The sequence below is a fragment of the Oratosquilla oratoria genome, chromosome 37, assembly GCF_046742065.1.
Source record: "Oratosquilla oratoria isolate Oo_2021 chromosome 37, ASM4674206v1, whole genome shotgun sequence".
NCBI lineage: Eukaryota > Metazoa > Arthropoda > Malacostraca > Stomatopoda > Squillidae > Oratosquilla > Oratosquilla oratoria.
In genome coordinates, this window is record NC_134813.1 from 32,804,954 (window position 1) to 32,873,090 (window position 68,137).

General features: G+C 40.0%; 2 protein-coding genes across 8 annotated transcripts; both read right to left on the reverse strand.

Moving 5' to 3' along the window:
• Window positions 1-2,511: 2,511 nt before the first annotated feature.
• On the reverse strand, window positions 2,512-22,280 carry LOC143019471 (uncharacterized). The gene is made up of 6 exons (XM_076175108.1): window positions 19,700-22,280; window positions 17,683-17,829; window positions 14,802-15,052; window positions 10,731-10,867; window positions 9,481-9,599; window positions 2,512-3,117 (listed from the first exon to the last, which is right to left on the reverse strand). The coding sequence occupies exons 1-6, from the start codon at window positions 19,715-19,717 to the stop codon at window positions 2,782-2,784; spliced, it is 1,008 nt and encodes a 335-aa protein (XP_076031223.1). The 5' UTR covers window positions 19,718-22,280; the 3' UTR covers window positions 2,512-2,781.
• Window positions 22,281-32,578: 10,298 nt separating this feature from the next.
• LOC143019630 (uncharacterized) lies at window positions 32,579-60,310 on the reverse strand. Of its 7 annotated transcripts, none has more exons than XM_076175443.1 (10): window positions 59,995-60,310; window positions 56,920-58,702; window positions 56,489-56,672; window positions 55,966-56,067; window positions 52,413-52,574; window positions 50,836-52,164; window positions 48,622-48,757; window positions 46,680-46,788; window positions 45,525-45,644; window positions 32,579-41,622 (listed from the first exon to the last, which is right to left on the reverse strand). In XM_076175443.1, the coding sequence occupies exons 3-10, from the start codon at window positions 56,519-56,521 to the stop codon at window positions 41,433-41,435; spliced, it is 2,181 nt and encodes a 726-aa protein (XP_076031558.1). In that variant the 5' UTR covers window positions 56,522-56,672; window positions 56,920-58,702; window positions 59,995-60,310; the 3' UTR covers window positions 32,579-41,432. The 7 variants fall into 7 exon arrangements, with proteins under 7 accessions (XP_076031558.1, XP_076031556.1, XP_076031554.1 ...); XM_076175441.1 differs by having other exon boundaries at window positions 59,871-60,310; XM_076175439.1 differs by having other exon boundaries at window positions 59,848-60,310.
• Window positions 60,311-68,137: the final 7,827 nt, after the last annotated feature.

Here is a 68,137-nt window from a genome sequence, read left to right on the forward strand (position 1 = left end):
CCGAAGTCGTTTCTGCACAAAGCGAGTAGCAAAAGCAAGTAGCATGCTAGCGAGAAACGCCTAGTGTGCCGCCACTTTCACAGGCAGGCTTACAGGCAAGCTTACAGGCAGGCCAACGGGCCATCTCCTTCACTCTGTTGATCCATCAAATTCGTTTCCACACAAGTTTTCTTGGGAGAGGAATAACTTGGCCCAAGCAACTTCGTCCTCCTCCTCCTCCTCCTCCTCCTCCTCCTCTTTCCCACCTTCTCCTCTTCTTTCTCCTCCTCCTTTTCTTCCTCCTCCTCCTTTTCTTCCTCCTCCTCTTCCTCTTCCCCACCTCCTCCTCTTCTTCCTCCTCCTTCCTTCTCTTCCTCATTCTCCTCTTCCTCTTTCTCTTCCCCTCCTCCTCCTCTTCCTCATTTTCTTCTTCCCCACCTCCCTCACTCCTCTACCCCTCACTTTCGCCTTCTCTCCTCTCCCTCAACCCCTTGCGTGCCTTCGTTTCACTACCGCTTCTATCCCATCGCCCCACGGAAATTAATAAAATCGCCTGGTGACAGGAGGAATAGGAGTGAAGGTGCCACCCGGCACGGAAGGGGTTGAACGAGGGCTGCAATCGTCTTGGACACTAACTCGAGTCCCGTACGCTGATTGGAGGACCCGTCATCCAATCACAGCTGGTCTTTGACAAAAGCGTTGAGAGCGTCGTCAGGATACGGGATTGTCGACGACACAACAAAACAACCCCCTTACGTTCCGGGTTAGGACTTGAACTTTCTCTTTCTCGGATCCTACCCGGCCTGTCCGGAAGCCTCAAGGCCAGATCGTACCGTGAATGGGGTTCCTAAAAATTCTCCGTGAGGCGGTGGATGCTCAGGACATCTAATGTGACGTGACGCACAGTCTCAAGCTACTGTGACTTGTATCACTGTGACCCAAATAGTTAGTTGATGTAATATCTCTCACCAGAATACCTTACTAAACGATCTAAGAGTGCATTAATGTGTCATTAATTAATTAATTAATTAATCAATTAAAAAAGAATAAAATCAAGTAGTCTTTAGTTACCATGGGCATCATCTAACAAGCAACCCACCCCCCGTTCCCCCCCACCCAGCAACTCTCCCCTCCTCCCAGCAACTCTCACCCTCCCCCAAGCAACTCTCACCCTCCCCCCAGCAACTCTACCCCCTCCCCCTCCCCCCAGCAACTCTCCCCTCTCCCCCAGTAACTCTCCCCCTCCCCCTCTCCCAGAAACTCTCCCCTCTCCCCCAGCAACTCTCCTCCTCCCCCTACCCCAGCAACTCTCCCCCCTCCCCCCAGCAACTCTCTCCCCTCCCCCCAGCAACTCTCCCCTTCCCCTCCCCCAGCAACTCTCCCCCTCCCCTCCCCCAGCAATTCTCCCCCTTCCCCCTCCCCCAGCAACTCTCTCCCTCCCCTCCCCCAGCAATTCTCCCCCCTTCCCCCTCCCCCCAGCAACTCTCTCCCTCCCCTCCCCCCAGCAACTCTCCCTCCCCTCCCCCAGCAATTCTCCCCCCTTCCCCCTCCCCCCAGCAACTCTCTCCCTCCCCTCCCCCCAGCAACTCTCCCCCTCCCCCCAGCAACTCTCCCCCTTCCCCCTCCCCCAGTTTCATCAAGACGTTTCCCCCCCAGACTATGTAGCCTCTCTGCCTTGCACACTCAAGAACAATAGCTCCGCTTGTTATCAACTCCAACGGTCTCAGGAGATTAAATCAATTTAATTTCGAATCTTAATTGTTATTCTCTCTCATCTATCTCTCTGTCTGTCTTTCTCTCTCTCTATCTCTCACACACACACTTTCTCTCTCTTTCTCTTTGCTTCTCTTTTCGAGATTTCGCTCCGTCTGGTATCTGTTCTCTTCTGACTGTTCATGATCCTGGTTCTTTATTGTGTTCTCTGTTGTGTTCTTCGTGGTGTTCTGTCTACCTACAGAATATCCATACCTTGGTCATTAGACCCCACTTTCTTTATTTACTTATTTATTTATTTATTTATTTTTATTTATTTTATTATTATTATTATTATTATTATTATTTTTACCTCTTCGTCTTTATCGGCCTCAAAGTCGTCTTCCCCTTCTCTCTCTCTCTCTCTCTCTCTCTGTCTCTGTCTCTCTCTCTCTCTCTCTCTCTCTCTCTCTCTCTCTCTCTCTCTCTCTCTCTCTCTCTCTCTCTTTTTTTTTTTTTTTTTTTGTCTTCGTCTTTTCGAAAAAAAAAATCCTGATTTCGCCACAGGCTCTTTATCGGCTTCAAACTCGAGTCTCCCCCTTTCCCAGAACGTTTCCTCCTCAATGGATCCATTTGTCACAAACTTTATTAACCCTCAGGTATTACCTTTCATTCAATTTATTTCCTTTTTTTTTACTCAAATACCAATAAGAAATCGGGTTCTTCCATCCTCGTGTTTATTCTTTAATGTATACAAAGAGTGACGTAATTATTAACTGTCCATTTTCTGTACTGCATCATTTATTTACAGTAGTATCACAGGAACAACGAGACGTTACACAAACTTAGGTTTAAGAAGGAAATAGGCGAGAGCTGGTACACCAGCAAAGTAGCTAATGAATGGAATAAACTTAGTAACCCATTAGTGAGCGCTGAAACAACGGGTTGTTTCAGGAAAGGATTAGACAACTTTATGGATAGGTATGAAAGGTGGTCAGGGACATGGAGCTGCCTAGTGTAGGCCTTAGGGTCTCTTCCAGTCTCATCCATTCTTCTATTCTTACAAGAGACCCTTTGGTCCATACCGAGACCGGACATCAACAATCTTCTTCAGGAACAGAAAGGCGGTGAGACTGAAGGTGTTGGTGGGGAACCTGGAACACCTGAGGGAGATCCGGGGACCCTTGGAGGAGGTGAGACCGAGGGACTGAGGAACCCTGTGACGGCGGCGTCTTCCTCCTCTTCCTCCTCCTCCTCCTCCTCCTCTTCCTCCTCGTCGTCGTCATCGTCGCCGCCGTCGTCGTCGTCGTCCTGAACGGGTCCTGACGCCTCCTGAGGTCGGATTTCCCGAAGGAGGCGAGCGTAGTGCCTCTCTAGTCTCGCCCTTGGCGTCTCGGCGGCCATGACGGCCTCTCTGCGCGCCTGCACGCGACGCAGGAGGCGTTTCTGCCGCAGGAGGTGAAAAGGAGGTTGGGGTTACCTCTTACATGAAGGAGTCAAACTCTCTCTCTCTCTCTCTCTCTCTCTATATATATATATATATATATATATATATATATATATATGTATATATATAAATATATATATATATATATCCCTCTCTCCTTCTCTATCTTTCCCTCTTTATCCTTCCCTCTGCCCTCTCTCTCTCTCTGTCTGTCTCTCTCTCCCTCTATATCCTTCCCTCTCTCTCTCTCTCTCTCTCTCTCTCTCTCTCTCTCTCTCTCTCCTTCTCTATCTTTCCCTCTTTATCCTTCCCTCTGCCCTCTCTCTCTCTCTGTCTGTCTCTCTCTCCCTCTATATCCTTCCCTCTCTCTCTCTCTCTCTCTCTCTCTCTCTCTCTCTCTCTCTCTCTCTCTCTCTCTCTCTCTCTCTCTCTCTCTCTCTCTCTCTCCTTCTCTATCTTTCCCTCTTTATCCTTCCCTCTCTCTCTCTCTCCTTTTCTCCCCCTCTCTCTCCCATCCTCTCTCTCTCTCTCTCTCTCTCTCTCTCTCTCTCTCTCTCTCTCTCTCTCTCTCTCTCTCTCTCTCTCTCTCTCTCTCTCTCTCTCTCTCTTTCTCCTAGCCCCTTAATTCTTAACCACTATTTTGTTTTTAACAGCGATGGAAATAAGAACGGATATGCTGAAGGCCTACTTTTCCGTTATGTTTTTGTTTTTTGTCTTCTTTCTCTCTTTCTTTCTTTCTTTACACCAATGGAGGAATTTATTGTTGTTTCTGAGCATAACTCAGACGTGTACCTCCAGATCTCAACATCCATCTCTATCACTGGCTATACACTTGAAATAGTTGGATGCATTTAACTCAAGGGTAATTTTCAACTGGTACACATAGCATACCATTACAATCTTAAACAACTGCATAGGCTTGTGTGTGTGTGTGTGTGTGTGTGTGTGTGTGTGTGTGTGTGTGTGTGTGTGTGTGTGTGTGTGTGTGTGTGTGTGTGTGTGTGTGTGTGTGTGTGTGTGTGTGTGTGTGTGTGTGTGTGTGTCTGTGTCTGTGCGTGTGTGCGTGTGTGATTCACCACGGCCTTAGATCACGTGTTGAACTCGTGATCAACAGCTATTTTCCTCCGGGAAGAGAGCTCAGAGCTCATATATGACCGATCTATGGGTAATACTGTGACCTTACATGCACACACACACCCAACACCCCGCCCACGAGAGTTGGAGTAACGACCCATAGCACAGCGATACTGAAATTATTTCAGCCCTGGGCTGGATTCGAACCCGGACCGCCGTAGTGGCAGCCGGGAACTCTAACCACTGCGCCACGAGTTGTGTGTGTGTGTGTGTGTGTGTGTGTGTGTGTGTGTGTGTGTGTGTGTGTGTGTGTGTGTGTGTGTGTGTGTGTGTGTGTGTGTGTGTGTGTGTGTGTATGTGTGTGTGTGTGTGTGTGTGTGTGTGTGTATTTACCTAGTTGTATTTACCTAGTTGTATTTTACGGGAAGGGGAGCTATGCTCGTGGGGTCCCGTCTTCATATCTCATTTTATCTAAACTATTTTTAAATTCATGTATTGTTTTTGCACACACCACTTTCTCATCTAACTTGTTCCAACTGTCTATTGCTCTGTGAGGAAAGCTGTTCTTTTTAAAATCTCTTCTATAGCTGTCTTTTTTTATTTTCTTTCCGTGTCCTCTTGTATTTCTGTCATCCCATTTTATCAGATTCTCTCTATCAGTAATTTCTATGCCTTTCATGATTCTGTAAATAGCTATCAAATCTCCTCTCTCTCTTCTTTGCTCTAGTGTCTGTAGTTTTAGTTTTTGTAGTCTCTCTTCATATGATAGTTTTGAGAGTGTTGGTGCCAGTTTTGTAATTGCTCTTTGTATTCTTTCAAGTTTTTTTTATACATTTTTTTGTACTTGGTGACCATATCGTTGCTGCATATTCCAATCTTGGTCTTATCAGGGTGATTAGGATTTTCCTCACCATTTCTTCATCCAGGTATGTAAATGCCACTTTGATTGTTCTTATTAAATTATAAGTTTCTCCAAAAATCTTATTTATATGTTTCTCAGGTGACATATTATTCATAACAATGACTCCCAGGTCCTTCTCATTTTCTACTTTTTTTATTCCTTCTTCTCCCAAATTATATGATCCTGTTATTCTGTTTTTGCTTTTTCCAAATTCCATTATACTACACTTTTTTGTATTGAACTCCATCTCCCACTTCCTACTCCATTCTTGTACTTTATTTAGATCTCTCTGTAGTGATTCACAATCTTCTTCAGTTTTTACTCTTTTCAGTAATTTTGCATCATCTGCAAAGAAGCTCATATAGCTTTCAATTCCTTCATCCATATCATTAATATATATAGCAAACATTATTGGGGCCAGAACTGTTCCCTGCGGGACACCGCTTATTACTTCATTCCATTTTGAGTGCTGATCTCTTATCACTACTCTCATTTTTCTTTCTTGCAAAAAGTCTTCCATCCAATTTAGCAATTTACCTTGTATTCCTCCTTCATATTCTAATTTCTTAAGCAACTTCTTATGTGGTACTTTGTCAAAAGCTTTTTTTAGGTCTAGAAATGCACAATCAGCCCATCCATCTCTTTCTTGTATTATATCTATTAGCCTTGAATAGAAACATATTAAATTGGTGACGCATGATCGTCCTTGTCTGAATCCAAATTGCCTTGGATTTAGTACGTTGTTTTTTTCCAAGTATTTTACCCATCTACTTTTGATAATTCTTTCACATATTTTTGCTATTGTACTTGTTAGAGAGACTGGTCTATAGTTGGTAGGTTCTTCTTTATTTCCTCCTTTATATATAGGTACTATATTTGCTTTTTTCCAATCTTCTGGAACTTTTCCTTCTTTTAAAGAACTGCTTATTATGCTATGTATTTTGTCTGCCAGTTCATTCCTGCATTCTTTCAGAATCCAGTTTGCTATTTCATCTGGCCCATGCGATTTTCTGACATCAAAATTACCCAAGTGTGTCAATATTTCATTCTTTGTTACTTCTATTTCTTCCATAGGGGGGACTTTTTCCTTCCACTCAATCTCTTCAGGTTGTATATTTTCCCTTGTAAACACTGATTTAAAATGTTTGTTCGTAATTTCTGCCATTTCCATTTCCTCAGTGTATTCAACTCCTCCTTGTCTTAATTTCTCTAAGTCTTGTTTGTTTTTCAGTTTATTGTTTACAAATCTGTAGAATAGTTTTGGTTGATCTTTACACTTTTCTATAACATCTTTTTCATATTTTCTTTTTTCCTCTCTGCACTTTTGTACATATTCATTTCTATAACCAGTATATATTTTCCATTTTTCAGGTCTTCTGTCTTTTTTCCATCTGGTCCAGGCTTTGTCTCTTTTGTCCTTTAACTCCCTACAACTTTTGTTGTACCAGCATTTTACATATTCTTTTTCTTGTTTTTGTCTTGGGACATACTTTTCCACTCCTTTTTTGTAAATTTTTGTCAAAATATTCCATTTCTCTTCCACTGTTGTTTCTTCTTTGTATATTTCTTCCCAGTTTTCTTGTTGGAAGAATTCTCTTATTTTATCAAAGTTTGTTTTTTCATACATCATTCTTCCTTTTCTATATTGTTCATTTCTTTTCATATATTTTTCTTCATTAAGTTCCAGTTCAATCAATATGTGGTCACTTTTACCTATTGGTGTTTTATATTCAATCTTGTCCACTATTCTAGGTTCAGATGTAATTATTAAGTCTAGCCTCGATGGTTCTTCTTCATTTCTATACCTAGTGTTCTCTTGTATCCATTGTGTCATTGAATGGTCAGTAATCATCTCAAGTAGAGCATTTCCCCATGAGTCATCACCACTCTTTACTGTCATTTCTTCCCAGCAGATTTCTTTGCAATTAAAGTCGCCCATCATAACTATTCTTCCTCCGTCTTCCATTATTTTAGTTAATGCTATCTTTGTGTCCTCTAACATACTTTTATGTTCACTCTCCTCCCATGAGGCTGTTTTCGGAGGCACATAATTGATCACAAATTTTCTGCTCTTCTTATCTCGGTCTTCCACTTCTATCATAATCATCTCTACTGTATTCTTTCCATATATGACACCTTTCACGTTTATATCCTTCTTAGTCAGGAACATAACTCCACCCCCTTGTTTTTTCTCTCTGTTTCTAATCCAATAATTGTATGTATCATGTCCTACACTGTTGGGTGGTAGTGGGCCTTTTAATTTTGTTTCTACAATTCCCATTATGTCCGGTTCTTTTTCTTTCAAATAATCATTCAGTTCATTCAATCCTGTTATCAATCCATCTATATTTGTGTAAGACACTCTTAGTTTTCTGCCACTTCCATTGTATTCTCTGTTTCCCTTATGTTTTTCTTTAGTATGTCGAACTGCTTTATTTTCATGTTCACTACTCTCCAATAGAATCTCTCTTTCTCTGACTCCGTTCTTTCCTCGTTTTTTGCCTTAGCTTCAATTCTTTTCTGCTTTTCTGCCTCTCTTTCCTCCTTATTCATTTCTCTTTTTATCCATACCTTTTTATATTGATCATTTGTCGCTAGTTTCCCTGTCTTGGATAGAATTTTCTCTGCCGTTGTTTGTGACCTGAATTTAATCTTAATTGGTCTGGTCTTATCTGTACTATATTTTCCGAGTCTGAATTTTTCCTCAATTTCCTTTATAATTTCTGGTTCATCTTCCTGGACTAATTTTAATAAACTGCTTACTCTTTCATTTTCCTCCTTGATTCTTGCGGTTCTATCTGGGTTATGTTTCTCTTCCATTCCTAATATAATTATACATTTCTTTTTGTCAGCTAATTCTCTTACTATATTCTCCTTCTGTCTCATCACTTTAATAACTGAGTCTTCATTATGTTCTTTCAATTGCTGTTTGACTATGTCAGTGAATGACACCTTATTCCCTTCTTGAGTTATTCTCCAATTTTTAGCTTCTGTAGCTATTTTCTCGCTGTTTTCATTTATATACTTCTGAAATTTCTCATTCTCCTCCTTTACATTTCCTAACTGTCTTTTTAGGTCCTCTATTTCTTCAGTTAAGTTTCTGTTAGCCTTCTCTAGTTGTTCCAACCTTTCAATTCTCTGGAAAATGGAGTCTACGTTACCTAACTTACGCTCCAAGTCCTCGATCACCTTATCAACTCTCTCCTCTAGTCTTATCAGTCGGGGGGGGGGTCCCCCCCACCCTCTTTAAATCCCTGGAACATATTCTCGTCACTTTCTTCTGTATTGCTCCTCTCTATACTTCTAATCTTTACATTTTTATTAGACATGTCATCCTCACTCAGTCTTTTGTTTACCTTCCGCTTGTCTGGCTGGGCCAAGTCTACTCCCTCCTCATTTCCTTCCATTTCCCTCAGTAATCCCTCCCCTTTTCCTCTTTCCCTACTTTCCCACTACTCCACGAGCAATTTCCCCCCCACCCTGCAAAAACACTAGGCACTTCTCTTTGCGTTGGGATCCACAGACTTCAGTTTTCTTCAGAACGTCATCCAAGCCGTCCATTCGCTGAAGTGTGTGTGTGTGTGTGTGTGTGTATTCACTTGGTCTTTGGATCACGTGTTGGACTCGTGATCGACAGCTATTTCCCTCCTGGAAGAGAGCTCAGAGCTCGTAGGTCCGATCTATGGGTAATGCTATGACCTTGCACACACACACACCCCCAACTCCCCGCCCACGAGAGTTGGAGTAACACCCCTCAGCGCTGCGATACTGATATTATTTCAGCCCCGGGCGAGGATCGAACCCGGACCTCCGTAGTGGCAGGCCAGAGCTCTAACCACAGCGCCACTGTGTGTGTGTGTGTGTGTGTGTGTGTGTGTGTGTGTGTGTGTGTGTGTGTGTGTGTGTGTGTGTGTGTGTGTGTGTGTGTGTCTGTGTCTGTGCGTGTGTGCGTGTGTGATTCACCACGGCCTTAGATCACGTGTTGAACTCGTGATCAACAGCTATTTTCCTCCGGGAAGAGAGCTCAGAGCTCATATATGACCGATCTATGGGTAATACTGTGACCTTACATGCACACACACACCCAACACCCCGCCCACGAGAGTTGGAGTAACGACCCATAGCACAGCGATACTGAAATTATTTCAGCCCTGGGCTGGATTCGAACCCGGACCGCCGTAGTGGCAGCCGGGAACTCTAACCACTGCGCCACGAGTTGTGTGTGTGTGTGTGTGTGTGTGTGTGTGTGTGTGTGTGTGTGTGTGTGTGTGTGTGTGTGTGTGTGTGTGTGTGTGTGTGTGTGTGTGTGTGTGTGTGTGTGTGTGTGTGTGTGTGTGTGTGTGTGTGTAATAGGAACCCGGGTTTCCCATTGTGCAGCTGTCCCTACCTGCATGGTACGGAGGCTGAGCAGCCCCAGGGCACTCCTCTCGTCCTCCTTGTCCCTCTCCTCCTCCTCCTCCTTCTCCTTGGCATCCTCCTTCTCTTCCGCCTCCGACCCCGCCATGCCTGTAGTGAAAAGGCAATACAGAAATTACAGTTTTATTTTATTTTACTTTATTTTTATTTATTTATTTGTTTACTTATTCTCTTTTTATTCATTTATTTACTTGTTTATTTATTTATCAATATATTTATCTTTTTTTTTTTTTTTTTTTTTTATAAATCCTTCTCTGCGCAGGTGGCGCTCTGCAGGACCTTTATAGCGTGGAATTGAATCAACCATGCCCTTGGTCCAACTCGTTAGTGGCAGGTTTCGAGCAGCCGTACCTCGACCTCCGCCGCAAGTAGCTACGCTCTAACCCGCTCGGACAGCGAACACCGTTTGGTAAATTCAAGGAAGATCTCGACAACTTGCTACGCAGACTTGTTCAAACCAAATTCGATATTTCGAATATCTACATATATACATATGCCAAAGGCTTTTTCCCCCTTTACAAGGGAGGTAGCCAAAAAAACAAAGGCATAAAATCCACTCCCATCCATTCCATCCCCACATACTCCACTCCCACTCACCCCCTCCCTCCCTCTTATCTTGGCTCCTCCTGGGTGACGGGTCATCCCTGCATCTCGCCCACTGCCCTGGGTCAGAAGCAATGCAGCAAGACACAGCACATCCACAGCAAGGCCGCTTCATTTAGTCGGCGACCCCCTCCCTCAAACATTTAGAAAACTAAAATAATATGCAACTCTGAGCAGAAAATCCTCCGTACACATATATTTATTCTATTTTACTACTATCATTATTATTCTATTATCATTGTTATTATTGTTATTATTATTATTATTATTATTATTATTATTATTATTATTATTATTATTATTATTATTATTATTATTATTATTATTATTATTATTATTATTATTATCATTATTATTATTATTATTACATTATCATAATCATTATCATCATCATCATTATTATTATTATTATTATTATCATTATTATTATTATTATTATTATTATTATTATTATTATTATTATTATTATCATTATCATTATCATTGTTATTATTATATATTTGAATTATTTTGTATATACCTTTTTTACGGAAAATCGAATTTTCCCACCAGGAGTTCTAGCTCTCCTGGATTCTACTTCTGGTTGTTCCCTCCCTGGGCACTACGTATCCTACTCACCTGGGAATTGTCCCTGGGACTTGGCTGGGAAGAGGAAGGGCTGCAGGAGAGCCGAGGCCTTGTCCTTACGGCCCAGATCCCCCCAGTCATCACTGAAGACGTCCACAGTGGCCGCTTCCCTCACGCCACTCTCCATCCTGAAGAAGGGAGGAGACTGCAAGAGACCATAGCGCCTACACTAGGTAGTTCTCTATACATAAAGTTATCTCACGCCCTAGAATCGGGGTGATGTAGGAGGCGTACTGGTCTCGCGTTTTCCTAGACGTGGGTTCGAGTCCCGCACTCCTCTCCGATTCCCAACAGTCCCTGAAGCGCGTGTACACAGGACAAAGGTGACGGCTTCGGCCGCAGCTACTCAGCGCCTCCTGGCGTATTAGGCTCCTCACCACCAACTACGAGTCTCCAGTGGATAGAAGCGATGGTAAACACAACACTGCAGAAGTTTCTGTGGTCCTCGTATAACGTCAAATTGCCCTCTTTGTGTTAGAGGTACGTTCATTGATATCAATTTTCTTTTCTTTTTTTCTTTTCCTTTTTTCTTTCTTTCTCTCTTTTCAGAGTGTATCTCTGGGTTATGATTGAAAGTCTGCTACACCTGATAACCACATTTTCTTAAAATAAAATTTCATTTGTTCATAACTACCTAGTAAACCATTATGGTTTGTACTAATTAACCGACAAAAATGATCTTTTAGTGGAAATTGTATCCCTTAGAAAAAATAAATAACAATTTCAAAATATGATCGTTAGATTAGGTTAGATTAGGTTAAGTTAGGTTAGGATAGGTGATATTGGGGTGATATTGGACTAGGTTAGGTTAGGTCAGGCTAGATTAGGCCAGGTTAGGTAAGGTTACATTAGACTAGGCTAGGGTAGGCTAGGTTAGGTCAGGTCAGGTTAGGTAAGGTTAGGTTTGACTAGGCCAAGCTAGGCTACGTTAGGTCATGTTAGGTAAGATTAGATTAGACTACGCTAGGGTAGGCTAGGTTAAGTCAAGTCATGTTAGACTAGGTTAGGCTAGGTTAAGTCAAGTCAGGTTAGACTAGGTTAGGCTAGGTTAAGTCAACTCAGGTTAGACTAGGTTAGGCTAGGTTAGGTCAGTTTAGGTAAGGTTAGATTAGACTAGGCTAAGATAGGCTAGGTTAAGTCAGATAAGGTTAGACTAAGTTAGGCTAGGTTAGGTCAGGTTAGGTTAGACTAAATTAGGTTAGGTCAGGTCAGGTTAGATAAGGTTAGGCTAGATTAGGTTAGGTTAGGATAGGCTAAATTAGGTTAAATCAGGTTTGGTTAGACTGTATTAGGTTAGGTTAAACTGGGTTGGGTCAGGTCAGGTTAGATATGATTAGTTAGGTTAGGTTAGATCAAGTCAGGTTAGGTTAGATAAGGTTAGATCAGGTTAGGTTAGGCTAAATTAGGTTAGGTCAATTCAGGCTAGATGAGGTTAGCTTGGGATAAGCTAGGCTAGGTTAGGTCAGGTCAGGTTAAGTAAGGTCAGATCAGGTTAGATAAGGTTAGGCTAGGATAGGATAGGTCAGGTCAGGTTACATAAGGTTAGGCTAGGATAGGATAGGTCAGGTCTAGTTAGGTAAGATTAGGTCAGGTCAGGTTAGACTAGGTTAGGTCATGTAAGGTTAGGCTAGGCTAGGTTATTTCAGGTCAGTTTAGACTAGGTTAGACTAGGTTAGGTCAGGTCAGATTAGTACAGTTGTTCTGAAGTCGGGAAAGGGACCCTTTTGGAAAGAATTCTGTTCTCGTAGACCGACCTTTTGGTCACCTTCAACATCATCTCCCTTTCCGAAGGAACCTACAGCTTCCTGGGGGGCACACCTTTCCCCTGGAACCGCCTGAGGTCGAGGGGAGCCCTCCCATCCTGATCCCCTCTGGGTACCGCCACTCCTAACAGTGTCATCACGTGGATGACATCTCCTGATTTCATGTACGAAACCTCAAAACTAATAAAAAATAAAATTAAATGAAATTAGATAAATAAATAAATAAATAGATAAATGAATAAATAAACAAATAAATAAGTAAATAAATAAATAAATAAATAAATACAAATAAAAAATAAAAAAAATAAAAAAGAGCAACACACTCACAACAACGTTGAATTGGAAGTTCTTCCTGCTTATGGAATGCTATTGCAGAAGCCAATGCCAGACTTGCAGAAACTGAAGGAAAAAGAAGGACAAAGGTGGGAAGGGGAAGGAGGAAGGAGGAAGGGGAAGGGGGGAGGGGAAGGGGAGGGGGAAGGAAGGGGAAGGAGGAAGGGGAAGGGGGAAGGGGAGAGGGGAAGGGGAGGGGGGAGTGGGGAAGGGAAAGGGGAGGGAAGCGTCTGTACTGGGTTTGCTTCATCAAGACACCGGAAAGTTGGTTTTATTTCAATATCACGCAAACGCATGTTTCACTTCTTTCTTTTTTGCATTGAAATGTCTATTTTTTTCTATGGAATGATGAGGTTAGGTTAGGTTAGGTGAGATTAGGTTAGATTAGATTAGACTAGGTTAGGTTAGGTTAGGACCTATTGGACAACAGTTTCATTTCTGATATCCATGCTTGAATGAATATGGGTTTTTACAGTTAAATCAACACAGAAGCATGAAAAAATAGTAAGGAAGTACGGTCTAGATCAGTGGTTCTTAACTTAGAGTACCTGTACCGGGGGTACGACACATGACAGCCAGTGCAACGGTACTGTATATTTACAATGAGAAAGCAAAGCAAGGTTTGTGTCACTAATCCTGTTCACATGTTTGCATTGTATTTGTATTGGAAAGGAGTACGAAATTTATTTATTTATTTATCTTTATTTATTTGTTTATTTTATTTTATTTATTTATTTATTTATTTATTTATTTATTTATTTATTTATTTATTTATTTATTTATTTATTTATTTATTTATTATTATTTTTTTTTTTTTTTTTTTTTTTTTTTTTTTTTTTTTTTTTTTTTTTTTTTTTTTTTTTTTATTTTTTTCTTATTTTTTTTTTTTTTTTAGATGTCAAGGGTCATTGAAAAAGGTTAAGAACCATTGGTCTGGTGGAAAGCTTCGACTGTCCACCAACTTAGCCTCCAAATTGAATCTGAAGGGGAAACTTGATATATGGCAACTACTCCACCTTACTACCGACTCTGAACAATTATACATGTCTGTATAGTCATATTAATTAACCAAATTAAATAACCACAACTGATGATGATAATACGTTTTAACGTCGCGAACTCTCTCTATCAGGAGGCTAGGACGGTACCCCTTATAGGGGACTTTGTAGCGTAAAATTTAAGGAAACATGCCCTTGGTCCAACTCGTTTGCGGTAGGTTTCGAACTGCCGTCACTTCGACCTCCGCCGCGAGTAACGACGCTCTAACCCGCTCGACCAGTCATAGTAATGAAAAAACTTACATAACCACAATAGAATATATATTTTTGTAGTTTATATATATATATAAAGTTTGTGATTTCAGCAATAGAGGCAAAGAACTGTCCCCGTTCTAGCCGAGTTACCTAGGCCCTTCCAAGTCGGCCACTCTCCCTCCAGAAGTTCGAATTTATAAGTCATCCTAACCCCTAAGTCTAGACATAAATCTCCAAAATGGAGGAAATTTTACCTAAGTCCCTATGTCGGCGACCTAATTGCTTATGTCTAGACATTCTAGATATTCTAGACATTCTAGACATTTAGGTCACCGACTTAGGGATTTAGATAAAATGTCCGCCATTTTAAAGATTTATGTCTAGACTTAGGGGTTAGGATATTTTATCAATTCGGCCCCAGTGTCCCTCTTAAAGGAAGTTGTCCTGTTTCATCCTAGATTACGTTATCCACATCAGATACACCTCTGGACGTTAAAGGATGAAAAACAACCTTGACCGACCCATCAAAGCCCACTGTCCCCTTTGAAGATTTTGTTTTTTAATCGCGTCAGAATATATCATTAGGTTTGAAGAAGCCCGCTGAGGGTTCAAAAATAGCCTCAATTATCCTATCAAACCCAGGCGATGTTATTCAGCTTAGAAGGAGATGCCCCTGGGGTCTTTAAGGATGCACCCCATCCTCATCGTCTTACCTCTGGAGTACCTCTAGAGAGAGGTCTTGCCAAGCGTCTTCCTCAGCCTTCTCGGGAGGTTCTTCGTCAGTTTTCTCTCCTGCCGGGACACCTGGCTTCTTCGGTTGTTCCCCCGGCTGCGTGGTCTGTTTCCCTGAGGCAGCGTCCTCCTTCGTGGGCTGCGCGACGTCGGCGGGAGTGGTCTGGACCCATCGACTCCAAGGCACGTTGACCAGCGTCTGGCTGCTCCCGTCCACCACCATGACGACAGCCTAGACGAGGAGTGGGCAACCTTTTTAAGTGTGGGTGCCAAAATCAGACAAATATATGATAAAAAGAATATATCACGTGCTAACGAAGTAAAATTGTTATAGGCCTACATACGAGTATAGGTCCACTCCCTTCACCTCCTATATGGTCCCCAATCCACCGCCCAGAGCAGTGAGCAGTTACCAATGCTCATACAAAAGAAGTTGGAGATTTGTTAGTTAGTGTTTTTTTTAAGATGAGCTCTGGGTTTTGCGTGCCGGAGAAAATCCGTTAATGTGCCACGTTTTGGCACGCGTGCCAAAAGTTGCCCAGTCCTTACCTAGACATACGAAGCACACACGAACACGAGCTGGTGGCTAACTTTGGGGGAGAAAAGTCAATGAAGAAGATATTTGTCTTTGTCATGAAAACAAACAGGGATATAGAATCAATAGAACCAGTTCCAGGAACACTGAAATTATTTTGAGTGAAAGTTTGAGGTTAATTTTGAAGAAAAAAAAGTAGAAGTAAAAGTAGTAGCAGTAGTGGTGGTGGTAGTAGTAGTAGTAATGGTAGTTGAAGTGGTAGAAGCAACACTATCATAATAGTAGTTGTATTGGTAACTCTGGTGGTGCAACAAATGACAGTAGTAGGAGTAGTCATAAGTACAAGTAAAAAAAAAAAAAAAACTACAAGTAACATCAGTGACAGTGACAGAAGTAGAGGTAGTTACGGTGTCAACACTTGTATCCCAAGTACATTTGTAACCGTTGTAGGTACAGTGACAGTTTTCTCGTAATTATCCGTCGTGGTCGTTAATGACGCTGATAGTATTATTGTTGTCGTTCTTATTTGTTTGTCACGAGAGCTAGAATAATTAGATTGCATTCCGTCGCCAACAATTCACCAGCGTTTCTATCCTAGAGGTCATAACTGATAGTGGGAATCATATTAGGTTTTCGGTGTCAGACAGATGTAGAAAGGGCAAAGTTCACAGTGACGTCCCCTACCCTTCCCCTATCACCCACGTCCCATCATATTCTGTTGATTCTAACGCAAAATCCGTATATTGAAGTAAAATATTCAGGGCTCCTTTGACTTTTTTTTTATTATAATTATTTTGTCAACCTTGTGGGCGGCATGTCCAGACCAGAATTGCCGCCCCCTAAATGGGCCGCCCTAGGGGGGCATATGACCCCCCCCCCCCCGGCCCAATGTGAGGACCCTGGACGTAGATCAGTTAATGGAGTGTTGAACTTAAACTAAAGAAACTAAAGTAACTGATAATTCCGTTTAACGTCGCGAACTACCCCCTATCAGGAGGCTAGGACAATGCCCCTTACAGAGGACTTTGTAACCTGGGATTTTATAAATCATGCCCTTGGTCCAACTCGCTGGCGGCAGAGTTCGAACCCCCGTCACATCGACCTTCGCCGCAAGTCGCGACGCTCTAATCCGCTCGGCCAGCGAACATCTAAAGTAAACTAGGCAAAACATAAGTAAACTAAATTAACTGAGTAACCACGTCAGAGGCCTTTGGAATGAAGATGTTATAGTTTGGCAAGAAGGTTCATTTCTTGAACGCAAGTGTGGAGAGATAAATTGATGTTGATTCTTCCAAATGGAGACGCAATGTTTGTTTGAGGAAGAAAGATGAGGAAGGAGAAGATTATGGTGAAGGTTAAGCAGATAATCCATTCAAAAAAAGTGCACAATATGGTAAGATGGTAAGATTGCCACAGGACAGGTGGAGGGGTGGAGATGGGCTTGGAGGTTGTTTGAGGTTGTTATCAATTATAAGAAAATTTCAGGTGAGATGTCCTCTCGATTACTTTGGTGGGATGAGGGTCATGGGATAAGTTCGAGTCTCAGGTTATTTGTCAATCGTCCTCCCTCCCCCCCCCCAGCATTTTCGCCACGAGGCTTGGACATATATAATGATTTGGTGTAACGTTGCGAACTAACCCCCAATCAGGAGGCTAGAAGGACTTTACGGCGTGGATTTTGATGAACCATGCCCTTGGTCCATCTCGCTGGCGGCAAAGTTCGAACAGCCGTCACCTCGACCTCCGCCGCAAGTAGCGACGCTCTAACCCGCTCGGACAGCTAACATCTTTATACACTATACATACACATATATCTACACACATACACACACATACAGACATATATAAACGCATATGTAAATAGATGCATACGCACATACATGTATGCATATATACATATTATACATACATGCATACATACATGTATACATACAAATGTATATATATGTATGTAGATATACATAAATGCATACATATATCGTTCCAGTATTAGTGAATTTAAATGTCAGCAAAAAGCACGTGAATTCAGAAGCTGCTGCAAAGTTTAATAATACATACATATGCTGCTATGCATATGTACATACATACATACATAGACATACATTTATCATACATGCATACTTACAAACGTACATTATATATAAATATATATATATATATATATATATATATATATACATCAGCATACACACATGCATACTTACAAACGTACATACATGTTCACATACATACATGAATATACATACTTAAATACACATACATAATGCATACATGTACACATATATACATGCATACATACATGTTTGTTCGCCCATATATATTCATACCTGAACACCCTTGTCATGCAGCTGTCTCAAGTGCTGGAAATCTGGCGCCGGCGCACTGGCGAAGGCGACACAGGAGTCCGGTGGACACGCGGCGACAAAAGTCGGAGCTCGACGGCGAACGTAGGGCTGGCTAAGCCGAAGAGAAATCTGGTGGAATAGGTCAAAGGATCTGTGGTTTTAGAGATTACTCGCCTAAGCTAGTGGTTCTTCACCCTCCTAGGGATGTACAGAAGTCACGCGTGGAGTCACAAACCTAAATTAATTAAGTAAATTTATAAGTAAATTAAGTAAACGCCTAACAATTTTATTCGGTGGTGAAATGGTCACCAGGAACAGAAGTACATAAGTTTGGGGTGCGTGAGATAACGCGTGGAGTCACAAACCTAAAAACTTATAGGAGTTAGTAAGCCTGACAATTTTATTCAGGTGTCACTAGGGAGATTAAGAACAGAAGTACATAAGCTTGGGGTGTGTGAGATAACGCGTGGAGTCACAAACCTAAAAACTAATGGGAGTTAGTAAAACGCCTGATAATTTTATTCAGGTGTCACCAGGAGGATTAGCAACAGCAGCACATAAGTTTGGGGTGTGTGAAATAACGCGTGGAGTCACAAACCTACAAACTAATGGGAGTAAGTGCCTAACAATTTTATTCGGTGGTCACCAAGAAGATTAGGAACAGAAGTACATAAGCTTGGGGTGTGTGAGATAACGCTCGAGTCACAAACCTAAAAAACTAATGAGAGTTAGTAAACTCCTGACATTTAGGTGTCACCAGGAGGGTTAGGAACAGAAGTACATAAGCTTGGGGTGTGTGAGATAACGCGTTGAGTCACAAACCTAAAAACTAATGGGAGTGTTAGTAAACGCCTGACATCTTTATTCAGGTGTCACCAGGAGGATTAAGAACAGAAGTACACAAGATTCGGGTGTGTGAGATAATGCGTGGAGTCACAAACCTAAACTGGGAGTAAACGCCCGACAATTTTAGTCAAGTGTCACCAGGAAGATTAGCAACAGCAGCGCATAAGTTTTGGGTGTGTGAAACAACAGGTTGAGAATCCTGGGCCTAAGCTTACAGGTAATACAGACGTCCCAGAACACAGACATGCAGTCTCATGCACAGGTACAAGAGAGAGATCTGTGGGAGGTTTCAAATTATTTAATTCATTTCACACTATCAACATGTAACAAGTTCCTTCTGTTACAACATATGCCATGACACCTGTACAATGTTAAGACTTCAATTTGTCTGATCAATTCAACAAAAATAGTGTTGGCTGTTTCCGTGTGATTTATCCATGATTTCTGCTAAGAGACTTAAAAGCTCGATGCTGTATTCTTTCTACTATTTCCAATCTGTTACTTTCTCTAACAATATTTGGAGACTGCAGAAATAGCAGTCGAGTTAGAAAAATTAATTTATCCGTCCTAGAATTTCATAAATTCTCTCAGAAAAAGACGCAATTGATTAAAGAATATAATAAGAAATCAATTCAGTCTAAGTATAAATTATTTAATTAGAAATGTCTACACCAGTGTTGGTAAATCTGTCTACTAACACATTTTAAGAAAACCAATTCCTTCTCCCTTTAGAAAGAAAACTTACGATTATAACGACATAAAGTGAAACAATCGAATAATTAGATTTTTTATTTATTCATTGCCTCAGGACCATGACTCAGGCTGGAAGGTTGCAAGCCTTCCGATGACGTCATATCGCTTGGGTTCCTTCCCGCCCTGTTGTATTTAAGGTTTCATATACATGTTCCATTTATTACAAGCGAGAGAAGAATGAAAGACGGATAATCACTGACGATTTATGAATATTCTCACCATAGTCGAAATGAATTAGATAAGAAGGTGCATGCTTTGCCAGTAAGGTATATATTTGTATACAAACATGAACAAGTTCGAGAAAGTAAGAACCATACACTTAGGCAAATACTTCTATACAGTAGCATAGAGAAAATGGGGACACGTGTAAATATGTATTCTGTAATGAATACATGCATACCTGTTCCCGCGTATCCATGGGTCTGCTGAAACCATGCCACACTTCCCTTTGTAGTTTGTTTCGCTAGGATTGGCGTCCATAACAACGGCCGAGCATTAGCAACCATCATAGAGGATGTATTAAGGGGTGACTTTGCTTATTTTTATGAATAAAATCTCACTACGCCAAGGCAGACCAAAATTTTAATTAAATCCAGTGACGTACCTAAAGTTTATTTCATGTATGGGATATATCTGGGGGAATATATGCCACACTGAAAATAAAATGTTGATGTCAGTCATTGATTGATATTGTGCAACTAAAGAAAAAAAATAAAGCTAATCGAACGCATAAATTCATGAAAAGTAATTTTTGTTATACCTGATATATTCTTCACGTACCACTGAATCTAGCAGCCTAATTAACTAAGATAAACAAATAGAATTGTGTAAAAGTAGTTTCAGGTACGAATGTACCCAAAACTACAAGCAATCATTAGATTTTGCATCTAGAAACAGTCTATAGACAGTGAACTATTCTATTCATCGCACCCAGCCTTGGCTAAAATAATACGTTAAATTTGAATTATACAGCAATGTTTCGTTTTTTTCTGCTGAGGGCCACAAGGAGTTCCCAAACTTTCAATGGAGATATCACCCCTCCTCCTCCTTCAATGTTTACGCCCCTGATTCAATCGCCTGGTATTTACACGAAAGGAAGCTATCATCAATGCAAACAAAAACAAGACTGATGTCAGAGTTAATCCCTTTCTTAATCCATTAGTCACCCCTTTCCACTTTTGAATGTATCTCATCGCTATTCATTTGTTTTTCCACCTTCCATCTATTTCACAGTTTTGTTTGATGCCTCCCTTCAGTTCCAACGGCATCCTTAAATTCTCCCATGAGGATTCATTTAGCTGTATAAAACTGGGAAGTGATAGCCTGAAAATATGGTATACAAAAACAAGTCATTACCAAATAGCAAGCTTCAATGTTGACATCAGTTACCACGCTCTCTATCGGTAGTTGGGTGAACTACCAAGTTGCGGGCAATTTCAATGCATTGATGAGTAAATTAAATCGAGATGCCATCTTTTTCCAAAGGCTTTATTGTTATAGGATGTATTGACAGTTATCCCAGCATTCAACTAAAGCGTTGGTAGGAGTGTCGAGGACTAAAAAGTGGAAACAAAGCTCTGTCAGAGCCCTCCTGCTAGCCCCGTTCATTGAACGAGAAGCCACACCCAATGTTGTACAGTTGTCGAAGCAGCGTCGCTGCTTATGAAACATCAAGAGAAAGGGGCAAAGGTGTGAGCCTTGATGATATGAGAAAATTGTTACTCTGAACTATGACATTAAAAATGAGTTGTGCGTTTCTGATTTCCACGGGATTCAAAATACTCAGAATGTTAGGAGCTATCCAATAATATAGATAAGAAATATATCTATCATCTATGTGACTGACAAACAACATAACCGATTTTGCCATCATAAAAATAGGCAGTGCAAAAAATTGTAGGCACCTGAAGTCAGTTTTATGCTTTCCCTGCTCCCATTATTATCTACACGTCTAGTTTTAGGTAATTAGTTTAGCCCCCGCAATATAAACAAATAAATTAATAATAAAATAAAAATTACTACTGACGTTTCTATTAATTTGCGGTACTTCTTTATGGGGGTTCAAAATACTCATAATGATAGGAGCTATCCAATAATATAGATATGAAATGCATCTGTGAGGCTGGCATTCTTTCCTCATGCCCAGTCAGTGGACACTTGACTTTCAACACCACATGCAGATCTGCATGAGCCACAATTTGGACCTGGCTTACTGAGGCTCTAGTTGACAATGAATGAATAAACCATATTTGAATTGGACAACATTGCACTTGGTGGACTAACCTACTCTGGGGTTGAAAGGACAGAATTGGATGTGGGTATCAGTAGGTCCAGATTCACCTACAAATAGTTTGCTGTATATGTACGTCTTTTTCACATTATCAGTGGTAAAATTCTCCCTTCTATATGCTCTAACCCATCACAGACTTTTTTCAAGTAACACTCCTAAGGTGAGTCACTATGACATAATCCATATAGCAGCAGTGTTTAGTGAATGGCATTTTGAAAAGACAAATTGAGTCAGATCCTGTCAAAATACCCAATAAATGTGGATATTTTTCACAAGAAAATGAATGGCATACTAAGGAATTTGTCCACAAATATTTTTCCTGCAAAATAATATGTCATACCAATGTTTGTTTCTATTTTCAGGGACTATGCGGATCACTAATACCAACAATGGTGTCTTAAGTCAAAATAGGCCAATATACAGCCCACATACATTTTTTACCCTGAGGAATATAATTATGATTATCATAAAATCTGCAGGCTATGGGTTTCCTATCTCCTGACTAAACTGACTGGCATTACCCACAACAAAATAAAAATTATCTCAGCTTAGAAATTGTAATAGCAATCCACACATTCCTAAAACTAGAAGTATTACTATGATGTTACATATTATTGCATGGGGAAATCCCATGTGGACAAAGGAATCTGTATGCCTCACTATGCTATTCATTTTCTTGTAAAAAAAACAAAAAAAATCCACATTTATTGGTTATTTTGTACAGATCCAACTTCATTTAACTTTTCAAAATACATACATATACCAAGGCTTTTTTCCCCCCTTACAAGGGGGATAGCCAAAAAGGACAAGGCACAAAAACATTCCCACCCATTTCCTCCCCAAAAACACTCCACACCCCTCCACCCTCCCTCCCATCTTAGCACCTCCTAGATGACGGGTCATCCCTGCACCCTGTCCACTGCCCTGGGTCAGAAGCAGTGACGCAGGACACAGCACATCCACAGCAAGGCCGCTTCATTAAATCGGCGACCCCCCCTCTCCATCTCCCCATATAAAGGAGAGGACGGGGAGAAATCCTTTCAGGCTGCGTCAAAATTTTTGCTCACACACACTACCTCACCCCCATTCCCCCGTCCAATCCACCTCATGCATCACAACATTTTCCATATACAACCATTCTCCATTCACCCCTGTCTTCTGTCCTCTCCCGTCCTTCCTCAACCGACATTCCCCTCTTCCCCAAAGCCCCCTTCACCCCATCCATCCATCTCATCCTAGGACGTCCCCTCATGTTCATTCCCTCCACATCTGCCTTCCATACCTCCTTTACTAGTCTTTCTTCACTCATTCTTTCCATGTGTCCACACCATCCTAATACTCTTTCATCCACCCTATCTCCCAGCTCCCTTTCCACCCCTGTTCTCCTCCTCACTTCCTCATTTCTCACTCTATCTAGCCTAGTAACCCCCATCATACTTCTCAGACACTTCATCTCAAACACATTCAAGTTCCTTCTCTCTTCCTCTCTCATGTTCCATGTTTCTGCTCCATACAGTGCTGTTGGCACAATCACTCTTTCATACAGTCTCCTCTTAGCATCCATTCCCAGATTCCTATTCCTCATTACACTTTTTAAACCACCAAGGCATTTACTCGCTTCTCTCAATCTACATTCTACCTCCACCTTCACTCCACCCTTTCCTGCCACATTTGCACCCAAATATCTAAAACTATCCACTTCCTCCAGTTGCTCTCTCTTAATGCTCATTTCCAGATTACTGCCACTTTCACCCCTTGTACATCTCATCACCTTACTTTTACCCATATTTATCTTCAGCTTTCTTCTATCACACACTCTCCCAAACTCTGTCACCAGCTTCCTCAATCCCTCCTCCGATCCTGCCACAAGCGCAGTGTCGTCAACAAACAACAGCTGGCTCACCTCCCACTTTTCTCCATTTTCTTTAACCATCTCCAATCCCTGACCCACTACCCTTGCATTCACCTCTCGCACCACCCCATCCATGTATAAGTTGAACAGCCAGGGTGACATAACGCATCTCTGACGAAGTCCCACCTTTACCTCAAACCACTCACTCTCTCCATTTCTAATCCTGACACAAGCTCTACTACTCTCATAAAAACTCTTGACAGCTCCCAGAAGCTTTCCTCCTATCCAGTATATCCGCATAACCTCCCACAGTGCCTTTCTGTCTACCCTGTCGTAAGCCTTTTCCAGATCCATAAAGGCCCAGAAAACATCCTTTCCCTTACCTATAGCTTTCTCACATATCTGTCTTACCACAAAAATCTGATCTACACAACCTCTACCTGTCCTAAACCCACACTGTTCCTCACCAATTACTCCCTCTGTTCCTCTCCTAATCCTCTCAATCAAGATCCTCCCATAAGCCTTCCCAACTACACTTAACAAGCTAATCCCTCTGAAACTACTACATTCACACTTGTCCCCCTTTCCCTTGTAAAGTGGAACTATACACGCACTCCTCCAGTCCTCTGGCACTCTACCTTCTCTCCAGCAAACATTAAATAACCTCACCAACCAGTCCACCATCACTATACCTCCTTTTTTAAGACATTCTGCATGGCATCCATCCAGACCAGGTGCCTTACCTGCTTTCATCATCTTAACTGCTGCCTTCACTTCATCCTTCCTTATTTCTCCACTAAATACTCCTATCCAAGAGTTACCTTGACGTGGTGGATAGGCTTAAGAATCTTAATGACTACCAAAGCTATGTTGATGGAGAAGAAATCCCTGCATGGTCACCCATATCTAACAAGTTTTGTAAGAAAGATGAGACAAAGAGCAGCTTGCACACACAGTCACAGGACCCACTGCTAACTGGCATGTCCCTTGGTGAACAGGGAAATTCCTCATAAAAAGAGTTTGGTAAGTATAATAGAATCCTGAGGCTCTCTATTTTTGTGTTTGAAATATAAAGTTTACAATCAATGCATTCTGCCAGCAAAAATCTATGGGTGTGAGACTTGGAAACTTAAGGCAATGGAGACAAAACTAAGGAATGCACAGAGAAGAATGGAAAGATCAATGATGGGAATAACACTGAGAGACCGAAAGAGAGCAACTTGGGTGAGAAAGCACACTAGAGTGAAGATATTGTGGAGGCAATAAAAGAGAGGAAGTGGAATTGGGCAAGTAAGTTAATGCACACTACATATGAGTGATGGAGCAAGTGTGTTACTGAGTGGACACTAAAAGATGGAAAGTATAGAAGAGGGAGACCAGACAGAAGGCAGAAAGGCAAGATTATGAAGTTTGCAGGAGTGACATGGCAAAGGTTGATGTGGATGTGTGAATCATGGAATGCTATGAAAGAGGCCTTTGTTCAGTAGTGGACTCAGGATGGCTGATTTGATTGATTGAAACACTGCTGCTATAAATTATGTCATAGCGACTTGTGTTATGAGGATAGACCATATAAGAAAAGATCTGTCTACTTGAACCTGTTTTTTCAAAGCACATTTGGACTTTGAAAAATGTCAGAGATGAGTTCAAGCACATGGAAGGTAGGATTTTATCACCAATAATGTGAAAAAAATACATACACAGCAAACACTTCATATGTGAATCTGGGTCTACTGATGACCACCCACATTCAATTCCTGCCCTCTCAAGACCAGAACAGGTTGGTCCACCAAGCACTAAAACAGTACAATGTTGTCCATTCAAATTCAAATATGGTTTATTTATTCGCTGTCAACTGTCAGAGGCTTAGGCTTGCATGGTATTGGTAGGTTTAGGCCTAATGACAATATTCACTATGAGTATTAGGTTGACAGAGTCCTCCTCAGCAGACAGTTGTTGACCTTGTTTGCGAACCATTTTCCATTGTCAACTGTCACAGACAATGTTGTGTGAGCACCTGCTCCAACACAAGAGTTCACCCCGAAAAATTAAAAAGACAAATTCTAAAAAAATCATTCTTTTACTCACAAACTAGGTCTAATAAGTCACTACACACACACACACATAAGACACATACATGTAGGACTATACTTATTTTGAAGAAAAAAAAATATATATATCCCCTTGGCAACAGAATGACTTCCCTGGCCTAACATGCCTAATCAAATAAACAAAATTTGAATTTGCTGTAGACTATGTAATATGCATTGTATTGCATGCCATCAGCAGGCCCCCATAGACTGCAGCATGTAGCCATTTCCATTAAAATAAACATTGATAAAGTACAATATTTTGAGCCTTAAAACACTGCAATGACTGGGCATACATGGAGAAATCTTGAAACAAAGCCTTGACATGCTAGAGAAAAAAAACAAATGAGCCATATGATCCTGTGGAAAATAAACTACCTTTCCACAAGTTTCAGCTTTGCTTCCACCAGCTTTTAGTCCTCAACACTCTAACCAACACTTCAGTTGAATGTTGGAATAACTGTCAATATGTTGAATGTTGATCTTGGCCCCAGGGACATTGTCCTCTAACAATAAAACCTTTGGAAATGGGTCACATGTCACCAATGTTTAGTCTTTTCACACTGAGTTTGTCCACATCTTGGTAGTTTACCCAAGTGCCGATAGAGAGTACGGTAACTGTGACATCATCTTTGTGGTTTGCTATTGTTTTAACCATCACAGGCTGCTGTCTCCTCTAAGCTAAATAAAATTGCATGGAACAGGGTTGAGTTCAGCCTTAATAATCTATTGTAGGACAAGCACTTCCCTGGAGGACAATATAACCTTTGAATCTTGCTACAGTGGTAAAATCTGGTAAAATCACTAAGGTTGTCTGCTTGGGCTAAATGTGAGGTTTTAAATGCAAATCCATCCAGCACCCTCATTACTATGATCATGGGTAATGATCTGTACTTCCACTCTCTTTCTGAAAATGGGTTTTCAATTTCAAGTTCCCATTTATACAGAATTCCTCTCAACTGTTGGGAGTTTGTGATAATGCCACACATTTGGAGAGACTTCAGCAGTCTACCATTCAACCATCTACTACTAGCCCCATGCCTCCCCATCATGAGGTTCTTCTACTTCTTCCTTCTTGTTTCCTTGGCTTTGATCATATTTCATTTATCACTATCCTACATTCTGAGTCACAATCTTCCTATGAATTTTTTAATACTGTGCTTTTTTTTTTTTTTTTTTTTAAATAGCCTACCTTTCCTTCTTCCTTTTTTCTTATTTTGTGTGCTTTGTTGCACTGACCTAGACCCATGCAGTGTGAAGAGGAATAAGCCTACATCAATGAGTTACAGAGATGGGAGGCTTATTAAACGAGCTCTATGTATGGAGGGGGAGCGCTTAAGACTTAATTTATGAACATTTCATTTTATGCACTATCCCATTCTTCTTTCTAAATATTTGTATGTTTACTTCTTGCAGTTTCCATCCAATATCCATCGTCAATCTATATCTATATATCAGACTTTTTCCCCCCTTATACAAGGGGTTGCCAAGTCAAAACCACACACCCACTCCCTGGATTTCCACTCCCATCCACCACCCTTGCTTCCCTCTTATCTTAGCTCCTTGTGGATGAAAGGTCATTCCTGTCTCCCACCCAGGTTGGAAGCAATGCAGCAAGACATAGTACTTCCACAGCAGAGCCACTTCACTTAAACAGCAACCTCCTCCCCCCCCCATTCCCTCAAGCAGGAAATAGAGAAAATGGGAAAAACCCCTTTGAGCTTCATCAGAATATCATCCATACACAACCATTCATCATTCACCCCTATCCTTTGCCTTCTCCTTTCTTTGCTCAACAGACATTCCCCTCTTGTCCAATGCCCCTTTCATCCCATCCATCCATCTCATCCTCAGTCCCTAAGTTCATTCCATCTAACTCTGCTTTCCACAGCTCTTTTGCTAATATTTCTTCCATGTGTCCAAATACATTAGTCATCGTACATAGAATACTATCTCTTGTACAGCAAATAATTTATTTTTCTAAACTTTCCAACACTTGCAGCTGACCCAATTTTTATTCATCAATGCACTTGTTTTATATTTGTCATTTACACGAGTCACCCTCATATTATCAGGGTTCTTTTATTCTCACAATTCTATCAAATATCTGCTTTTGAACTCTCACAAACTCTAAGTACATACATACATATACCAAGGCTTTTTCCCCCTTTCAAGGGAGGTAGCCAAAAAGGGAAAGGCATAAAAACACTCCCACCCATTTCATCCCTAAATACACTCCACACCCCTCCCACCCTCCCTCTCATTAGTGATGTGCCAGAACCAAAATTTTTACCGATACCGATACCGATATTTTTTTTAGCATTTTACCGATACCAATACAGGAATTTAATGGGTTACCGATACCGATACCGATATTTTGCGCATTGCTCACAATGCCTTGTACTTTATTGTGCACTTTTTCATAAAGCTCTGGGATAGTTGTGTTAGAGATGTATTTCCTGCTTGGGATCTTATAGTTTGGTTTTAAGTGATTAAGGAGCCTAGCAAATCCCAGATCTTCTACAATAGATATAGGTTGACAATCTATTGTGATCATTTCAGCAATATATTTGTGTACCTCTTTTGCTGGAGTACTGTTGATGTCCCAAATCTTTTTGTACTGGAGAGTAGCTTCAAGACTTGGCTGTTGAGATACCTGTTTTGCACTTGAACAGCCTGTTTGACTTTGACTAGAAGTTGAAGTTGAAATTTTTAGCTTTTTGGTAGGTGGAACATTTAAGAATGAGGCAAGTGTTGGGTTTGATTCAGCTGCTTTTTTCTGCTCCAATTCGGCATTTCCAAACTCATCAGGATGTTTATGTTGAAGATGCTTTCTAATATTTGTTGTTGTTTGGGTTTGCCTGTTTATTCCTCCTCTGCTTAATATTGTATTACAGAAATTACAGGATACTTTTGAAGAATCATCTTTGCATACTGTCACTAGATTCCATATAACACTTTGCTTTGACTTAGGCATTATTGCTAATTCTGGCAATTCTAATTGTAATTTAATAAATTTATCACAATATTGACTATCTGAAAAATGCAAGTTCAAATATTAAATATAAATAAATAATTACAATAAATAAATATTAAGAATGAGATCGAAAAGGGTAATAGGATAATAGCCATCAGCTAGCTCTCTTCTCTTCTTACATAAGACGCAAATGATTCCACAACCACATGGCGTGAAAGACACCCTTTACTTTATATATTTATATAATTATTTATTTGTTTCATGAATGAAAGTAATTTAACTTAAATTTTCTCTCAAGGTATCGGTATCGGTATCGGTATTTATTTTTCAATACCGATATACCGATACCTTCTATTTTACCGATACCGATAGCTTGAAAATAAACCGATATTTACCGATACCGATACCGATACCGAAGCTTCGGTACATCACTACCTCTCATCTGAGCAGGAAACAAACTCTAAGTACCTTCAGCTTACCCAAAAACATAAGGCAGTTATGCAGGCTGCTGCTACGCTGTACTTCTTCCTCTGTTGTAGTATAGGGCAACCAATTGGTCAATCTGTTGTCTCTGGTCTCTTTTGCAGAAGACCTGCCTCCAGGTAACCTGCAACAACCTCTGAGTGGGACCTTAAATCACTTAGGAAAGATATATTGTGTTGTTGTCTGGGGATTGTTAATGAGGAATATTGTACTATAAGGAGTTCTGTGTTTTCTGTGTGGTGGCTGCATCTGGGGTAGTTTGAATCTGTAGCCAGGCCTATTCTGTGATGGTATTATTTCAAAGCTAGATAGTGTCCCGAGTGTAGGTGAGCCAGACAGAGCAACCATTAAACCTACACCACATATACAGGTTAAAGATTCGGAGCTTCTAGAAATCACCCCTACCACCTCACACTATAAGCAGTGGACAGGGTTAGTACTCAGTTGAATGAAGTCACTGTTAGATGATGATGATGATATAGTTTAATGTTATAAACTCACCCCTATTAAGAGGTTGGATGGTGCCTCTTACAGACTTTATGGCATAGAATTGAATGAACTATGCCTTTGTTTCAATTTTCCCAATGGCAGGGTTCAAACCACCATTCCCTTGACCTACGCTGCAAGTAAACAATACCCTAGCCCACCTGGCCAGCAAGGTTCCAGCAAACTTCTGTTGGATAATAGGAAGAAAGTTTTGACAGTGATTGAATATACTTTTAAGTCTCAGTCACCACTTCACACTTAAGCCGGTGCTTTAAATTTTTTGCCAGTCCTGTCAAAAGATTTCTACCATTAGAAAGTAGATTATTACTAGGTCTTTCTAGCTAGACTTACCAAGTTTACTGGCTTATCTGTAGTATCTATCAGTAATTGTCATTAGGATAGCCAATGAAGTTAAAATTCTAATTTATAGAAGAGAGCATTTACATGGCTGGCGAAAGGTTTTAGAAGTACGACCTTAAAGGTTGACTTCCCCAGTGAGACTTGACCCCAGGTGATGTTATAGCAATTAGCTTCTCCAAGTGGGAGGAAATCCTAATTCACCTTTAATTAACTAAGGGGTTGTCAATACAGTACAGTCAAGGGATTAATGATTGATTTGATTTAACGTCGTGAACTCTCCCTAATAGAAGGCTAAGATGGTGCCCTTTACGGACGACTTTGTAGCATGGAATTTAATTAACTATACCCGTGGTCCAACTTGCTGGGAGCAGGGTTCAACCTGCTGTCACCTCGACCTCCTCTGCAAGTAGCGACGCTCTAATCCACTCAGCCAGCAAGCAGAGATCAATACAAACCCCCCCAAAATTATGGCATAATCGAACAGCCCATATCATTAAAATTTGCAACATCCAAAATGATGGAAAGACTAATCAGTGAAAGAAACATAACTAATTGACTCACCTCAAGGAGGACCACTCCACCACGTATTTCTCACATCACACAAATGCTGGAGATGTTCAATAGGAAAGCACTACCAGAAAGAATGATGACAATAGACATATATGAGACACATGAAAATCCATGTGAACATGTTGCATAAACACAGCAAAGGAAACACAGACTGGGAGTGAAGTGTTCATTCCTGATGTATCTTCTATTGACGTATCGTCTATTGACGTATCGTCTATCAAGAAAGTCAATAGATGAAACGTCAGGAATAAACGCTTCACTTCCAGTCCGTGTTTCCTTTGCCGTGTTTATGCAATATATGAGGAATTTGATACATTTCCCAGACACACTATCAAAAAGATCATAAAAACAGACATCCACAACAAGAAATCGCTACCTAACTTCTTAACTAGCAGACAGTGCAGAGTAACCCAGAAGAATCAAATTTCGGGGATTAAAAGGCTGTATAATGGAATACCTCAAGGAGCAATGCTCTCTCATTATTCAACCTCTTCACAAAAAGCACGACACAAAACCACTCACCCATGTAGATATTCTGACAATAATAACTCAGCATAGTAACTGCAAGATTGCAGCTAAGAACACCCAAGCTTACTTAAACAAAGTAGAACAATGGCTCAGAAAAAAATTAATGGAGACCTTCCCTCAGAGATTATCAGTAACAAAACACTAATCACTCCAGACAACCATGAACCAAAGAAACATACAATAGTAAAACTAAATGGCAAAATCATTCCATGGGAAATGTACCAAATAAATCATGGGCCTTACTTTTGATACATGACCTTCTGCCCACACATCAAAGACCTGACAGTGAAAACCAATGAGAAAATAAACACAGTAAGATCAGTACCAAGCAGTGGTTTTGGTCAACAGAGGAAAACTGTAAACTGTCTACAAACAGTTCTTGAGGATCACACTTGACTATCCTTCCATTGCTTGATTCCCCAAAAATCAGGAAAAGATTGATACACTACAAAATTCCACCAACCCAATCCCATAAAATGTTGAGTGAGAAATCCCTAGTAGGTCAAACCCTGTTCATTAAGGCAAGCCTCTATTCTTTTTAGCCCAATGTCTGAGTTACCTCCCCAACTGGCCAGGTCTATCAGGAACCAATGCAGGATGCCCACAGTGCATCACAGGAAATTAACGCACAACCTAGATACATGACAAACTTTACAAAATAAATCACTGAGAACAAAAACAGGATGCACCATAACATCCAAACAGACCTTGTTACAGAATCCAAAATTCTCCCTGTACAGCATCAAATGAAAATGAGAAGTATACAATTCTATGCAAGAGACCTCAACCCTCACACCCATTTCATGACATCACACAAATACAACCAATTGAACACAACAAAATCCCTACACCATCAGCATACTACTCTAACATTCACAACAGCCTACCACCTGCAACAGCCTACCACCTGCACCACACAATACACCCATACAAAAAGAAATTCACCCTTATATAACTAAACAATCTTTTCAAGACTGACCATTTAACAACTCCATCAAACCCCTCTAAACATTAGCCCCACTGAAGAAATTTTCCCAATAGGAGCAAGAACCAAACATGACTACCTTCAGATCAATATCCAGCACTAAAGCATTGCCAACATAAAACAGGCCCATCCAGAGACAAACTGCCCCACATGCAACCATCACACACACTACACTGAACACCTCATTTTACACTGTCCACTCCTCCTCCACCCATGCCTAGACAACGACACAATATTTCTTCCTTGAATAACTGTGGGCCAATCCAGTGGCTGTGGCCAGTAACCTGGGAGCTGTGGGTCTTTTGCAAGATAGAACCAGGGCAAAAGATTGATTAATTGTACATAAAGCTTGGTAATGAAAATTATAAACAAGGCAATTTGCAGACTGGATACATATTCTGTACACAATCACTCATTTAACACAAAGTACAGAAGTAGTTATATGAAAGATTAAAATATATATACCTTGACTGAATAAGCAATAGATTACTAATTATGTAACCATTCAGACAACTATTCATTCATGCAATGCTTTCCACTTTGGGTGGAACTTTTCTTATATTACAACAGCCACCAGGCTACAATGTCCCCTAAGTAACAAAGGGGTTATGGATTACTTGTATGGTTCTGTGAATGAGGAAGAAAATAAAAGATAATCTCTTTCAAACAAAATTAACTTTAAATCTGATGATTCATCAGAGGACTAGCATCTATGTATGAACATATGCATATATGCACATACTTGTGTGAACATACATATTTCTATACATTTATGTATGCTTACATGCAATTACAGTTTGCAAGTTTTCAAGTACATGACCATGCACACATGCATTGTGTACATAAGTGTCTGGACATAAAAACACTGCACATGTGCATCGTAAATCCTTTGTCTCTGTTCTTATTGGTTTGCATATGAAAACATGGTGTACCATTTGAATGCAACACCTGCATTTACTTTTTTTGCTTTTCCACTTCAATTTTGATGATAAGCAATGAGGGTTTAGAGACACGTATCTAACCACCAAACACAACCTGTAAAAGTTTGGGCTATACATAGCTGACTGTTCACTCCTTTACTGCTATCGTGTCTTACACCTCTTCAATGCCCTTCACTCCCATGGACTATTCCATGAACCCCTACTGCTTAAAGAGGTCTGCAGAGACTGATAAACAATAGGAGTACATAATTTAGATCTTAAGTTCCTTTACTTAATGATATGTCTCAGAAGAATTATGTTCAAGACACTGGCAGTCTTTTGTTGTGTTCGTGTAGTCATGACTTCAGCATTACAATCAGAGGGTCATGTCTGACCCATAAGCAGGTCATGACTGAGCTTGGCAGAAGCCTCTGTATTTTGTATATACATGACTAGATTCTTTGCAAACTCACCTGTCCTCTTCACCTTCACACTCTTGATGCTCCATTGCCTTGCCTAGGTTTTGCGTACAAAATAACAACTATTTACATGAGTGTGCGCACACAATAGCACAACCCAATGTTTGGCTTATCATGGTAATTATACAATTCCCGCTTTGAGAGGGACTTGCTTTAGTCCCATTTTCTTTGGCACCGTATGTATCATCCACAACTAATTTGGATGCACACCATAAAGCCACTATTAAACTGCAAACAAGTGACTTCCTTTCTTTTTTCTTTTTTCTTTTTTTTAACATTTCTAACATTTGAGAATCTTCATTCCCTCTTGGTATCTATAAAAACCAATTTTTTATCAAACTATTCTGCTGTTGAAAGGAAGTCTTCATGTCGCAGAAAATCATCTAAGACTTGCACCGTGCTGGCCTAAATGCTTTGCCTCTACTTCCTGCACATTAATTTACTCTCAACAAATGAGATCTAGTGCTCTTATTTCTTTCTTTTTTAATAAACTAATATCAAATGCACTGCAAGACCCATAGTCACCTCATGCAGTGAAAAATTTACAAATATACAATACTTAAGGTCCCCAGTACATTACAAAATATGTACCCATTCATAACAATGTAACGGATACTAACTGCGATACAGTAATACCACATGGCCTTCATTACATTGCAATACATATTAACACCTATCATACTACAAAAATTGTGACCATGCCTTTTAATATACTACCTATGGCCATATAATACATAAAAAAACGTGGCCATACATTACACTCTACTACCCCTGGCCACTCTAAAAGGCTGCAGTACCTATGGCCAGATAATACACTCTAACACTCGGTCACAACGTACAATAATGTGCCATATCCACACAGTATATTGTAGTATATCGGGATACCCTAAATTCACTGACAACATAATTATAAACAAGCATTTCCTATGTGAGCACTTCTCAACTCGTAACAAACCATCATGCACAGGCAAGACAGCCAGCAAGGTCAGCACTGGAGCCAATGGAGCTGGCCCAACGTTGCCTGGATCTCTCGTTTAGAGGCAAAACCATATTTGGCCAACATGGAGGCATGATTTGGAGGGAATGGGAAATCTTAAAATTACAACATAAAGAACAAATAAATTATATAAATTATACTATGACCACTTTAAAATATACCTTGAAGTTACACAAAATCAAATGAGAGAAACTGTGTTTAACTTTGTTATATATAAGAATCCTGTACTAATGAAGTTGTACATACATGTTCTGGCTGCTATACAAGAGATTACCCAGACTTACTACCACTAACATTACTCTCTAGTGTATTCTATACTTGGAAGAGCCAAACACTCACGACATATGGTACAAGAGAAGATGGCCGTGGTTGTGCCATAGCTGAGAGCGGCAAACTTAATAGTACCACTATAGGGATGGAAGGTCTACAGCTGCTCTCCACGGTTTGGCTTGGCTAAGGCGCTACAAATAACATTCCAGCTCTTCCCATCACTCAAAAGAAGCAGCAGCATTACATACAACAGATAGCTGCTCCGATTAATTATTTTACGTTTGGCATCAAAATACTGAAGTATTGGAAGCATCAAATTACCCAATTTTATCACGGAAATTCTAAGTTTCCTTATAAATCAATTGCAATCTAATGTCTTCTCCTTCCCTACATTAATCTATGCAACCTAACCATGCTAAGTTTTCAAAGGTAACTGGAAGAAATTGGGTGGAGGGGTTCTAAGCTCTTGCAGCTGCTCGTGTTATGGTTTTTAAAACATTAAAAACAGATGGTAGTGAACAATATCATTTGTTCTTGTGGGTAAGGTTTTTGAGACTCATTAAAAGGAAATGGTAGTGTATGATGTCCTTAGCTGTATCATTCACCTCCTTTCTCATCCCATTGTTTCCCTCCAGCTACACTCTTTCATGGGCGGGATTATATAGTATACAGTTGAAGAAAAACATTTCAGTAGCTCAGAGTATACCTGCTTCTCTTTGGCTCATTTAAAGCTGTCTGATTAAATCAATACAAAGATAACTATGTAAATAGCATAAAAGCTATCAGTTGAGCACTTCCACAGTGAAAAAATAATAAATAAACTACAGAAAAGGGGGGGGGGGGCTAGTGGACTGATTTATCTAAATACTGGAGAATGACTTTAGAATTCAGTTTGGCACATGTGCTGGAAGAATATATATAATGGACAAATACTGTCATTTCATCTTCTAATTCAAGTAGATGTGCCAATGACACTTTCACAGTATCAATTGAAATATTTGTGCAAGATGGCATCAATAATTAAGAAACTTTTTTTTTTCTTTTTCATCAAAAACACACCCCCATCAAAAGACAAGTTTGGAATGCAAAAGGTACCATCAATAATCCATTGATTTGGGATATCAAATGCAACATAAGGCATTCTTTTTGCTCATCCTACTAATGAGACCACATTTGAAAGGATACTATGTTATCTCACCTACTTCCATACTTACCAAAAATCTTGTGCTCCAAAATAAAGTACTATACAAAATAAAAGCTGCCTTACTTCAATAAACCAGCAGGCACAATAACATCACACAATCCACATTCACTCAAAACAAACCTTAAAAAACCAATACACACAAGCAAAAAACTAAAAATATAAAACATGCTCATATATATACTGTAATTACCTAATTGTACTGTACAGGATGTGGAATGGATAAGGAATGGTCAATCATTTGGTCAAGTGATGGGGAAAAACCATCTACAACTGTTGGGAATTTGTGTGGAATAACTATGCCTCACTGCATTGCCTTTGATCCAAGCAGTGTGGCAATGAACAAAGTGACCCTTCATCCCCTAGGTGTTGAAAAGAGAGGGGTGGTTGAATGGGTTTCATTTGTTTATGATGCAGGTGTGTTAGTTGTCAGTCCGTAGCCCCTGGTCCCTCTTACAGAAAACCTTTGGACTACAGGTAACCAGCAACAGCCTCTAGGCAAGACTCAAGGAAGGTATATTGTGTTGTTGTTTGGGGATTGTTAGTGTGTAGTATGAGAAGTTCTGCAACCTCTGTGGTGGTTGAATAATTTTAATGATGGATGGTGTCCAGAGCATAAGATATTTTTTTTTCTGTGGGGCTCAAGTCTAGGGATTATTGTTTAAGTATTGAGTTTGATGGTCTATCTTGAAGGTGCTGTTTAGTAATCTGAGTATGTGTTTTTGTGTGGATACATTGTGTGGTACAGGTGGTAGTTTGTTATAGATGTTTGTGTAGTATGATGCAGGTGTAGTCTTTTGTATTTACTTAGTTGTATTTACCTAGTTGTATTATACAGGAAGAGAGCTATGCTCATAGTGACCCGTCTTTGTATCTTTCAACATACAAGTTTGTTCTTAAATTCTTGTATAGTTTTTTGCACACACTGTTGCCTCATCCAATTTGTTCCAGATATCCACCAGTCTGTGTGGGAAACTATTCTTTTTTCAGATCTCTTCTATAACTATCTTTTTTGGGGTTTCTTTTCATGTCTTCTTGTGTTCTGTTGGTGGTGCTTCTGAAATGCAGTGTATTTACCTAGTTGTATTTACCTAGTTGTAATATACAGGAGGGGAGCTACGCTCGTGGTGACCCGTCTTTGTATCTCTCCACATCAAGTTTTATCTTAAAATCTTGTATAGTGTTAGCACATACTGTTTTGTTGTCTAATTTGTTCCATATATTTATCACTCTGTGTGGGAAACTGTTCCTTTTCAAGTTTTTTCTATAACTATCCTTTTTCAATTTTTTTCCGTGTCCTCTTGTTTTACCATTGTCCCACATTAATAGGTCGTTCCTGTCTAAAACTTCCATTCCTTTCATTATTCTGTAGATAGTTAGCAAATCTCCTCTTTCTCTTCTTTGTTCCAGAGTTGGTAGGTTCAATTTGGATAGTCTTTGCTCATATGTTAGTTCGGCGAGTGTCGGTGCTAGTTTTGTTGTCGCTCTTTGTAATCTTTCTAGTTTCTTAATATTCTTTTTGGTACTGGGTGTCCAAAGTGATGCTGCGTACTCAAGTTTTGGTCTTATTAGTGTAGTAAGTATTTTCCTTATCATTTCTTCGTCCATATAGGTAAATGCCACTTTGATTGCTCTCAATAAGTTGTAGGTTTCTCCGAACATCTTGTTTATATGCTTATCTGGTTTCAAGTCCTTTCCAATCATCACTCCAAGATCTTTTTCATAGTTTGTTTTATTTATTTTTTCTTCCCCAACTCTGTAATCTTTTGATATTCTATTTTCACTCTTTCCAAATTCCATTATGCTGCATTTCTTAATATTGAATTTTACTTCCCACTTTTGAGTCCAATTCCATATTGTGTCCAGATCTTGTTGCAATGAGTTGCAGTGTGAAGGGTGTGTGGTGTTTACAGTTCTAGTGTATAGTTGTTCCCATCATTTTCATGAGGAGGATTTTGGTTTCCGTGTGCAGATGTCCAATATGGATGGTTTTGGTGAGTGTGTGCTCTGAAGTGGCTGGTCCTGCTGAGGATGTGCTGTCTTGCTGCACTGCTTCTGACCCAGGCAGTGGGCAGGGGACTGGGATGACCCTTTATCCCCTTATAAGGGGGAAGAAGCCTAATGGTATATAGATACATAGATAATTCATATCTCCCCTTTTGTGTGATTAGTGTAGATAATTGAGTAGGATACTGCCAATTATTTTTCAGTTGAATTTAGTCAGATGTGTCTGTTAATTATGATGTGAAATATGAGTGAATTTAAGAGTTCTTCCATAAAGTTGTGTGCCAGTCATTTTCATGTAATGTTATGTAGGAAGGATTTGGTTTCTGAAAGCAGATGTTCAATTGGTGCTCCTTTAATGCAGCCAATTATAATTCTTAAAGCTCTTCTTTGTGTTGCTTGTAGGCTGTCTTTGTTTTCTTAATTGTAGGATACCATGCTATGTATGCATAGTGTAGTTTTTATTATTTCATTATATACAGTGATTAGTGTTTCTGTTAAGCAAGAAAAGGAGATAGCAGGAGACAAGGGTAGTGGAGAGTGACTGTATAAAGGATATCATTATGCAAGGGAGGGGCAGGGGATGGAGGGGTAGGGGGTGTTTATATGTGAATGATATTTTGATGCAGCCCGAAGGGATTTCTCACTGTCTTCTCCTTTTCTGCATGAGGGGACTGAGAGGGAGGGGTCACCAATTAAGTCAAATGGCCTTGCTATGGGTATACTCTATCTTGCTACATTGCTTCTGATCCAGGGCAATGGGCAGGATACAGGGATGACCTGTAATCCATGAGGAGCTAAGATGAGAGGGAGGAACGGGTGGTGGATGGAAGTGGAATGGGCGGGAATAGGTACATGCCTTTGACTTGGCTACCTCCCTTATAAGGGGGAAAAAGCTCTTGGTATGTAGATGGATAGATTAGTGTTTCTACTGTCAATATGTTGTGCCTGCAACTGCTCTAAGTATATTCAGTTTCTTATTTGTTTTCATTATGAATCAAAACAAAGAAGAAAAAATATGGAATGTTTAAAGTCTGAATTACTCCTAAAGAATTCATGTAGGTATAAACACACATATAAATGCAGAGGAACAAACGATGGGTACATGCACATAATAGCCCTGTTGGAAAGCAATCACTAATATCATCCCTAGCCATACAACTCCAAAGCCCATCAACACCCTACCTCCATCTGGAGGTACATTCCTGAGGGGCTGGCATTCAGTCTACATACCAGACCCAAGACCTCTTCCTCTTTCTATCAACTTCCATTATTTTGGCACCAATTTTACATATAAGGAGAGTTGACATCAACTGATCACTTCCTCCTCCTCCTTCGATCAACTGGTGACCTAGAAACAGCCCCACATTCTAACATTGGCAACAATCCATTCCTTTCTAGAGAACTCTGTGCAAGAACCCAAGGGCTCTAGCTGGCTGGTGAGGCTGGTTTTCAGGTAGAAGAATTTGAACCAACAAGTGACTGCCTACCAACAGACAAACAAAAAATTACAAAATAAATTGTAAGTAAAAACTGTACAAATAAAGATACACATTACTACATTCATACACTTACATCCACCTAAAATAAATAATATAATAATCCCATGCATTTACATGACCTTATTTATTTTCTTCATTTTTTTTTTCTTCAGTAAAATTGCCCATAGTTCAATAACCGATTTTGTCACTCCATCTCGCCTGCAATAAGCTCAGAAAAAATCCTGAGCTACAATACCTTACAATTTAGTCTTAAATTTGCTGAGAAATTCATGGCATGGACTTTCCAGCTCTGTATGAAGATATGCAAATTTTACTTTTATTGTGGACCTAATGAAGCTATGCTACTCTCCTTTTGAACTTAAATTTGACTTTTCTGCTTTTGCAAATATATATATATATATATATAGCATCATTCTCTGCTTCTGCATGAGAAATCCAATATTTTTGTAAAAATTTTGATTGTGTGGGGCTCTGCCATAGAAACATCCGACTCGTACAGTCGAACATAGTAATGTTTACAAGAAAGAAAGCACCGTGGAAGTATTTTAACATGAAGCTTGCGTACATCACTGCACATATTTTATACTGGGAAATCCTCTAGATACTCGGGTCTCACATACATAAAAAAAAAAGTATTTAGATTACAAATAAGTGATGGGATTTGTACTGGAGGACTCCCTGGTATGCATGCAGACCTTATATATGCCTCCAGCCCTCCAGTCCACTTATTGCAATAACAACGATGGTCTTGGACTTTCGCCTATGCTTTATAACACCCCTGTGTCCCCACAATAAACCCAGCAAAATAGAAAAAAGCCTATTAGGGCCCCTCAGTGAAACATGTTCACTTGTGTTTTCGAAGTACCCATCACAATGGGCCGAGCACTTCCTTCCAGCAAACTGCTGCAAACAAGTTAAACAGAAGAGATGGGTAGGAATGCACCTGAATGTGTTGATCAAACTGCAAGGCTATCACTTGCACCTTCACCTCTCCCACTTTAAACCACTTCAACATAGTGATAACCTTTATGGATTTTGTTCTGGCTAGATCCTGCCAATTCTGTGCTACTGACAGAGCAAACTCTAGTCTGAATCGATTCTTCCATTTAAGTCGCTCTTCCAGGAGACTCAAAGCCACTGGATTAGACCGTAAGTCACTCAAGGAAGAAATACTGTGTTGTTGTCTTGGTGGAGCCGAGTAAGATGAAGTGTTCAGTGTTTTCTGTGAGATGGTTGCATCTAGGACAGTGGTCTTAATGCTGGATGGTGACCTAAATGCAGTCATACAAATATGGTCCTTACTTCTCTTGGGAGGGATTTTTCTGTGGGTATTAATGGCTGGAGGGATTTGACGGAGAAGGTCATTTAGTGGTCAATCTTGTAGTGCTTGTTTGGTGATTGAGTGTGAATGTCTTTTTGTATAGATGTGTTGTGTGGTAATTGTGGAAGGCTGTTGTACATGTTTGAGTAGTATGCTGCTGATGTAGGGTTTTTGTTGTGTTCAATTGGTTTGTTGTGCTTGTGTGATGTAATGAGATGAGTAATTAGGATTGAGTACTCTTGCATAGAACTGTGTTCCTATCATCTTTGTGTGATATTCTGAGGGGATTTTGCTTTCTGTGTGTGAGTGTACTTTTAGGGTAGTTTTGATAGATCTCAATATGTTAATATGTATAGTTTGCAAGTGTCTATGTTTTTCTAATTATTGGGTATCATGTTGTAGAAGCATAGTTGTGATCAATTTTTAAGAACTGTTTACAATGTGATTAGTTCCATTCTACTATCCAAAGCAGAGTGAAGGAACTCTTACAGTGAGACTCTTCAGACTAAAGTTCACTTCTTCAGCTTCATAAAATCGCCCATTTGTAGCCCAAACAAAATTCATAATTTCAGAGATCAAATCAACGTGTTGAAGGGGTTTAAAGGAACTGTTTCCCTTACCAATGCAACTCTGGATGATCACACCACAATTTTGTTGCTCAGTACCTTGCTCATAACAGCCACAGCAGATGGGGAGGTGTGGTCATGGTGGAAGAGATGTACAGAAACCTCTACTGCGAGATTTGTGCACAATGGGCGGGATATGCATGAGTTGCGTCATGCAGTTTCGTACGTAGCAAAAAAGACACACGGACCATTCTACAGAGTTTCATGGGCAACAGGGTACAGCAGCACCATGTGTTCAGCACCCTTGATGGGTAGGCGGGTTATGCTGTGGTGCTGAACCATGTGCGGCACTGATGGAAAGGGCTTGGAACTGCGTCCCAGAGTGTAGTAACCTGTGGTGCAGTCGAAGTGGATCCTCAGGTGCATAAATCCTCGAGCAGACCTGAAAAGTTACGAAAAGAATATACCGTAAATTGTGATGTACACATTAAACATCGACCTCCTCTTTTTCTTTTTTTTTTCACTCAAAATTCTAGTTTAGGCCTACACCTATCTTACAAATTGGCCTCAAAATATTGTACCAAAACATCAACACCAACTGGAGGCATATGCTGGAGGCACACACTGCTCCACCAACATACATACATACATATACCAAGGCTTTTCCCCCTTACAAGGGAGGTAGCCAAAAAGGAAAAGGCATAAAATCATTCCCACCCATTCCATCCCTAAATACACTCCACACCCCTCCACCCTCTCCCTTATCTTAGCACCTCCTGGATGACGGGTCATCCCTGCACCTTGTCCACTACCCTGGGTTAGAAGCAGTGTCACAAGACACAGCACATCCACAGCAAGGCCGCTTCATTAAATCGGCGACCCCCCCTCTCCGTCCCCCCATGCATAAAAGGAGAAGACGGGGAGAAATCCCTTCGGGCTGCGTAAATTTTGCTCACACATACTACCTCACCCCCCCACCTATTCCACCTCATGCATCACAACATCATCCATATACAACCATTCTCCATTCACCCCTATCTTCTGTCCTCTTCCGTCCTTCCTCAACAGACATTCCCCTCTTCCCCAAAGCCCCCTTCACCCCATCCATCCACCTCATCCTAGGACGTCCCCTCATGTTCACTCCCTCCACATCTGCCTTCCATACCTCTTTTACTAGTCTTTCTTCACTCATTCTTTCCATGTGTCCAAACCATCCCAATATTCTTTCATCAACCCTATCTCCCAACTCCCTTTCCACCCCCGTTCTTCTCCTCACCTCCTCATTTCTCACTCTATCTAGCCTAGTAACCCCCATCATACTTCTCAGACACCTCATCTCAAACACATTCAAACTCCTTCTCTCTTCCTCTCTTATGTTCCATGTTTCTGCCCCATACAGTGCTGTTGGCACAATCACTCCTTCATATAGTCTCCTCTTAGCATCCATTCCCAAATGTCTATTCCTCATTACACTTTTTAATCCACCAAGGCATTTACTCGCTTCTCTCAATCTACATTCTACCTCCACCTTCACTCCACCTTTTCCTGCCACATTTGCACCCAAGTATCTAAAACTATCCACTTCCTCCAGTCGCTCTCCCTTAATGCTCACTTCCAGTCTACTGCCACTTTCACCCCTTGTACATCTCATCACCTTACTTTTACCCACATTAATCTTTAGCTTACTTCTATCACATATTCTTCCAAACTCTGTCACCAACTTCCTCAATCCCTCCTCCGATCCTGCCACAAACACAGTGTCGTCAGCAAACAACAGCTGGCTCACCTCCCACTTTTCTCCATTTTCTTTAACCATCTCCAATCCCTGACCCACTACCCTTGCATTTACCTCTCGCACTACCCCATCCATGTATAAGTTGAACAGCCAGGGCGACATAATGCATCCTTGACGAAGTCCCACCTTTACCTAGAACCACTCACTCTCTCCATTTCTAATCCTGACACAAGCTCTACTACTCTCATAAAAACTCTTGACAGCTCCTAGAAGCTTTCCTCCTATCCCATATATCTGCATAACCTCCCACAGTGCCTTTCTGTCTACCCTATCGTAAGCCTTTTCCAGATCCATAAAAGCCCAAAAAACATCCTTCCCCTTTCCTATAGCTTTCTCACATATCTGTCTTACCACAAAGATCTGATCTACACAACCTCTACCCATTCTAAATCCACACTGTTCCTCACCAATTACTCCCTCTCTTCCTCTCCTAATCCTCTCAATCAAGATCCTCCCATAAGCCTTCCCAACTACACTTAACAAGCTAATCCCTCTGAAACTACTACATTCACACTTGTCCCCCTTTCCCTTGTAAAGTGGAACTATACAGGCACTCCTCCAGTCCTCTGGTACTCTACCCTCTCTCCAGCAAACATTAAATAATCTCACCAGCCAGTCCACCATCACTGTACCTCCTTTTTTTAGACATTCTGCATGGCATCCATCCAGACCAGGTGCCTTACCTGCTTTCATCATCTTAACAACTGCCTTCACTTCATCCTTCCTTAATTCTCCTCCATTTTCCTCACTCATCACAGTCATTTTCTTAGCATTTCCCACTGCATCTATCTTTCCCTCCCTATCCTCCTTCCTAAAATATTCTGCCCATCTTCCCCTTACTGCCTTCTCTTCCATTATCATCTCTCCATCTGCACCTTTTACCTTTTCTTCTCTACTTGATTCACCTCCTCTTCCTCTCTTAATTTCTTTCCAAAACATCTTTTTATTACTTTCAAAATTTTCTGTCATACTCTTAGCCCATTTCACATCTGCTCTCCTCTTTGCCTACTTTACCTTTTGCTTTACTTCTCTCTTTACTCCACCAACACAATGAAAAATTACTAAAAGAATGTACCATAAATTGTAATGTACACGTTAAATGGGTGGGAGTGGTTTTTATGCCTTTGTTTTTTGGCTACCTCCCTTATAAGGGGGAAAAAACCCTTTGGTGTATGTATGTAGGTACACTTTACAAGTCGCCCTCCTTATTTTTTTGTTCAAAATTCTAGTTTAGGCTTACACCTATCTTATAAATTGGCCTCAAACTATTGTATCAAAACATCAACACCAACTGAGGGGGCACACTGCTCCACTCACAAAATGATACCAATCTCTACAGTACCTCCAAGCAAGCAAGCCCCCATGCAGACACCATTACCAATCAAAACGGCTATCACCAGAATTGGTCAAACTTACAACAGCCACAAAATCTGTGAGCATACCCTTGTCTTCCGCATAGAGGGTTGTCTCTTATGAAAATAAATGTGTGTTTGGTATCAATAACCTATTACTGCCATCATGTGTTGACTAGCAAGACACAAACTGCCGCCCATCTCGCCTTTTCACATCCATCCTTGCTTGTTCAGTCACTATGTTCCCAGTTTCACATTCCTTATTTTCTACTTTTACACAACCTTCATACCCTTAATAAAAGCTCTTTACTGCTTCTAAATTTTTTCCCAAGCAAATAAAAGACATTTCTAATGGAAAATCCAGTTGCCTTCAAGCATACATCTAAAATATCTTGGTTTCAATATCTTTACTGGATGTGCACTGTGCACAAAGTTATCATTAATGGAAAAAATAAAAGATATAAGATAGAGGAAAGAGGAAATATTCATAATCTTTTATTGATATATAAACCAAAGGCCTTGCTGTGGATGTGCTGTGTCTTGTGATACTGCTTCTGACCCAGGGTAGTGGGCAAGATGCAGGGATGACCTGTCATCCAGGAGGAGCCAAGATAAGAGGGAGGGAAGGGGGTGGATGGGAGTGGAGTATGTGGAGATGGAATGGGTGGGAGTGGATTTTATGCCTTTGTTATTTTTTTGGCTACCTCCCTTGGTCATCCAGGAGGTGCCCAGATAAGAGGGAGGGTAGAGGGTGGAGGGGAGTGGAATGTATTGGGGATGGAATGGGTGGGAATGGTTTTTATGCCTTTGTTTTTTGGATACCTCCCTTGTAAGGGGGAAAAAGCCTTTGGTATAAATATGTACCTCCCTTGGAGTATGTAGGGGATGAAATGGGTGGGAAAGGTTTATATGCCTTTGTCTTTTGGCTACCTCCCATGTATGAGGAAAAAAGCCTTTGATATATGTATGTATGTACCTCCCTTGTAAGGGGGAAAAGCCTTTGGTATATGTATATACCTCCCTTGGAGTATGTAGGGGATGAAATGGGTGGTAAAGGTTTCTATGCCTTTGTCTTTTGGCTACCTCCCATTTATGGGGGAAAAAGAAGCCTTTGATATATGTATGTACCTCCCTTGTAAGGGAGAAAAAGCAATTGGTATATGTATGTATGTATAAACCAAAGGTTCTCATTCTTACTTCAGGGATAGGGAGTACTCGTGTCGAGCTGTGTCAATGGTGCGCACCAAATAGCTCCCTTCCGTTTGGCTTCTAAGTGTTGATTCAGCCTCTGTGCGACTTATTACACCATGGTACCACCTGTGGAAAAAAAAATGACTCATTACCATTTGCAGGGCTATAGCCATATTAACCTACCACTAATTACAAAACAATGGTGGCAAGGAGCCTACACCAGGCGTCACTGAGTTGTTGTGGCCAAGCCCATCACCTTTGCCCTATGCACTTGGACTGCTGGGGCAGGTAACAATCACTACTGGGAATCGGAGAGAAGTGCGGGATTTGAACCGACAGGTAAGAAAACATGAGCCCAACACACCTCTGATTGCACCATCAGTTGACATGTGATGATGCTGATGATATGGTTTAACGTCACACGCTCCCCCCTATCGAGAGGCTAGGACGGTGCCCCTCACAGAACGCTTTTGAAGCTGACATGTAATAAAAGATTTTACCACATTTTGACAACTTTGTACATTAAAAGGGATCAATCAGTCAATACACTGCCCCAATTCTTTTTTGCAGGAGACTCACAGAACCCAGGTAATTGGCAAAAATCACTGGGTTGACTCAAAAAAAAAAAGAGAGAGAGAGAGAGGGAGAGAGAGAGAGAGAGAGAGAGAAAGAGAGAGAGAGAGAAAGAGAGAGAGAGAGAGAGAGAGAGAGAGAGAGAGAGAGAGAGAGAGAGAGAGAGAGAGAGAGAGAGAGAGAGAGAGAGAGAGAGAGAGAGAGAGGAGAGACTAACCCAGAGGCCATCTTGTAGCAAAAATAAATAAATAAATAAATAAAATAAATAAATAAATAATATTAAAAAAATAGCTCTTGCTGATCTTGGGGCCATCTTGTAGCAAATAAATAAATAAAAATAATAATAAAAATAATAATAATAATAAATGATAATAATAATTAATAATAATAATATCATCATCATCTCCATCCTAAACCATAGAGCCTCATAGAAGACGATATCAAACTGATTATCTTAATCCTTTTAACTAAATACAGGATCATAACTCACCCTTGCTCATACTTATGTCTAATCCAACTAAAACCTGGTAGAGGATAACAGACTGGTTCATTTAAAACCTTTCAACTCAAAACAGGATCAGAACTTACCCTTGTTTGTGTAGAGGTAAGTTTATGTCAACTTCCTCCCCTTTTGCCGTCATTGCTGCACATCCCAGGTCAAGGGCTAAACTGGACCGGCCTGCACTTCCACCATCACCTGCAAGAAAACCAACAACCTCAACGACCCAAGGTGTTTTTCATTTATTTTTAATCTCGTGCTAAACCAACCTGTATTAACCACTTCAGTACAAGTCAAATTCTCACACACAGCATCGGCTGCCAAACGTACAATTCGTCACACTACTCGCTTTATAAAATAAGTCATTGCTGTATTATTCGTTCTCTTTTACTCTAAGTAATAATAAACACAGAAAATGTGATCAAACAGGTTCCCAGATTTTGGAGGTAACTTATGTACAACTGCAAAAAATATATATAATCAAGATGCCGACACCAGCAACCTCGTGTACCTACTCATGCTTCATGATACCTACGTGGGCATCATTGTACCGAAGTGGTTAAGACGGGCCTCATTAATGCAGTCCATGAAAATATACATACATATACCAAGGCTTTTTCCCCCTTACAAGGGAGGTAGCCAAAAAGGAAAAGGCATAAAATCATTCCCACCCATTCCATCCCTGAATACACTCCACACCCCTCCACCTTCCCTCTTATCTTAGCACCTCCTGGATGACAGGTCATCCCTGCACCTTGTCCACTGCCCTGGGTTAGAAGCAGTGTCGCAAGACACAGCACATCCACAGCAAGGCCGCTTCATTAAATCGGCGACCCCCCATGCATAAAAGGAGAGGATGGGGAGAAATCCCTTCGGGCTGCGTCAAATTTTGCTCACACATACTACCTCACCCCCCATTCCACCTTATGCATCACATCATTCACCCCTGTCTTCTGTCCTCTCCTGTCCTTCCTCAACAGACATTCCCCTTCCCCAAAGCCCCCTTCACCATGAAAATATAATAATAATAATTGCTACTTCCAGTTTCTATCTATACACCTGGGTTTCTTCCCCTTTATAAAGGAGGTTACCAAGTCAAAGGCACACATACACCTACTCCCACCTGTTCCACTCCCACCCACCACCCTTGTTTCTTTCTCATTTTAGCTCCTCATGGATGAAGGGTCATCGCTGTCTCCTGCCCACTGCCCGGGTCAGAAGCAATGTAGCAAGACACAGTAAATCCACAAGGCCATTTCACTTAATTGGTGACCCTCCCCCCCCATGCCTTCATGTGGATAATAGAGAAGACGAGGAGAAATCCCTTCAGGCTGTGTCAAAGTATCATCCATACACCACCTTTCTCCACCCATCCCCATCTCCTGCCTTATCCCTTTCTTGTTCAACAGTCATTCCCATCTTGCTTAAAACCCCTTTCACACCATCTATCCATCACATCCTAGGTCGTCCCCTCAAGCTCACTCCATTCACCTCTGCCTTCCACACCTCTTTTGTTAATCTTTCTTCACTCATTCTTTCACCAGAGGTTATTTAGAGGAAGTAACTAAATAACCTCGAGTTTCACCACATGAAAAACCCACAGACCTACAGCAGCTGGCAACAATCCCTGGGCCCTCTCGCACATCTCTCTGGGATAAAACTTTGGACTGTTGCCTGTGTTGTGTGAGTGTGGAACTGTTTCTATGTCACTGGCTGAAGACTGTAGAAGGGGAGATGTCAGAAACTGTCAGCTCTCCATGTGTGAGATGTAAGAAACATAGCTGATACAGAAGGTTCTTGGGCCAAGTCCAGAGACTGCGTTAGCTCCTCAGGGACCTCATGACGAAGGTGACGGCATTGACAGGTTTTGAAACAAAGGACATCTTTGCTCTCCATCTTGCAGGACCATCACGAGTAAGTACCCGTCATTAGTCCCTCCTTGAGATAAACAACAATACTACCTGAGCTAATAAACACTACATGCAACCCATAAGGAAGAAAACTGCAACCCAATCAAGGATTTGTACTCACTACTACTTGAGCCTTGCAGCTTCAGCCCAAATTTGCGACTTTTAGGAGTCCCTTGGTCGTCACTGCTCTCAGCAGAGGATCTAGTATCCCAATCACTCGATGTAGAGGAGGATGTTCCACTTCTTCCTTCAGGTAACTGTAAATAAGTTGTGAAAAAACAAGCAATTAGTAAGGCATATATATATATATATATATATATATATATATATATATATATATATATATATATATATACATATATATATATATATATGTATATACATACATACATACACATATATATATCTGGCAGCTAGGGTTGATCAAAGAATACCGAGATGATTTGGGTGTATGGAAAGAATGAGGGACAGAAGATTAGCAAAGAGTATGGAAGGCAGAGGTGGATGAAGCAAACTTGAGAGGAAGACCGAGATTGGGATGGATGGATGGATATGGTGAACAGGGCAGAGAAGCAAGAGATAGGTGCATGGAGAGTAGTTGTAAATGGATGATAAATTGATGCAACCTGAAGGGATGATTGATGATGATGATGATAATGATGATGATGATGATTTTATTTATTATTATTATTATTTTTTTTTTTCTGTAATAAAGCAGTGGGGGTAAACCATTTTTGGTTCCCTGCTAAGGAGGTGCTGTGTCTTGCTGCATTGCTTCTGACCAAAGCAGTGGATGGGGGACAGCGATGGTCCTACTTCCACATGGTGTTATGATAGAATGAACAACAATTGGGTGTGGGTTGGGTGTATGTCTTGACTAGCCCACCCTCCTTATATGGGGGAATGGGCCTTTTAGTATCAATATACTTCTTTACCATTACAAGGGAAATAGCCAGGCAAGGCATGCACCCCCTCCCACCCATCCTTATTATTGCTATTACTATTATCACTAGGATGAGGTGGATGGATGGGGAGAAGGGGGCTTTGGGGAAGAGGGGAATGTCTGTTGAGGAAGGACGGGAGAGGACAGAAGACAGGGGTGAATGGAGAATGATTGTATATGGATGATGATGTGATGCATGAGGTGGAATGGGCGGGGGGATAGGTGGGTGAGGTAGTATGTGTGAGCAAAATTTGACGCAGCCCAAAGGGATTTCTCCCCGTCTTCTCCTTTATGCATGGGGGGACGGAGAGGGGGGTCGCCGATTTAATGAAGCGGCCTTGCTGTGGATGTGCTGTGTCTTGCAACACTGCTTCTGGCCCAGGGCAGTGGACATGGTGCAGGGATGACCCGTCATCCAGGAGGTGCTAAGATGAGAGGGAGGGTGGAGGGGTGTGAAGTGTATTCAGGGATGGAATGGGTGGGAATGATTTTATGCCTTTTCCTTTTTGGCTACCTCCCTTGTAAGGGGGAAAAAGCCTTGGTGTATGTATGTATGTATGTATGTATTATCATTACCATTAAACCAGCATGGGGGGACGGAGAGGGGGGGTCGCCGATTTAATGAAGCGGCCTTGCTGTGGATGTGCTGTGTCTTGCGACACTGCTTCTGACCCAGGGCAGTGGACAAGGTGCAGGGATGACCCATCATCCAGGAGGTGCTAAGATGAGAGGGAGGGTGGAGGGGTGTGGAGTGTATTCAGGGATGGAATGGGTGGGAATGATTTTATGCCTTTTCCTTTTTGGCTATCTCCCTTGTAAGGGGGAAAAAGCCTTGGTATATGTATGTATGTACGTATTATAAATCATCTCGTAACAAAAATATAGAGATCCTGAGCCACAGTTCTCTAACACCCTGTATTTAGTTCTCCCATGCATTAGTTACTTATCAACCAAATGTATGGAAATGCCAACTGTAAAATGCTCAGTTGCATAAGTAAATTGACACTGGGGTCCTTTACGAGATTAAACAATCCGTTTTCCCAGGTCTCTCTAATATGAAACCCAAGGCTCCTGGGTTACCAGCTGAATTGGTCCCCAGGTCACTCAAGGAAGAGATATTGTGTTGTTGGTTGGGCAGGACATGTGAGGGACAGTGTAGGACGAAGTATTCTTTGTCTTCTGTGTGGTGATTGGATCTGGAGCAATTTAGATCTGTGTTGATGTTGTTTCACTGTTGGGTGATGATCTAACCGGAATTATGCCAATGTGGTTCTTGCTTGTTATGGGAGGAAGGTTCTTGATTGGGCAAATGTATGGGAGAGTCAGAACCAAGATATTGATTGTTGGATTGCAGAAGTGGTTGAAAAGGTGCAAAAACATTTCATCTCTCACCTGAAGTCGTGCAATGGCAGGATGTGGTGAGGGCTGGAAACCAGCAGGTAAACTCAATCTGGGATTACTTTCACTGGTGGCACCACTGGAAATGGACGAATTGCTGCTGGAAAGACTTGACTTGCTTGTCTTGGCGGCAGCCAATCGCCGCCTCAACTTGGGCATGTCAAAGGGAAGGTCGCTGAAGGGAGCATCTTGCTTTCTGAAGGCTTTGTGTAGACCATACTCAATGCTGATTCCGCTATCGGAGCCAGGCAGGTCACCTTGCTCACGAGGCGGACCTGGCAGCATGTGATGGAAATTCCTGAAGTCGTCCTGAATGTTACGTGGTTTAATGGGAGTCTTCTGTCGCCCTAGACTTGAGGTGAGCTCAGCAAGATCCTGTGGCGAGCTCTTTTGGGACATTGCACCAGTCTCCGAGGAAGGTTCCTGAGACTTGTCCGAGATGGGTGAAAGAATCTGGAACTTGGCAGACTGAATAAGGGACCTGTGTGGAGCAGAGAGGTTTAGCGTTGGACGTGAAAGCAAAGAAGAGTCACTCCCAAGGGAACTCTTGTAGCTGCTGAATGTGGACTCATTACTAGCCGTGCTCTTGCTGCCATCACTCATTGAACTGCGCAGACTCTCGAGACTTGACATCGTGCTGCCTGTGACAACACTGTCGATACTAGAATACTTAACACTCACATTGGGAGGGAAAAACTTGCTCTTGAACCCCCTCTGTGAGCTGTTGTCAAGAAGGACTTCCATGGACACGTTGAGACTGGCGTTACTAATACTGGGAGGGCTGTTTTTGCACAAAGTCTTATCTCGACTTAAGCTCTTCTTGACAGGAAGATTAAGATCTTTCTGCCGTGGGGGACTAAACCAGCTGGAGGGACTTTTGTCAGTAAGAGAGGTCTTTTTGCTAAACTTAACGGGCAAAGGAGCTGTTCCCGGAGGACTCCGGATCTCCAGGGGACGAAGAGAAGGTTTGGGAGCAATGGCTGCCTGTGATTTGCTCAATTTACCCTTGCCATCACCCTTTCTGCCCCCACTTGTCTTTCTATTACGTTCTGCATTTTTGAAGTAGTCATCTTCATTCATGTTAAGTGTATCCAGATCAGCAGAGAGGTCTTTCGTGTTTTGGTCTTCGATGTAATCTTGGAAGTCATCCTCATCGAAAGAATCCGAAGCCCGATTGAGGATTTCATCATCACTCTTGGAGAGACCAATGGGTCGCACACGATGCTCTGCGATGTGATGTGTTGAAACGCTGCGGCACGGTGGTACCTTGGTCTTGACTTTCCCTCGCTCATGCCTACGGCCACGTGGGGTATAAACACCAACCTGTTTAACAACAATGTATATGTATTTTCTGAAATGCCGTAAGGATACAATTGTATCAAACATTCTTATCTTCATTAATTACTCATTTGCATTAACAATCAAACTAAACGGATAAAAACTCATCCCTCCAGAAGTCATTAGTGAAGTTCTAATATATTAAATGATTCACATTAAAATTTTGTAATTGAGCATATTATTTCCATCAATTATTACCGCATTTTTGTTAGTTCAAGGTTCGTAATAATTACCTGAAACTTTGGGTCCGCTGAGGTAGAGGGGATGGGTGCACTGCCCCTCTGCACAGCACCAGAACTGCTTCGGGATTTGCGGCGAAGATTGAGCAGTTGTACGATGGGGTGATTGGCAATGCGATCCAATAAGTCCCCTCCTTCATCCCCTCCACGCTCCACCTGAAACAAAAATATTTCTGTTCAACCCACACACAGGCATTTGTGAGAACATTACCTTACACTGTGATTCTCAATCTAAAAACTACACATGCAATTGTTCATGTATTACTACTATAAGATACACATACATATACCCACACATCAACCAAAAAATATCTCTTCTTTCCCTTCATAAGGGGGTGGCCCTGTCTAGACAAATACCTATTCTTCACCCACTTATCTATTTTATCAATTAGCTCCTTCTGGATGAATGATCATCCCTGCCCAGGTCAGAAGCAATGCAGCACGCCACAGCACCTCCAAAGCAGGACCCAACAACTGAAGCTGGTTTACTACAAATGCTTCATTATATGGTGACCATCCCCCACCCCCTCATCCATCCATTCAAGAAATTATGGAGCATAGAAAAAGAATTCCCTTCAGGCAGCATTAATTCATCCTCCATTCATAACCACTCTCCACTCAAACCTATCCCTTGGTCTCTCCCTTCGCTGCTTGACAGACATTCCTCTAGTACCAAAAGCCTCTTTATATGTGTAGAGATACATACATACATATATCAAAGGCTTTTTCCTCCTTACAAGGGGGATAGTAAAAAAAAAAAGGCATAAAAACCACTCCCACCCATTCCATCCCCACATACTCCACTCCCATCCACCCCCTTCCCTCCCTCTTATCTTGGCTCCTCCTGGATGACAGGTCATTCCTGCATCTTGTCCACTGCCCTGGGTCAGAAGCAGTGTCACAAGGCACAGCACATCCACAGCAAGGCCACTTCATTGTGTATAGATGCACAAATATAAATACATACCAAAGAGCACTTTCCCCCTTCTAAGGTGGTTGGCTTAGTCAAACCATACACACACCCCACACCTATCTAAAATCCATTCACAGACTCCCCACCTTTGCACCTCATGAATGAAGTCATCATATAATAAAACACAGACTTTAGTCAAAAGTTCTTCTCAAGAGACCTATGGAAGAGCCCAAAGAACTATTGTCACCTGCTGTGGGGCTATGGGTTTCCAGTCAGCAAAACCTAGACAAAAATTGATTAATTCAATAGTTATTATCCCTATTCACATCATAAAGTCATAATTCACTGAAATATTTTTCATGCAAAGACAGCAGGAGTCAATGATAACTGCTCGTACATTTTCATATCTGAACAGTTTTGGGTGCTTTCTATCATTGTGTCACACAGTGCTATATATTTACTTGAGTCCCAAGCATATTGTAAATCCAGTGAATGTAAGTGCAATTGATGGTGCACTCAAACATCAATGGAAAGGGAAGGCTCTCGTGAAGAAAGTACAACACGTGGATACACTGTGCGGAGGTTAGGTCATTTTGTGACAAATAAATATAAGTCTGGGGTTGATCAGAATGTCCTATGTTAACATTAAGTACAAAAAAAATATATATATATATATATCTCCAGTGCTGTAGTGCATAGTACACTTGTGAAAATAAAGACAGCAGTGCTTTCAGTGGTACAGTCATTTTCAAGATAAACCCTTCTTCATCTGGCTGGAGTAAAGGTAATGGAAGCGAGTGCTGTCGAACTTAAACATCATCCAGTGTACACTCACTTCCAACAACTACATCCAACCAGGAGGAAGAGAGAGATAACCAACCATTAGAGACATTTTTGGTGAGCAAGGACTGACGAGAATTCCAAGCGGTGTTCTTCACTCCATAAAATCAAGGTGTCAGGAGGGGCACCATCAGCCAACCACCAAACAGAAGCAGCTTTTCCTGAGTATTTGAAGGAGTTGTTCTATGAGATGGGTTACAAGTCAGTGCACATATACAGTGCAAAGAAAATCCAAAATATCTTGGTAAATAAAAATTAATAAATAAATGAAAAAAAATATATATGTAAAAAAAAAGCCTCCATGGGTATTTATTACTGAAGATGAATAATACAATCCTGGCTTTCAGGAAATAAAAGGGTGACTCACCCTTTCATTGCATAGAAACACTGTTGGTCAGATCATCAAACCTAACTTTAAACGAGAGACCAAAAACCCTATTGTCCACTAAGGCAAGGACAATAAACTTGCTGCCTACATGTTATCCTCATAACTGTAAGGCGAGGACAACCAAGGGTTAATTGCACCGATGCTTCCAGCTTTAAATCAAAGAGATATTTACAGAAGAGTCCTGTGTTCCTCATCCCAGATAATGTCTCCAGGAGATCATGAAGTCTTAAGTTTTTTACAAAGGAACTGGAGGTAGTTCTTCTGACTCTAAACAACACCTTCCTTTTACAGCGGCCATCCATCTCTTCAAGACCAACCATAACCCAAAGTCAATGGTCCAGAGTGTAAAGGTAACGGATGACAACCCAAAACTCAGTCATGTAATTCTGACAACACTCACTTGACTGCCTCCACATCATCCTGAAGTCATGTAAGCATCGATACCATAAGATGAAGAAAAATTGTTGAATGACTATGTAACCTGATTATGCACTTAAGTTCAGGTTTTCCAGCCACAATTTCCAATCACAACAGGATGACTCATGGGCACTGTTACTAGTGCAGGAAGTTGGCAATAAGAAATTCATAAAAATGGTGAAGGATGAGTGGATGGAATTCATCAGTGGCCATAACAATGAGCTTTCAGATGCAGATTTGCAGGAACTCGTGAAGTCTGTTAGCAAAGAAGATATGAATGAAGGATAGGTTGAGCCATAAAAAGAAAGGGATGACATTGGACAGTTGAATGAAATCACATACTTCAATCAGAACAAATTCTGTGAAGGTATCACAATTCCATAAGTACAGTAAACACAAATTATAAATCAAATCTATCACTTTACCCTACACACTATTTATCTACAACATGCAATTTTTAACATCTTGTTATACTTCATCACAAACTGTGAGTACCAAACTGACTAAATCTAATACACTTTGATATCTCATGATGTTTAAGAATATTGATAATAATTTCTTCAGCAATACATTTAATTTTCTAACTTACCAGACATATTCTTCAAACCATGTTCTGCAAAAAGCTATATGTGTAAATATCTATACACTATTCTTATCCAACACAATTGCCATTCCTGAGTTCTTAATTTTCACTCTGTATTTTACTGTTATACAGGTATACACTGGCTTGCAGAAGTAGTCTGCATTACCAGCTACAATATGCTAACCCAATATTGATCTTTGACCTATCAAAATGTAGCATATTCCCTTGAAATTACAAAATCATTTGTCAACAGCTGGAATTGTTAAGTCATACTACCCATGAAAGTTATATGAAACAGACTTAACCATATTACAACCAAAGGTTATGATCACAATCATCTGACAATAAGAAGAAAAAATAAATAAAAATTAATAAATAAAAGTTGTGCTGCTACCATAACACTAACCTTGCTATCGAAGGCAGTTTCATAGATTCGTCGTCCTCGGGTGGCCATGGCATTCTGCGCCACGAGGCCACAACTCACACGGCTTGGCAAGTATGCAAGGGCCTGCCACAAGAAGAAAGAATTCAAACATAACTAAAAAATTTCGCAAGTCAGCATTACATTTAGCAATCCAATTGTGATGATCCCCAATAAAGAATAGTAACATTGTTATGCAGCAATGCAATTTCAACACCAATGAATACAGCTTAATGCAAATGGGTGAGGAGAACCGAGATGCATCGGCTACCTACAAAATTGATTATGAAAAATAAAAAAGAAAGAAAAAATCTTAGGATGCTATTTCAGAGAAACCTTGTCAATTCTGCATAGTGCATCTTTTCAGAATTTGAATTTTTCAACAAAGAATACCCCTAAAAGAACCTGCATTTCACAATGAACCTTGTGATTACAATCATCATGTATCTGTGCATAATTCAAATTCACAGCTTTTATTTCACAAAATGACTTCACGAGTACTACTCACCACAGAAGTCAGAGCTACAACTTGTCTAGTCATAATGTCGGCATTTTGGCAGGCTGAGGAAAGACCGACACTCTTAGCTCTCACTGTCTTTTACGCCCATAGATGGTAGCTACCATTTACAGCCTCAGCATCACTTCACCAGCCACCTTCCTATAAACTTGTTCCCTTTTTGTGCCAAATTTACCTGTGGAATATACATAAAATTCAAATGATCACAAGCACACGAAGAGTAATGCAATTAGTAAGTCAGAAATGTTTTCATTACTCCATCATTCAACACTGTTTTAGAAGTGAATGTCACGGAAGAAATAATGTTTGAAAAAAGGATGGAAATCCTTCATTGCACACTAGGAAAACTTAACTGAAAAAATATGGTGTTTCATTTATACTTTGGGCACATTTAGCTAAAGATATAATGCAATGTCATTTACAGTTCTGATTGAAATTAATCAATCAAGGAAGCAATGATTGAAACCTGAAAGTAGAGGTCCAATAAGATGGACATCAGAGAAATTCATCTCCTTGACACATGTCTTTAGACATGTCAATACCCTCACCTCCATCTAGAGATACAACTCTAAGGAGTTGACAGTGTCTCTGGACCAAGCCCAACCCCCCAACCCCCCCCTACTCTCTCTCTCTCTCTCTCTCTATCAGTTTCAAATATCCCCTCCACCTTTTAACAGAAAGAGGTGGTAACAACCAACAAATGTTTCCTTCCTCCTACTACTATAAGCTGTCGACACAAACAATGCTAGACTAATAAAATGTAGAGAAGTCAAATAATTTCTACAGCACAAATCAATGGGAGAGCCCAAGAACCATTGTTAGCCATTATGGGAATGTGGGTTTCAAGTCCGTGAAAACCTAAGCAAAAGTTATTTTCACCATGAATCAATAAAACCATATTCTGAACTGCCCATAGTGAGAAGTCTACACCAGGAGGCACATAGCTCCAGATGAAGCTGTCACCTTTGCCCTATGTGCTTGGACTGCTGGGGCAGGTAACAGTCAATGCTGGGAATCAGCGACATGAGGGATTTAAACCAAAACTAAGTGAATGTGGGACCAACCAGCACACTTCTGATTATGCCACCAGCATATAGAGTGACCTACCAAGACAGTTCAATAAGCAGGCGAAAAAGATTTTGCCTACTCACAACTTGGTGACCACACTACCTGAGACTGCATGACATTATAATCACCATAACATGAAATTAATGAGCAGTTCTAAGACCACTTTGAAAATGGCACCATCTAATCAGTAATAGCATATAGGTAATTTTCCTTTCGGCTAACACAGAAAAGGTAAAAAAAATAAAATAAAATAAAAATCTAATCTGTGGAACTAGAGAAAATCCTTGATTAGCTTCCAAGTTTATACTGCCAAGCTGAATCCAAGGCAAGATACGATAGTTGGATAATATGAGATAGGTTCTCAGGCATATCATTCCTGTTATGTATATTATAATTAAACAAATACAACACAACTACACTCAAGTAACTTGCAAAAGTATTAGCTAAAAACAATATGTCATATCATCTGTGATTCTGAAATATTTTTCTCTGGAAATCTCCATGACAACAGATAGTGTTTACAATCCTGGTTAAAATTAACAAATAAAACTTTTATGTCTCACCAGTTCACTTCAAAAATAGGAAAATAATGTTGTCCTGTCACAAATAAGAGAAGACATTAAGACTGCCTGACTGGTTACAATTGCTACAATTGATGTATGGTCAAAACAGCACAACAGTCTAAAATTACTATATTGTGAATATAGTATAGTTCATATAATCTTTTCTTTCATTCCTCTTATAGATGTGTCAGAACTGCTATATTCTTTCATAAGTAAACTATGTGCTATAGATGCTTACTTTAGTAATGTATACCTTAGTAAAAGTAAGATATAAGAGAGCTTAAAGCTCATTAAATGTGCCTCTTCTCAATTGTCTTTCAGTCTCATACTGGTCACATCTATCCTTAAATATATTAACACCTGTGCTACTGATTACATACTCTCTGAGGCCATTCCACTTATTCACTACTCTTGAGCTTTAAAACAAATTTCTCTTTACTGTCCTGTGGCGCAGTAATGTGCACAGACACTGCAAGGGGCAGGTGCTTTGGGCTGGAAATTGGGCACTTCACTCTCTTATTCGTATTTGGCAACTATCCGGCAGGGTACAACACCATTTTCCACATTATAATTTCTGAATGGTAAGAAAATGGAAAAAGCCTGTGAGAAATCAGTTTTCATTCATTTTTATATATTTTAGTGAAGGGCACTTTTGGGGCACAAGGCAAAGGGGCAGGTGCTCGGGCACCCCCAGCACCCCCCCGTCTGCACGGGCCTGCTGTGGCGTGGTTTCATTAATTTGAGGCTATGACCTCTTGTTTCTGGGTGGCAGGCTCCGGAAGCCAACAGTAAATAATCTTCACCCCCAACCTTATCCAAACCTTTCAGGATTTTGAATGTTTCAATCATGACCCCTCGGATCCTTCATTCTCTAAGTGTGGTGAGTCCCAATCTAGCTAATCCTTCCTCACATGGACAATATTTTAATTCTGAAACATGTTTGGCGGCCCTTCACTGTACCTGTTCCAGCTTCGTGTCACCTCTCATATACGGAGACCACACCTGTATACAGTACTCAAGACAGAGCCTTACCATTGACTTAAATAATATATAGAGACATTAGCAAATCCACATCAAGATTCAATACAATTATTGATATTTGAGGTGAATGCAGTTCAATTTAGTTAATATGTTGTAATATACACCAATATTGTTACTGATTATAATTTTTCCTTACAGTAAGATTATGTTCTTTGGACATAGTAAATTTAATAATATTTGAGATAGACAGGTCATAGGGTTCAATTTAGCTTGGTTTTATCAAATTTGTTGTTGCTTTATAAAAAAATATGAGAACATCATAGTATTGTGCATCTCTTTGTAATGGTAGTGAAAGCTGTGTCATCATTATCATGTTTGTTTTGCACCTTTATACATCAACATGAGGAATGAACTTCACATGATATTGTCAATTTGGCTCTAAATTAAAAAAGAATGAATACAGGCAATGAAGTAAATGTAAAAAAGTCGACATTTGATGGTATATGCTTTACTAAGCTTCCAAACATCTAAAAGTTTCCTACATCTTATAATTCTCAAAAACACTAAGTTTGATTTTGTGAAGGGCAGTAGTTTTGTAAACATATAATGATATAATCAAAATCACCTTCATTTTGGAGTCTCACGGAGTTGGTTGTCTACACTTTACTTAACATGGTTTACTTACAAAATTAACGTCACTTAAAGAGTAAGGTAAAGAAAAGACACATCATTAAATACCTCAAAAATAAATAGTGCATCACCTGATACTGTCAGATGGATCATCACCACCACACTTCATTCCTCTGTGAAACACCATTCATATTCGCTCTATTAAAAATTCGGCACTAATGAGTACTTCACTTTCCTGCATCAGTAAAATAATACCTGAACAGCTGTGTTTTGCCATGATGAGGTCAGGAAATGAGGCTGGACGGCATTTTGTTAGGACTGAAGGCAACACAGCTGTTCACGAGAGTACGCATGTGCAAAGCTTGTTTACGCATTGATGCTGGGTGCATCCGATTCTTTGTAAATGTACTTTTCATTGTACACATATATTTTTTCATGTCGAAAAGTTATTATATCATATTTTACAACAAACTTCTCAACATTATGTCATTGTTTGTCTTAGTAATTTATTAAGGCTAAAATAGAGTATCGGTATTTCTGGAATTTCCACGAGCAGCAAATCCCGTGTGTCACCAGGTACAACGCACAGTTTTATTTAATGTTGCATCCAACTATTTTTCTCGTACCCCTGACACGGCCACACGATACGAGGTGTCAAGGGGTAGACATGTTTGGGTAATTGGGGCAGTCGCCTCTTCTTTGTTTGGGTGTGCTTTTATATATTGTAGCGTTGTATTGCAAATTTGCTGATCTTATGAGATGGAAATAATATATACTCTTTAATAAAATTTACTTACATGTTGAACTTTAGCAAGTATAACCATTCTAATATATTTTCTGGCTTTCGCTAGGCGATTTTATGAACTTGACAGTAATTGCCTCTGTAGCAACTTAACTTTTAACAGTTAAATGTGAATAGAAGACTGACAGGATGAGGTAGTGGAAAATTGTATTTGGAGTCACATGTGTTGGTGAATGAAGGAGAAGATGTGGAGATGAATAATGGAGTAAAGAAAACGAATAAACGACGGAATGTTACGAGAAATAGATATTTGGGGATGCAAGCAAAGAGAAGATTGCAGGAATTATATTCATGGTATAGAACAGACGTAAACTATGAAGGAGGCAGATAGAGACTGTTTTTGAAAAGATTATGAGTTTGGGAAATATGATAATTGTTACAATAATGGTTAGAAAGAGAGATGTGGAGGTAAGGCAAAAGTAGTTTGGACATACAAGATGGAGTGAGTTTGAGAAGACTAAGAATAAGACGAATGGAATAAAGGGGACTTTGGATGCATTTGGAATGCATGTCGAGCAGGGAAGAGAGTAAACAAAAGATAGGAGTGAATGGAGGGAAATTGTGAAGGGATTATGAACCGTGTGGCAGGAGGCAGGGTATCCCTTCGTTTCCGAGGTGGCGGGATAGTTGGGGGTGGTGGGGTTGATTAGATTTTGTTTGTTCAGGCAGATGTAGAGGGAGTGAACATGAGGGGGCGTTCAAGGATGAGATAGATGGATGGGGTGAAGGACGGGAGAGGACAAAAGACAGGGGTGAATGGAGAATGGTTGTATATGGATGATGTTGTGATGCATGAGGTGGAATGGGTAGGGTGATGGGGGGTGAGGTAGTATGTGTGAGCAAAATTTTGACGCAGCCCGAAGGGATTTCTCCCCGTCTTCTCCTTTTCTGCAGAGAGGGGGGTCGCCGATTTAATGAAGCGGCCTTGCTGTGGATGTGCTGTATCTTGCGACACTGCCTCTGACCCAGGGCAGTGGACAAGGTGCAAGGATGACCCGTCATCCAGGAGGTGCCAAGACAAGAGGGAGGGTGGAGGGGAGTGGAGTGCATTTAGGGATGGAATGGATAGAAATGGTTTTTATGCCTTTTTCTTTTTGGCTACCTCCCTTGTTAGGGGGAAAAACCTTGGTATGTGTATGTGTGTATGACTACGTTTTTTTTATTCCCTCTGTAGTTAAAGGGTTACGCGCAGAAATAAATCACAATATTGTTCTTTAAAAACATAAAAGAAAAATGGAGGCGATCCAAGGGAGTAATGTTAAGGGTTCCAAACCTCTTTCAGTCTCTTCAACGAAGAAAGAATGGCAACCATTCATAGGAAATGGGGGAAATGTGGATTTAATCACCTTGATTGTACATAAACAATGGAAGAGAACTGATCCACAAACATCGTCGAATCCCACGAGCAGCATCTGATATATATATATATATATATATATATATATATATATATATATATATATATATATATATATATATATATATATATATATATATATATATATATATATATATATATATATATCTCACGTTAAAACGACTGTTGGAGTAGAAAAGATTGGAGACGGGGAATCTATATACTGTATTTCGATTGCAAACTGCAATCCTCTTCAGTAGATTGACAAATGTGTGATTACAATTTTCACCTGTAATATATATATATATATATATATATATATATATATATATATATATATATATATATATATATATATATATATATATATATATATATATATACCAACATTTACTTTCCCAAATAGGCCAACTGAATGCTTGAACGCACTTCCAGTGGTGGATAATATAAGCTCAGAATAAAGTAATTACAATTTCGAATCAAACCATGATCAAACGAAAAAAGCATTCAACATGGAATGACAATGGGGAGCAATCTAATCGTTTCCCTGCAAAAACACAGATGAATTAAACAGAAGATGACTCACTTGGTTTCCTCGTATCCAATTCACGGCAATGAGGAGGAATATAGGAGTAAATTAAGAAGCTCAATTCTGCGGATATACAAAGGTTAAAACAATACAGGGTGTTGCAATAGTTATGTACTTTATTAAAAATCTTTTATATGGCATATGGAGCTGCATCTGCTAAATGGCATGCATACGTCATTGAAGATAGTTTTGAATATGACACATGGAACCGTATCTGGTAAATGCAAAGATGTTCTAAATGGTAGAACAGTACAAGGTGTAGTAACGGTTATTATACCTCATTAAAGATAATTTTTGATATGGTAGAATACATTCAGTTTTTAAATACTACATGTATACATGATGTAGTAATGGTTATTACAGTTAATTAAAAATAAACTTTAATATGACAGGAGGAACCGCATCTGCTAAATAGCGCGCAAAAGAGGTTCTAAATGAATGGCTGTGGTCAGTGTTGAGTAGAAGTGGAGCAAAAGCCTCGTCTATAAGCTGGCAAAGGAGGCGAGGGGTAGGGGGCGGGGAGCCAATAATGAGTGCAGTGTTGACTTGAACGAGTGAACTGAACTCTAAGTAAAGGCTTCATCCTTGAACGAGTTCTACAAACCGGCACACCTGATGGCCAAGAACTGCCTTTCATTCTGCAATGAATTGTACGAAATGTGTACAATTTTTATTTTTTTACTTATGTATGTGTTTATTCATTCTTTATAATGTGTTTATCTTATTTTGCTTTATTATATTCTACTTTATTATTTATTATTTACCTATCTATCCATTTATTTATCTTTTATTATGTATTATTTTATTTTTTCTATTCTTCATTTAATTCTATTTTATATAACTTCATTTTATTTATTTATCTACTTATTTATTTGTTTGTTTGTTTGATTATTCTTATTTCATTTTGTTTTATCTATTTTATTTTCTTAATTTATCTTTTTTTTTTCTGGGTCGTTGTTACCCGCCCACACCTCAACCTTGTGGACTAGGCGGCTCGGAGTAGAAAATTACGTTTACGAATATTACACTCGCCATTAAATAGTTTCCAATTTCATATTAATCTAGCTTATAGTAGTCGCCCTTTTTCTAAATACAGACCAATTACCCTGAATCGATGATATAATACATAAAATAATCTGTCAGTGTGATATTATCAAAGGTTTAATATGAATTTTATTTGAAACGAATATACCACCTCTTGACCTACAAATGGTATAATTTTGTAGATAACACCTAATGTCGAGGTGGAATTGTAGGGTGCTGTCTACCACCATACCAAGATCCTTATTTGAAGTCGTCGTAGATACAGTATGTCTCTGAAGATAATATTCTGATAAATTATCAATCTGGTCACAGTGCCTTGTTAGGACTTTCTCATGCTCTCTTCTGCCTCTAAGAACAGAAATGCACTTTAATGTAACTGGCCGACAAGTCTATCCAAATTAATAAACAGCTGTATCAAGATGTACTTGATAATGCCCTAGCAAGCTAAATGTCGTATTAATAGACTCCATTCTCATGTAGCGTTATTTTCGATAAGAGTTTACTAAATTGCCGACAGGAGACCTTTTGGTCCATAACTAGGTCGGATGCGGAAAAAATAATAATTATAAATAAATAAAAAATAAATAAAAATATAATGATTTAAATAATAATACACTATAATTTTTACTTATTTTTCTTTTATCTGTTTATCATTATGTATACATACACTTTCCTGTAACCTAGTAATAAGATATTAGTTATTAGGGGTTGCTAGACTGCTTAGACCTGATTAGAGGGAGTGCCTTAAGATTCGGAAAAGTTTGGGAAACATAATTGTAGTACAGAGAGCAACGTTCGTGGAGCCCCGTCTCTCGTTCTCTAGCTTCAAGTTCATGTATGATTTCAACTTGGTCTATATACTTAATTTCTAATTAATCATCACGCTTATATTAGAATTCGTGTATTGTAATGTTTTAAGTTATTCCAAGTATCTATGCATCTGCATGGAAAACTATTTCCTCAAATCTCTAAGTAATTTAGTTTTTCTAAATATGTTCTTATGTCGTCTTGAAACCTTCCCATCCTCAGTCAAAAAACCTCTTGTCATTGTAGTCTTCCCCATTTGGCATATACTAGACTGTTTATTTTCCATTCTCGCTAACTTTCATTCTCACTCTCCTATTAGTCCATCTTGCCTTCACTTGTTTAATCGCTCCGTGCATATACAGGTCAAAGAGCTATGACGACATTACACACACTGCCTCAAACTTTCACCTAAATCACCTCGCTCTCACTCTCACTTCACATTCATCACAAAAGCTCATCACTGCTTCTAAATTTACTCCCTCAGTCCATACAGTCTCGTGATTTATATATTTATTTTGTCTTTTTTATCAAATGCCCTCTCCAAATCCACGGAATTCAGTTACAACCGTTTTCTTTTCGTATGATCTACACAACCATTAACGAAAATTTAATTATTCCTCCCCTGTTAATCTAATTACCCCCTCTGTTAGGGTTCTGCCATACACCTTATCTTGTAGGTTCACAAGATAAGTTTACAACTTTTAGTCTTGTAAACTGGCACGATGAATGCTTTCTTCCAGTTTTTAGTATTTTCCTTGTAATTATAAGCGATAGGAATTGCTCGTGTGTGTACACTTTACATAGGAACTGTTTGGACAAGTATTTCAAATTAACCACTATATAGTTTTGTCCTCAGCCATTACATTTAACCAAAACGTGAGTGAAATATAAATTAATATCCTAGTGAAATATAAATTAATGTCCATTTTGAACTAGTTACTTAAACTCGGCAAAGGAAACCGACTGTGAGTGAAGCGTTTATTCCTGACGTTTCGTCGATTGACTTTTTCAAAGGAATGAGCATATACTAGACTGTGTAGAATTTACCCTACAAAGCTTATATATAAACTCTGCACGATCCAGTGTGCCCATTCCTTTGAAAAAGTCAATAAACGAAACATTAGGAATAAACGCTTCACTCCCATTCCATTTGCCGTGTTTGAAATATGTTTACTACTTATTTACATATTTGGCAAACTTTGTGTGAAATGACATTCTATATGAAGCGATTTTGTTTTAGTTCATCTTTTCATTCTGATTTTATTTAATCTTATAGAAAAAATACTCCGCGCCTGACTCTTCTTTAATAATGGGATTTCAGACCCGAGACAGCATTTTTTATGAAATACATCACCAGCGACGTTAGTGATTCCCTTGAAATCCGACATTACCCAGGTGACGACTGAGGCCACTGTTATAAGAAATGTAAACGCCCTTCCTCTTTCCAGCTTCCACCATTCCTTCCCACCGGCAATAGGAGCAACAATAAGTTTCCTTATGTTTAATTTTCTCTTTCTAGATGCACTGTCCTTCCACATCGATTCCTTTGGCCTTGGCCAAAACCTCAAATGTCGATATGCTAACTTCGGACGCAGAGTTCTCTCGGGGACGCGTCACACTACAATTTCACGGATCCTTCAAATGGTGTGACGTCCCTGACGGCGTTACGCTTCGCCCGTTCCGTATCCGTCTGGTTGCCATCACGCTGACGTATCTTTTCAACGAAAGGGATGAATTAATTCTCACTGCTGCAGGTGGATCCGTTACAACTCAACCCTTCCTAGCTAGTGAACAAACCATTTCTTAGACATGGCTGATGACGTCACGTCGTCTTTGCTACCGATGCGACTCCACGGAATTGAACAAGATAGTCTAACGGCAGCTCGATTAAAAGCCACTATGTCACTTGCCAATGAACGGATGCCAGGAAACTGAATATAGAAGAGAAATAGAGAGAGAGAGAGGGGGGAGGTAAAAGGGAGAAGGGGGCAAGAAAGAGAGGGGAACCAAGGAGAGAGCTGAGAGAGAGAGAGAGTGGTGCTGGCGCGAGAGAGGAAAGCGAGGGAAAAAAGAGGAGAAAGCGATGGAGTAGAACAGAGAGAAGGCATGTGGGGTGGGACATGAATAAGAGAAAGCGAGAGGGTAGAGAGAGAGAGAGAGAGCAATGTGAAAAGATGGAGAGAGAAAGCGAGATTGGGGAAGAGAGAATAAAACAAAGAGGGAAAAATGTTGAGAGGGAGAGAAATATAATAGAGACAGGGGAGGGAGGGAGCGTGAGAAATATGTGGAGGCAAATTAGGTGTATAAAAGAGAGAGTGAAGACAGAAAGGGTAAGACACGCAGATGGAAGAAAGAAGGGCAAGCGAGAGAGGGGGTGGGGTAAAGAGAAAGAAGAGGAGGGGGAACAGAAAGAGTGAGAAGGGTGGGGGGATGGGAGCAAGAGAAAGAGAGAAGGTGGGGGTGGGGGAGGAAAGAGAGAAGGGTGGAGTGTGTGAGAGGTCGTACGCACCCATCCACCCGCGTACGAGTGAATGAGAGGGTTTGTTGTACTGCGCAGTAGACTCGTTGGCTAAGCGTCGTCGACAAGCTCCTACGTCATCAATACGGTGACGCACAAGCAAATACCTTCATTCCCACTAAACTCTAACTGTTTTAACCAACAAAAAGAGATTCATTCTCGTCGTCTGAGCATATTGATCCGTTCAGATATTCTTCAGGTGTATTTAGTCTCATCAGCCACCGCTTATTGGCTGTCGTTTTGAAGGAAAGATAGGATATCTGTGCTTCACCGTGTTGATGTTTGCGCAAAAGGTCCCAGTAGCTTTTGACTCTTCTTTAGGCTCGTTTGAATATTATGAACCTAAAACTTCCATTATTGAAAAGCCCACCACACACACGGACACACAAATGTGTGTACATATGTGTATATATATTTATATATATATATATGTATATATATATATATTTATATATATATATATAATTTATATATATATTTATATATATATATGTATATACATATATATATATATATATATATATATATATATGTATGTATATATATACATATAATATATATATATATATATATATATATATATACATATATATATATGTATATGTATATATGTAACTGAAATGTTTGTATAGGTATTAGAATTATGGAAATATATATTTCATTGTTGTGTATTAGATAAATTAATTAATTGATTAGGAAATAAATAATGGATACATAGATGATAGATAAATAAATAAACGAACAGAAGACGGTGAAGGAAAAGGGTGCAAGGAAAACGGAAATGAACAGATAGTAAGATTTTGAAATTGTATACACTGACATAAAATTATTTCTATGGACCAAGTTAGAAATCAATTAATATTTAAAAGAGAAAGGACCAAATATGAAGTTTCGTTGATACCATGCTAGATGGAAATATTTATAATTCTGTGAGAGAGGGAAAATATAGATTGTGGTCGGCGAGGGAAAATAATGGCGATAGCGGAGTGACGATGAAGAAACTGAAAACGTATGGATGCACGTCGAAGCATGAAATGGATGATAATGCATCCATCTTCTCTTCATCCTCTCGTCATCCGTTCAAGTCATCCAGATGACCGATAGTGGATACAAAATACCCAAATTATTATCATTATTATTAGAATTATTATCATTAATATTATTGTTATTATTATTATTATTATTATTATTATTATTATTATTATTATTATTATTATTATTATCATTATTATTATTATTACTATTATTATTATCATTGTTGTTATTATTATTATTATTATT

What these genes read in the sequence shown, in the direction of transcription:
- LOC143019471 (XM_076175108.1), bottom strand. An exon ending in TGCATGACAAGGGTGTTCAG is followed by an intron (nt 15,053 to 17,682) that starts GTATGAATATAT and finishes CTCCTCGTCTAG; the next exon opens with GCTGTCGTCATGGTGGTGGA. An exon ending in GTCCCAGGGACAATTCCCAG is followed by an intron (nt 9,600 to 10,730) that starts GTGAGTAGGATA and finishes TTTTCACTACAG; the next exon opens with GCATGGCGGGGTCGGAGGCG.
- LOC143019630 (XM_076175442.1), bottom strand. Translation starts at nt 56,521, where the DNA reads ATGACTAGACAAGTTGTAGCTCTGACTTCTGTG. An exon ending in TTGTAGCTCTGACTTCTGTG is followed by an intron (nt 56,068 to 56,488) that starts GTGAGTAGTACT and finishes TTCTTGTGGCAG; the next exon opens with GCCCTTGCATACTTGCCAAG. An exon ending in CAGCGGACCCAAAGTTTCAG is followed by an intron (nt 52,165 to 52,412) that starts GTAATTATTACG and finishes GTTGTTAAACAG; the next exon opens with GTTGGTGTTTATACCCCACG.